The sequence below is a fragment of the Triticum aestivum genome, chromosome 7A (genome assembly GCF_018294505.1).
Source record: "Triticum aestivum cultivar Chinese Spring chromosome 7A, IWGSC CS RefSeq v2.1, whole genome shotgun sequence".
NCBI lineage: Eukaryota > Viridiplantae > Streptophyta > Magnoliopsida > Poales > Poaceae > Triticum > Triticum aestivum.
Window position 1 is genome coordinate 717,435,948 of NC_057812.1, and position 72,089 is coordinate 717,508,036.

The window sequence follows — 72,089 nt, forward strand, 5'->3', positions numbered from 1 at the left end:
CGCCTCATCACTGGTTGCTGGAAAAATTACACGATCCAAACTAGGAGATTCTAGGCAAGTTCTAATTGTCGTTGCGTCGAATGACCTACTAACTATCCCAACCCCGGCACAAGAAGATGCTTATGTTCTATTAGTGATCTGTTTGAATTGTATTCAAGTGTTGCCTATTGTCGCCATGTCCTAGTTTTCATAGTATATGTGAAATATTGTCCAAACGTGTTATGTTGTGTGTTAATTCTGATGTGTTATTGACTCTGGCATATTGGTACTAGGAAACTTTAGTAGCGGATGCTCATAGCTGAGGCAACTTTAACATCAACAAATATGCAACTTGGTGTTAAAGGTAAACAACAAAAATGAAGTTCAACTTAATTGGTAGAGTGACGATAAAAACATGTTGGTTTTGATTCTCGTAATTTAGGCAACCTGAACCACGACTTGCAGACAAATTTATAGCAATAAAGTAAGCAACTTGTCCTCCGAATTTTACTAGCAAGGAGCAAGACTACAAAAAAGAAAAACATATATATACAAATAGTGGGCACGATGGGCAAAAAGCAATAACCCATGGTACTAGTGCGGTACACTACTAGCAGGGACAAACAAACGTACCATACTTCTAAGAAGTACTAGCAACACAATTAATGGATTGTATTTTAACAATTGTTAATCAAACTAACAATTCATTTCTTTACACACATAGATAAGTAAAATACTTCTATGGTTCTAGAAAATAAGAGCAGATGACACACAAAAATCCCTGGATTGTGTCTTGCTACATAAACCAAACTACTAGTCAACTCTCCTTTACAATAAGATTAGTATTGTGCAATGGAACAATAACCTAATATGTTTCTAGCCGCAAGCATCCGATTCAGGATGAAAAACAAATCTCCACTAATGTGTATAAACCATACATTCATATAGTTAGGAAATGTACCATGATCTAAACAAGGTTTCATAATTCATAATCCAATATGTTAACTATATAACATGAGACATGGAACCAAATACCCCAAACTATATAATAACGTTGATCTAGCAATCTACAGGAATATAATCATCATACCAATAGATCCATGGTGAATCATGAAAGTAAACATGAAAATTACAGGAAAAAGGAATTACATGCAGAACTATATATGTCAACAGCAGTGACATCACAACCATGGACTCCAAGTCAAAAAAATCAACACACTCGCACGGTTTTCAGGAAAATAGAAAAAATAGCAAACTTAACAGCATTTGGTAGGCAACATAATTAGCTCTGTGCGGTTAAAAACAGCTAGCTGATTTTAAGGCTCACCATTATACAAATTTGCAGCTTGTATGCACCTTAGCATTGAAGTTGTGCAAAAATTATGAGTATTATCATGTTCTAGTGCACCTATTTTGACAACAAAAGCAACACTATGATATCTTACAAATCCATACAGCCGGTACCATAACAAAGGGTGCACCTATCCAGTGAATATATAGTTGACATCTCTAGCATTATATCCAAGCAAGCAGGGGAACTAGTTCATGTATCAATTCACTAAACTCATTCCGGTTAGAACTTGAAGGCTGGAAACTAATTCCCTTCTGAGATGAGCACATTGATTCACCAAGATTGAACCTGCAAGCAATGTATTACTTCAAGTGGTAATGTTACCTCAAGAAGCAAGTCGCGTGGATCAGTCGGGACTCAGGAGAACCATGTGGCTGATCGTCAAGCCACAACACGCCTCGATGATTGCACGATGGTCGGATGAATGGTCTAGTACTTTGGTCGAGCTAGTTCTATTTTCATCCTTGCGCACGGCCAACACCATGGCTCCTGCGGCTTGCATTGCCAAGGTGGTTTTGTGAAGACAACAGTAAAAATGTCCTTCTCTGGGTAACATATAACTGCAAAACTGATGCATGTAAAATTTCCAGACAAAGTAAATAAAATGCCCTCTGTACTATGAATAAAATTGCTAGTAAAATTCAATGAAATGCACCCATAACAAACATAGTTACAAGCATAAATGCATACCATGTATTTGGAAAGAAATGGCGGTCTTCTCAGCAATGGAAATTATTGGATGAATGAAGAAGGGGAAATATATTAGGAAATAAATGAATTTCCTACCTAATTAAGTTGATATTTTGGCGATTTTTCAACTTTGCTAGAACTCTCTTATTTCTTCAGTTCATCGTCTGCTCACTCGGAGGGAGCAACTAATTAGGGGGTGCCCCCCCACGAAAGGGAACGAGCAGTCAGTCAGGACGCTCTGCCTGTTCGACAAGTGGCACATGCGGAGACCTCCCTCGTACGCAACCCCACTGAAAGCAGTTTCCCTTTCCAATTTCTGGTTTTGGTAGTTTTGCAGTTTGCCCCTCCCATCTTCTTGGTTTCCCTGTTTCCCTCCGGCGCGCGATGGCCTTTAAGCCGAAGCGAAACACAAGCCACTTTTGCGCATAAACTCGAAAATTAGATTGCTGATCGCTTTCTTTTTTCTTTTTGACTTTCTTTTTCCCATTATATTTCTGAGAGAGGGAGTTTTTTATGGGGTAAAAAGGGAGGCGGGCTGTAACTTTCAACTATATCAAATAATAGCTTTCAATTAGATACCGCGCTTCCCGCTTTGCCGGTGCCTACACGCTCTTCCTGCTCGCCTCCGGTCTGTCAAATTTTGATATACATCTTGAAGGGGAGTCATGGGTTAAAGTGTGTGTTCGTCGAAGCACATGTTCATCATACAGCACGCTCCGCCTTTCCGGTACATGGCGCCTACAACGCGCTTCCTGCTCGCCTACAGCTCGTCTCACATCCTATAATCCAGTTGTCTAATCCGATTAGTTGGAAGCACACGTGTTTCGGTGGCTGGGAGAACTAGCCTATTCTTTCTAGGAGCACTGGCAAGGAACACATGCAGTGGTCTTTTACTCGTTTGGAAGCACAAAAGTGCCCTTTCTCCACAATGCCTTGTCACGCTGGATGGAGCACAAATCTTTTCTGCACTTTGCCTAGAAGCACTAGCCTAATCTGTTTGGGACCACTAGCGTATTCTTTCTGGGAGCACTAGTCTGCACTGGCAAGGAGCTCAGGTAGTGGTTTTTCACTCGTTTGGAAGCACAAAGTACCCTTTTCTCCACAATGACTTGTCACGCTGGATGGAGCACAATTATTTTCTGCACTTTGCCTAGATCCACTAGCCTATTCTCTTTGGGAGCACTAGTGTTAGTGTGCACTGGCTATGAGCACAAGCAGTGGGTTTTCACACATTAAAAGAAAATATTCAAGTAGTTGTTTACACTTCTGTGGAGCACAGCTTAAAAATATATTGCAGTACTCTTTTGCACTGACAGGGAGTTCAAACTATGTATTGGTCGGGAATACAAAAGTTTAATAGTCTGCAATGCTAGTGAGTTCATACAAATGACGAAAAATAGAAAATAGTACGAGTCTGCAATGCACATCATGTCTCGTTCAAGATAGTGCTAATCTTGTCTCCCATTTCTTGTGTGACTCTATTAGAATCGCTTGTTATTCAATGAAAATCAAAGAGGAAGCGGTGTTGTGGTGTCTTGCGGGTGCTAAACATTTGTGTGACGTGATGCTGCATGAGTGATGTATTGTATGTGGCTTTGACCTTCTGCCTATAGCCTGAACATCTAAAACTCCTTATTCAATGAAACTGGCAAATCTTTTGCCTAGCTTCAAAAAAAAAAGAATTGCTTGTTAGGAGCATGTATAAGGCTTTTGCCTTCCGGTGATCTACTTCGGGCTACAAAAAACACCAAAAAAACAAGTGTCTTATGATTATTCTTTTGCAATTCTTGTGTTTAAAAAACATGCGTCCCTATTCTATTTTCTATGTGAGAAATCTGTGTGGAAAGCGGAAATTTTCCACAAAAAATATCAAGGAAAACTTGCATCGAATGATCGAAATCAGCTGCTATGTCTTCTGCGAACTCTTCGCCATCATAGAGAAATGCAAATCTTAGTATGGTGAATGATGATTCACCATGCTCCATTATTTCTCACTTTGCAAAACTTAAAGTCCCAAGACCTCTTGTTTTTGCTTTTGTTGTCTTCTTCTTTGTTGGTTATGGTCTTATGGATATCAATACTTGTTCCATTCTAGACATTTGAGGTTAATTAGCATCTATCTATCTATTTATCTATCTATTATATACTAAAAACAAAATACAGGTGTTTTCCAAAGGCACCACGTTAATCCACATCATCAAAATTATTTTGATGGTTAGATCTACAATTTAATGGCTACCTCTATTTAAAATTGTGTAATGGGTGTTCTCCTCAAGGCACCACGTAAACCACATCATCAGAATTATTTCAATAGTTAGATCTATAATTTAATGGCAACGATCTATTTAAAATCCCTTAAATCTCATAATGGTCTACACATCAAGTCATCAGCACTCAGAATAATAAGGCGCATATGTGTCTACTTCTGTTAAAAAAGGGCTCACGGAAAAAAGGCGGAGACGGCTCAGCATTTTTGTTTTTTTTCATGGCACGCTCATTGTGATGGAGTACTCGCACAATAAATGCATGAACTTTGGCTAGAGAGCTCAAGCCTTTTGCCAATCAAAGGAACGTGACACAGTGAATGAGGACATAGTTGAAGGAAATATTCCCTAGAGGAAATAACAATGTTATTATTTTATTTCCTTATATCATGATAAATGTTTATTATTCATGCTAGAATTGTATTATCCGGAAACATAATACTTGTGTGAATACATAGACAAACCAAATGTCACTAGTATGCCTCTACTTGACTAGCTCATTAATCAAAGATGGTTATGTTTCCTAACCATAGACATGTGTTGTCATTTGATTAACGGGATCTCATTATTAGGAGAATGATGTGATTGACATGACCCATTCCATTAGCTTAGCACCCGATCATTTAGTATGTTGCTATTGCTTTCTTCATGACTTATACATGTTCCTATGACTATGAGATTATGCAACTCCCGTTTGCCGGAGGAACACTTTGTGTGCTACCAAACGTCACAACGTAACTGGGTGATTATAAAGGAGCTCTACAGGTGTCTCCAAAGGTACATGTTGGGTTGGCGTATTCCAAGATTAGGATTTGTCACTCCGATTGTCGGAGAGGTATCTCTGGGCCCTCTCGGTAATGCACATCACATAAGCCTTGCAAGCATTTCAACTAATGAGTTAGTTGTGAGATGATGTATTACGAAACAAGTAAAGAGACTTGCCGGTAACGAGATTGAACTAGGTATTGAGATACCAACGATCAAATCTCGGGCAAGTAAAATACTGATGACAAAGGGAACAACGTATGTTGTTATGCGGTCTGACCGATAAAGATCTTCATAGAATATTAGGAGCCAATATGAGCATCCAGGTTCCGCTATTGGTTATTGATCGGAGACGTGTCTTGGTCATGTCTACATTGTTCTCGAACCCGTAGGGTCCGCACGCTTAAGGTTTCGACGACAGTTATATTAGGAGTTTATGAGTTTTGATGTACCGAAGTTAGTTCGGAGTCCCGGATGTGATCACGGACATAACGAGGAGTCTCAAAATGGTCGAGACACAAAGATTGATATATTAGACGGCTATATTCGGACACCGGAAGTGTTCCGAGTGATTTCGGAGAAAACGGGAGAGCCGGAGGGTTATTGGGCCATATGGGCCTTAGTGGAGAGAGAGGGGGGCAGCCAGGGATGGGCCGCGCGCCTCCTCCCCCTGGTCTGAATTGGACTAGGAGAGGGGGGGCGGCGCCCCCCTTTCCTTCTCCCTCCCCACTTCCTTCCCCCTCCTAGTAGGAGTCCTACTCCTAGGAGGAGGACTCCTCCTGGCGCGCCAATAGGGGCCGGCCGGCCTCCTCCCCTTGCTCCTTTATATACGGGGGCAGGGGGCACCCCTAGACACAAGTTGATCCACGTGATCATATTCTTAGCCGTGTGCGGTGCCCCCTTCCACCATAATCCTCGATAGTATTGTAGCGGTGCTTAGGCGAAGCCCTGCGACGGTATACATCAAGATCGTCACCACGCCGTCATGCTGACGGAACTCTACCCCGACACTTTGCTGGATCGGAGTCCGGGGATCGTCATCGAGCTGAACGTGTGCTAAAACTTGGAGGTGCCATAGTTTCGGTGCTTGATCGGTCGGGCCATGAAGACGTACGACTACATCAACCGCGTTGTGCTAACGCTTCCGCTGTCGGTCTACAAGGGTACATAGATCACACTCTCCCCTCTCGTTGCTTTGCATCACCATGATCTTGCGTGTGCGTAGGAAAATTTTGAAATTACTACGTTCCCTAACAGTGGTATCAGAGCCTAGGTTTTATATGTTGATGTTATATGCACGAGTAGAACACAAGTGAGTTGTGGGCGATATAAGTCATACTGATTACCAGCATGTCATACTTTGGTTCGGCGGTATTGTTGGACGAAGCGGCCCGGATCGACATTACGCGTACGTTTACGCGAGACCAGTTCTCCCGACGTGCTTTGCACAAAGGTGGCTAGCGGGTGACAGTTTCTCCAACTTTAGTTGAACCGAGTGTGGCTATGCCCGGTCCTTGCGAAGGTTAAAACAACACCAACTTGACAAACTGTCGTTGTGGTTTTGATGCGTAGGTAAGATTGGTTCTTGCTTAAGCCCGTAGCAGCCACGTAAAACTTGCAACAACAAAGTAGAGGACGTCTAACTTGTTTTTGCAGGGCATGTTGTGATGTGATATGGTCAAGACATGATGCTAAATTTTATTGTATGAGATGATCATGTTTTGTAACCAAGTTATCGGCAACTGGCAGGAGCCATATGGTTGTCGCTTTATTGTATCCAATGCAATTGCGCTGTAATGCTTTACTTTATCACTAAGCGGTAGCGATAGTCGTGGAAGCATAAGATTGGCGAGACTACAACGGTGCTACGATGGTGATCAAGGTGTCGCGCCGGTGACGATGGTGATCATGACGGTGCTTCGAAGATGGAGATCGCAAGCACAAGATGATGATGGCCATATCATATCACTTATATTGATTGCATGTGATGTTTATCTTTTATGCATCTTATCTTGCTTTGATTGACGGTAGCATTTTAAGATGATCTCTCACTAATTATCAAGAAGTGTTCTCCCTGAGTATGCACCGTTGTGAAAGTTCTTCCTGCTGAGACACCACGTGATGATCGGGTGTGATAGGCTCTACGTTCAAATACAACGGGTGCAAAATAGTTGCACACGCAGAATACTCAGGTTATACTTGACGAGCCAAGCATATACAGATATGGCCTCGGAACACGGAGACCGAAAGGTCGAGCGTGAATCATATAGTAGATATGATCAATATAGCAATGTTCACCAATGAAACTACTCCATCTCACGTGATGATCGGACATGGTTTAGTTGATTTGGATCACGTAATCACTTAGAGGATTAGAGGGATGTCTATCTAAGTGGGAGTTCTTTAGTAATATGATTAATTGAACCTAAATTTATCATGAACTTAGTACCTGATAGTATCTTGCTTGTTTATGTTTGATTGTAGATAGATGGCCCATGCTGTTGTTCCGTTGAATTTTAATGCGTTCCTTGAGAAAGCAAAGTTGAAAGATGATGGTAGCAATTACACGGACTGGGTCCGTAACTTGAGGATTATCCTCATTGCTGCACAGAAGAATTACGTCCTGGAAGCACCGCTGGGTGCCAGGCCTGCCGCTGGAGCAACACCAGATGTTATGAACGTCTGGCAGAGCAAAGCTGATGACTACTCGATAGTTCAGTGTGCCATGCTTTACGGCTTAGAATCGGGACTTCAACGACGTTTTGAACGTCATGGAGCATATGAGATGTTTCAGGAGTTGAAGTTAATATTTCAAGCAAATGCCCGGATTGAGAGATATGAAGTCTCCAATAAGTTCTATAGCTGCAAGATGGAGGAGAACAGTTCTGTCAGTGAGCATATACTCAAAATGTCCGGGTATAATAATCACTTGATTCAATTGGGAGTTAATCTTCCAGATGATCGCGTCATTGACAGAATTCTCCAATCACTGCCACCAAGCTACAAGAGCTTCGTGATGAACTATAATATGCAACGGATGAATAAGACTATTCCCGAGCTCTTCGCAATGCTGAAAGCTGCGGAGGTAGAAATCAAGAAGGAGCATCAAGTGTTGATGGTCAATAAGACCACTAGTTTCAAGAAAAAGGGCAAAGGGAAGAAGAAAGGGAACTTCAAAAAGAACAGCAAGCAAGTTGTTACTCAAGAAAAGAAACCCAAACCTGGACCTAAGCCTGAAACTGAGTGCTTCTACTGCAAGCAGACTGGTCACTGGAAGCAGAACTGCCCCAAGTATTTGGCGGATAAGAAGGATGGCAAGGTGAACAAAGGTATATGTGATATACATGTTATTGATGTGTACCTTACTAATGCTCGCAGTAGCACCTGGGTATTTGATACTGGTTCTGTTGCTAACATTTGCAACTCGAAATAGGGACTACAGATTAAGCGAAGATTGGCTAAGGACGAGGTGACGATGCGTGTGGGAAATGGTTCCAAAGTCGATGTGATCGCGGTCGGCACGCTACCTCTACATCTACCTTCGGGATTAGTATTAGACCTAAATTATTGTTATTTGGTGCCAGCGTTAAGCATGAACATCATATCTGGATCTTGTTTGATGCGAGACGGTTATTCATTTAAATCAGAGAATAATGGTTGTTCTATTTATATGAGTAATATCTTTTATGGTCATGCACCCTTAAAGAGTGGTCTATTCTTATTAAATCTCGATAGTAGTGACACACATATTCATAATGTTGAAACCAAAAGATGCAGAGTTGATAATGATAGTGCAACTTATTTGTGGCACTGCCGTTTGGGTCATATCGGTGTAAAGCGCATGAAGAAACTCCATACTGATGGGCTTTTGGAACCACTTGATTATGAATCACTTGGTACTTGCGAACCGTGCCTTATGGGTAAGATGACAAAAACACCGTTCTCCGGTACTATGGAGAGAGCAACAGATTTGTTGGAAATCATACATACAGATGTATGTGGTCCAATGAATGTTGAGGCTTGTGGCGGATATCGTTATTTTCTCACCTTCATAGATGACTTAAGCAATTATGGGTATATCTACTTAATGAAACATAAGTCTGAAACATTTGAAAAGTTCAAAGAATTTCAGAGTGAAGTTGAAAATCATCGTAACAAGAAAATAAAATTCCTGCGATCTGATCGTGGAGGAGAATATTTGAGTTACGAGGTTGGTGTACATTTGAAACAATACGGAATAGTTTCGCAACTCACGCCACCCGGAACACCACAGTGTAAGGGTGTGTCCGAACGTCGTAATCATACTTTACTAGATATGGTGCGATCTATGATGTCTCTTACTGATTTACCGCTATCGTTTTGGGGTTATGCTCTAGAGACGGCCGCATTCACGTTAAATAGGGCACCATCAAAATCCGTTGAGACGACGCCTTATGAACTATGGTTTGGCAAGAAACCAAAGTTGTCGTTTCTAAAAGTTTGGGGTTGCGATGCTTATGTGAAAAAGCTTCAACCTAATAAGCTCGAACCCAAATCGGAGAAATGTGTCTTCATAGGATATCCAAAGGAAACTATTGGATACACCTTCTATCACAGATCCGAAGGCAAAACTTTTGTTGCTAAATTCGGAAACTTTCTAGAGAAGGAGTTTTCTCTCGAAAGAAGTGAGTTGGAGAAAAGTAGAACTTGATGAGGTAACTGTACCTGCTCCATTATTGGAAAGTAGTACATCACAGAAACCAGTTTCTGTGACACCACCAATTAGTAAGGAAGCTAATGATGATGATCATGAAGCTTCAGAACAAGATACTACTGAACCTCGTAGATTAACCAGAGTAAGATCCGCACCAGAGTGGTACGGTAATCCTGTTCTGGAAGTCATGCTACTAGATCATGATGAACCTACAAACTATGGAGAAGCGATGGTGAGCCCAGATTCCGCAAAATGGCTTGAAGCCATGAAATCTGAGATGGGATCCATGTATGAGAACAAAGTATGGACTTTGGTTGACTTGCCCAATGATCGGCAAGCAATTGAGAATAAATGGATCTTTAAGAAGAAGACTGACGCTGACGATAATATTACTGTCTACAAAGCTCGACTTATCGCAAAAGATTTTTGACAAGTTCAAGGGATTGACTAAGATGAGACCTTCTCACCCGTAGCGATGCTTAAGTCTGTCCGAATCATGTTAGCAATTGCCGCATTTTATGATTATGAAATTTGGCAGATGGATGTCAAAACTGCATTCCTGAATGGATTTCTGCAAGAAGAGTTGTATATGATGCAACCGGAAGGTTTTGTCGATCCAAAGGGAGCTAACAAAGTGTGCAAGCTCCAGCGATCCATTTATGGACTGGTGCAAGCCTCTCGGAGTTGGAATAAACGCTTTGATAGTGTGATCAAAACATTTGGTTTTGTACAGACTTTTGGAGAAGTCTGTATTTACAAAAAAGTGAGTGGGAGCTCTGTAGCATTTCTGATATTATATGTAGGTGACATATTACTAATCGGAAATGATATAGAATTTCTGGATAGCATAAAGGGATACTTGAATAAGAATTTTTCAATGAAAGACCTCGGTGAAGCTGCTTACATATTGGGCATTAAGATCTATAGAGACAGATCAAGACGCTTAATTGGACTTTCACAAAGCACATACCTTGACAAAGTTTTGAAAAATTTCAAAATGGATCAAGCAAAGAAAGGATTCTTGCCTGTGTTACAAGGTGTGAAATTGAGTAAGACTCAATGCCCGACCAATGCAGAAGATAGAGAGAAAATGAAAGATGTTCCCTATGCTTTAGCCATAGGCTCTATCATGTATGCAATGCTGCGTACCAGACCTTATGTGTGTCTTGCTATAAGTCTAGCAGGCAGGTACCAAAGTAATCTGGACAGCGGTCAAGAACATCCTGAAATACCTGAAAAGGACTAAGGATATGTTTCTCATATATGGAGGTGACAAAGAGCTCATCGTAAATGGTTACGTTGATGCAAGCTTTGACACTGATCCGGATGATTTTAAATCACAAACCGGATACGTGTTTACATTAAACGGTGGAGCTGTTAGTTGGTGCAGTTCTAAACAAAGCGTTGTGGCGGGATCTACATGTGAAGCAGAGTACATAGCTGCTTCGGAAGCAACAAACGAAGGAGTCTGGATGAAGGAGTTCATATCCGATCTAGGAGTCATACCTAGTGCATCGGGTCCAATGAAAATCTTTTGTGAAAATACTGGTGCAATTGCCTTGGCAAAGGAATCCAGATTTCACAAGAGAACCAAGCACATCAAGAGACGCTTCAATTTCATTCGGGATCTAGTCCAGGTGGGAGACATAGAGCTTTGCAAGATACATACGGATCTGAATGTAGCAGACCCATTGACTAAGCCTCTTCTACGAGCAAAACATGATCAACACCAAAGCTCCATGGGTGTTAGAATCATTACTATGTAATCTAGATTATTGACTCTAGTGCAAGTGGGAGACTGAAGGAAATATGCCCTAGAGGCAATAATAATGTTATTATTTTATTTCCTTATATCATGATAAATGTTTATTATTCATGCTAGAATTGTATTATTCGGAAACATAATACTTGTGCGAATACATAGACAAACCAAACGTCACTAGTATGCCTCTACTTGACTAGCTCATTAATCAAAGATGGTTATGTTTCCTAACCATAGACATGTGTTGTCATTTGATTAACGGGATCACATTATTAGGAGAATGATGTGATTGACATGACCCATTCCATTAGCTTAGCACCCGATCGTTTAGTATGTTGATATTGCTTTCTTCATGACTTATATATGTTCCTATGACTATGAGATTATGCAACTCCCGTTTGCTGGAGGAACACTTTGTGTGCTACCAAACGTTACAACGTAACTGGGTGATTATAAAGGAGCTCTACAGGTGTCTCCAAAGGTACATGTTGGGTTGGCATATTTCGAGATTAGGATTTGTCACTCTGATTATCGGAGAGGTATCTCTAGGCCCTCTCGGTAATGCACATCACATAAGCCTTGCAAGCATTTCAACTAATGAGTTAGTTGCGAGATGATGTATTACGAAACGAGTAAAGAGACTTGCCGGTAACGAGATTGAACTAGGTATTGAGATACCGACGATCGAATCTCGGGCAAGTAAAATACCGATGACAAAGGGAACAACGTATGTTGTTATGCGGTCTGACCGATAAAGATCTTCGTAGAATATGTAGGAGCCAATATGAGCATCCATGTTCCGCTATTGGTTATTGACCGGAGACGTGTCTCGGTCATGTCTACATTGTTCTCGAACCCGTAGGGTCCGCACGCTTAAGGTTTCGATGACTGTTATATTATGAGTTTATGAGTTTTGATGTACCGAAGTTAGTTCGGAGTCCTGGATGTGATCACGAACATAACGAGGAGTCTCGAAATGGTAGAGACATAAAGATTGATATATTAGATGGCTATATTCGGACACCGGAAGTGTTCCGGGTGATTTCGGAGAAAACCGGAGAGCTGGAGGGTTACCGGAACCATACCGGGAGAAGTAATGGGCCATATGGGCCTTAGTGGAGAGAGAGAGGGGCAGCCAGGGTGGGCCGCGCGCCTCCTCCACCCTGGTCCGAATTGGACTAGGAGAGGGGGGCGGCGCCCCCCTTTCCTTCTCCCTGCCCACTTCCTTCCCCCTCCTAGTAGGAGTCCTACTCCTACTAGGAGGAGGACTCCTCCTGGCGCGCCAATAGGGGTCGGCGGGCCTGCTCCCCTTGCTCCTTTATATACGGGGGCAGGGGGCACCCCTAGACACAAGTTGATCCACGTGATCGTATTCTTAGCCGTGTGCGGTGCCCCCTTCCACCATAATCCTCGATAATATTATAGCGGTGCTTAGGCGAAGCCCTGCGACGGTAGTACATCAAGATCGTCACCACGCCGTCGTGCTGACGAAACTCTACCCCGACACTTTGCTGGATCGGAGTCCGGGTATCGTCATCGAGCTGAACATGTGCTAAAACTCGGAGGTGCCGTAGTTTCGGTGCTTGATCGGTCGGGCCGTGAAGACGTATGACTACATCAACCGTGTTGTGCTAACGCTTCCGCTGTCGGTCTACAAGGGTACATAGATCACACTCTCCCCTCTCGTTGCTATGCATCACCATGATCTTGCGTGTGCGTAGGAAAATTTTGAAATTACTACGTTCCCCAATAATAGTGGCCAAAGTAACAAGGACAAGCAGAGGATCTAGTGGCAATACTATTACCACTGCCATTAGAATTAGAATATTAAATTAAGAATGTTAGTAACTTAACAATGGGGAAATTGTTGCTTTTCACAAAAATAAGAGACTTGGTCTTTGCAATACATCATCTTATCTTAATATATGCAAAAATATATTAAAAGCTCTCTATTATATTATATCGGAGTCGAGGGGTAATTACCTAAAATATTACCACGAGCCTTTCTTAAAAAAATAGCGATATGGTATTATTGATTCATTATTTTTCTTTTTTCTAGTTGGTCCCTCTATTAATTTTAGTGTATAATAGATTTCATAACTTCATGTCTTTGATCACAATAATGAACAGGAATTACCCAACAATGTCGTTTAAAGCGACGCTTCTTCTCAACCCTAAACTAATGTTTCCCATCTATTCGTTTGCTCTCGTGTTGCTCATGGACACATCAATCACCACCACAATCCTACTTGAGTAGGAGCCACTCTTGCCTCAAGCAACCAATGCTTGCTCAACGAGCTCCTCTCTCTCGGTGTGGCACTGCATCTGGTTGTGTAATGGGTCCATTATGGATCCATCTCTGCAGTGCTTTTTCTATATTTTGGAATACAAGTCCATGAGGGATGATACTCAGAGTGTGTATTATATGAATATTTACTAGTTCACATATTTTAGCGTGTTTGTTTTATATGTTTTGGTTGACATGCAAGATAAAACCATTAGAAGGGATATTTAATTTAATCAATTAGTTTGGAGAAAGACAAAATGTAATTGGTTATATTTATGCTGGGCCATACCTCAGAAACTTGGGGACAAGTGCAAAATCACAATTTAGGCCCCATATTCAATAAATCCAATTAAAGTATTTTTGAACAATCATTTGTGGTATAGTAGCATAAACTTTTCAAAAATATTTACATGATACTAAGAAGAGCTTTTAGTAGTATTGTGAGTTGCAGTAAAGAACATGCATGAGAAAAGGACTTCCTGCGCTTCTCCATGACCAAGTAGTGAAACTACAAAATATGACTAAAAATTGCTACGAGTAAAGTATGAATCTTATCATTGTAAGATCCAAACTGACAAAAAAGTTGTACAACATATAAGTAATCGCTTGGTGGAGCAATAGTTACAGAGAACATGCAATTCATTATCATTGAAGAAGGTGAAGAGTCAGCTCACAAAGATTTAATTTGCGATGATTTTTGGGAAAGGCGATGGAAAGAGGAAGCGGTGTAAACGAGGAGTTCTGCCTCTTTACTTAGTTCTCCCGTAAGTTGGGCCATGTGCCTTGGGTGGATATTCGTTGCAATGGCATGCATAGTTTTCTCTAATATTTAATGACCCGTTTGTCTTAAATATCCCGACTCTTGATTGGTGATGATAGAAGTAGTACTTTGAGAATTTGGGCCCCTGGGATTTTGCCGGCCCTATGCAACTGCTCCGGTTGCACATGCCCATGTACAACCTGTATTTTACTTACTATATATTCCAAACGTTTGGTTTGGTGTACAAACCATAATGTACCATGCTAGAATGAGGGTGGCATCAATTATAACTAATTTGTCTCAAATATGTTTGAAACTCTTTAACTGGAGAGTATCTTGTTTGATAGTTACTCTTTGATTTTGCTTGCCTCTGCGATAGAACATTGACGACATGCCCCTTGGTGTTGATGCACAGGGATATGCATATGCTATAGTGTTGAGTGCTGAATTTGGTGGCTCTAAATGGAACAGGAACCATATACGAGTAGTCCTTTATGCCATTTCCACTCTTGTTTCAGGTGTAGCTTCATTGTGGTTTCAAGTATTTGTTATTCTTTCTTCGGTGCGGCATGTCCACCAATTAATGGAAAAACATTAGGAGTGGAACTTGGGCCAAATCATAGGAGGGGCGAATGGGCTGGTGTTGGGCGCGGCCTAAACTAGGCTTGGGGAGCTCCTATTCAGCGGCCTACGCGTTGAATAGGGAAGAAACATGCACCTTTCGCTCCCCCCGCATGTGTTTTTGGACCGGGCCGGGGGGGGGGCTGTTTTCTTATTTTCTTTTCTTTTCTTTCCTTTTTTGTACTTTTTATTCTATAAAATAGTTTAGGATTTAAGAAATGTGATTTTTTGAAGAAAAAATATTTAAAGAAATATAAAATGCTCGTGAATTCAAAAATATTATTCATGATTTTGAAAATGTTCGGTAAATCATAATGTTTTGCGGATTCAAACATTTTTCTGTGGAAAAATGTTCACATACTAAAAACAAATAATGATCTGAAAAACACTATTTGCAAAAACTAAAGAAAATGTTCAGAATTTTCAAAAATAGTTCATTAGTTTGAAAAATTGTTGGTAAATTACAAAATATCCACAAATTATTAAAAAATCAGAAAATTCAGAAATGTTAGGAAATTTTGAAAAACTGATCAATTCATAAATTGTTCGCTGACTCAAAAAATGTTAATGAATTCAAAAAATGTTCATATATATTAAAAATGTTCGTAAAAACAAAAAATAGTCAGGAATTTCCAATTTTTCTCCAAAGTTCACAGAATGTCCGCCGATTCAAATATATGTTCGCTAGTTTCAAAAAAAGTTCATATTCCAAAATTTTCCTGAATTTTTCAAAAATGTTTGTGATTCCAAAACATGTTCACGAACTTGTAAAAAAAAGTTCACATATTTTTAAAAATCTTTGCGAATTAGAAAAATTATCATGATTTCAAAAAATCTTCACAAGCTCGAATAAATATTTGAATTTAAAAAAATCGTGATGTCAACAAATGTTCAGGATTTAAAAAATATTTACGAATTAGAAAAATACTCATGATTTTACGAATTTGAAAGATGTTCCAAAAGTGAAAAGGGAAAATATAAATAGAAAAAAATCAAAAAGAAAAGATGAACATGGAAATAGAAAATTAAAAGGAAAAAGAAAAATGGAAAACATAAAAGAAAAAAAAGAAAAAGATGATAAAAGATAGAAAAAAGAATACATCGGTTCAGGGGAGACATTCTAGAAACTGCCCAATACGGCAATACCGGTCCATACACTGGACAGGCGCGGGGCGGGGTGGGGATGGGGAGTTGTGCACACGCTTGGAATCTATCCAGCGTGGTACGCTCTAAATGGGATCTTCCCTAGGCTTGGGCGCATTTACTGATTGCGTGACCATTTATTTACCGAGGAACATGGGTTGGGGCCAATGCCATGTTGGCCTCAACCAACAACAAATTTAAACAACACTCGGTAGGCAACATAGTTAGATGTGTGTAGTCAATAACACCTAGCTGATTTGAAAGCTCACTGTTATGCAAATCTGTAGCTTTTAGCACCTTAGCATTGAAGATGTGCAAAAAATATAAGTAGCATCATGTTCTAATGCACCTATCTTGACACAAAAAATAATACTATGATATCTCACAAATCCATACAGTCGGGACCATAAAACCAAGGGTGCACCTATCCACTGAATACCTGACATCTCTAGGATTATATCCAAGCTATCAGGGGAACTAGTTCATGTATCAATGCACTAAACTCAGTCCTGCTAGAACTTGAAGGCTGTAAACTAATTGCTTTCTAAGATGAGTTCACCAAGATTGAACATGCAATCAATATATTAGCTTAAGAATCAAGTCGCATGGATCAGGCAGGAGAACCGTGTCACTGATCTTCAAGCCACAACACGCCTCGATGGTTGCACGTGGGTCAGATGAATGGTCTAATACTTTGGTCGAGCTAGCTCCAGTTTCATCCTTGCGCACGACGAGCACCATGGTTGCTGCCGCCTACATTGCCAAGGAGGTTTTGAGAAGACAACAATAAAAATGTCCTTCTCTGGGCAACATGTAACTGCAAAACTGATGCATGTAAATTCCCATGCAAATTAAATAAAATGTCCCCCGCATGATGAATAAAATTGCTAGTAAAATTCAATGAAATGCCCCCATACATATGTACGTACAAGCATAAATCCATACCAGGTATTTGGAAAGAAATGGTGGTCTTCCCGAGAATGGAATTCGATGTATGATTAAAGAGGGAAAATATATATATATAAAGAAATAAATGATTTTCTTATCCAATGTATATATCTTACTTATCTTTTATTATTTCTCCTGCGTGGGCTTCAGTTCCTCAGGGCCCGATTTCTTACCGGCCCACCTCCAGAAAAGAAACGAAAAACCTCCAAGAAAGAATTGTCTAAAAAAAAGACCTCAAGAAAAGAAAGAAAAAGTCGCCGACCGGCTTATCCCACCCACTCCCACCAAGCCACAGCGGCCGAGGCGGACGCCGGCGAGCCGACGACCACCGCCGCATTCTCATCTGCCCGCTTGCCTCCGTAGGCTCCGCAGCCATGTCTTCTTCCGTCCACTTCTTCCCCGCCGCCTCGCAGGCTCCCACCGCCGCCTGCCTCCTCAGGCCATCCCCCAAACCCCTCCTCCACAGCCCCATCTCGGCCACCGCCGCCGCCTTCCAGCTCCGGAGCGCCCCGCCGCGCCTCCGCCTCAGGAGGCGAACTCGAGTTCGCACCGCCCCGAAAACACCGCCCGAAGCGCCTCCCGTGGGCCCCGACCCCGACGGCGGGGGCGGCGGAGGAGGGGAGGGCGGCGGTGGAGGCGGAGGGGACGGGGACGAGGAGGGGGAGAGGCAGGGGCTGCTGCCCGAGTGGCTCACCGTGACGACGGAGGACGCCAAGACGGTCCTCGCCGCCGTCGCCATCTCCCTCGCCTTCCGCGCCTTCGTCGCCGAGCCGCGGTTCATTCCCTCCCTCTCCATGTTCCCCACCTACGACGTCGGCGACCGCATTGTCGCCGAGAAGGTCCGTCCTTTCTCCGTACCTTGTTTTTGGTTTCAACACGCGGTGCCGTCAAGTTCTGTGCATGAATTAGCCTCTTTCCAACTTATGTTAGACATCAAAATCGGTGCTTTATATTTTTTTTTCCAGAAAAACACACTTGATATTGCTCTAGTTCTTATTAGTAGTTACTACTGTAGTAGTCAATGTGCTATGTTTGAAATGACAGATGAGTTTCTGGTGTGCTGCTGCACTTACTATGCTTGGAATTTCACTTTCATAACGATTAATACAACACTGAATACCATATAAATGCAATTGGGATACTAGCCCTGCAGGCAATGGCTGGTCTTTTGTAGTATATGATAAGATCTTAACAGGTGCAAGTATAATATGGAAAATATGTATGGTACCACTGATAATGTTTTTTAAATAGGACTCATTATAATTGTTCTGTTGTTCTCTGAACTAACAGATCTAAAATTATTGTTGTGTATACGAAATATATAATAACGAATCATCTCGGAGTTAGCAAATATGCTTCGGTATATGCTATGTATATCTCCTGTCGATGTTTTAGAAGTTCTGAGATGAAACTAGTCTGGGATATATGTAATTCACTTTGCTGACTTTGTCCATATTTGTGTTTGGTTGAAAAATATGTCATAACTATTAACCACATATAAAATCTCTGCAAAAGGTATGGAAATATGTTTTTTTTTTCTTCATTCAAGCCAAGCATTTACCTGATCCTTAGTCCAAAGTGTGTGTGGTCATCAAGTCAGGATGCTCTGGGGGTTTGTAGAGTAGCACATAAAGCTATCAAGTTAATCTAAAATGCAAGATAGTTCTATAGACCACTATGGCACCTACAAGCCTTCATTCATGATGTTCTTATTCATGTTGGATTTATTTGATATTTTAAAAACTATAGATTTTCTTTGTTAACTTGATTGCAAGTTTCACCAATACCAATATTTCTCAGGTTACATACTACTTTAGGAAGCCTTGTGTAAATGATATTGTAATATTCAAAAGCCCGCCGGTGCTACAGGTAATTACAAATCATCCTTATATGCAGTGTTTCCAGATAATATATGCTGATTCTTGGTTGTGACTCTTCCTGTCCAGGATGTTGGGTATACTGATAATGATGTTTTCATCAAAAGAATAGTTGCCAGGGCTGGAGATACTGTTGAGGTTAGTTTCAGAATTGGAAACAAACTTTAGATGAATATCTATATCTCTTGACTGATGTCGTTCTTACTTGTTTCCATACATAAAATCCTCTGGTTAGTATTTTTCTCCCTAAAGTTTGAACGGGGTAATGGTTCCAGCCAACTGTGAGGATGTTCTCAGTTTCTCACCAGGCAACAGTTTCTGGCTGATCCTTCAATTCGCCAGTTGCTTTTAGTGGTCTACTGAAGGCAATCATTATATGCCAATCTCAGTAGAATTGCTCAAACTATAATTTGTATTTTCGATTGCTTAGGTAATCAAGGTCATCTTGTGTATATTCATCAAAATGCTGTCAAAAAACTATTTTATTATGTCCAGATCTTTGCACAGCCCAATTAGAACAAAACATGCTAAGAGAGGAGAATATGTTGAATAATAACTTGAAAGAATCACAAAGTGACATAGTGCATCTTACATATGCAATACGACCAAATATTTTGATATTGGAGAGCCTGCAAGCCTAGGATCCAGTTCATACAAATTAAAAATGGTGTGTAACTGCATATTTACAATCCAGTAGTTACAGAAGTCAGAACAAACAAGGATGAGAAAATAGACACAAAGTGTGATGCACATTAGAAGAAAGACACCCTTGGTAGCTTAAAGTAAAGTGATTTTCTTCTATTACAAGTTAGTCTAAATTTTAATTGCTGTCTGGACATGTTAAATTTATGGCCAAATTTCTAATGGAAACACCAGAACTTTCTCAAATAAAGAAGTCTTAATGTTTCATTACCTGTTATGCTGCAGGTTCATAAAGGAAAACTAGTTGTGAATGGTGAGGCTAGGGATGAAGAATTCATTCTTGAGCCACCTTCTTATGACATGAACCCAGTGGTAAGGCATTTCTTAGGCTGCACATGAGCGATAGAGATCTCTGCTTAAATTATGGCATCCTTTTATGTAACGTGTTCTAGGAGATACTGTTGGTTTTGTCTTATGAACCATTTTTCTGTGACATGTTAGAAGGAACATTCGACTTTTCAGAGAAATTATTGTTGAGGTTCCTAAAGTAAACTTGTTGATTTTGTTATGGCATACGACAGAATCGCTGAAAGTCAACCTACGTGGGATATCCCGAGCTATTGGATAGAGAAGTTGTATGCATGTTGTGTTATTTACACATACATGAATACTTGAATATGAACTCTATCTGGTTCTAATAGGTCATGATGTTCTTTTCAGCTAGCTAACAATCTTTATCACTATTTTCCTTGCAGCAAGTGCCTGAAAATGCAGTTTTTGTAATGGGAGATAACCGAAATAACAGTTATGATTCCCATGTGTGGTAATACTGCCGACTTCACTGATTTCTTTATGCTGATTTTCCCATGTTTCCTAATGGTTAACTTCTTGCATAACAGTAGCATGTACAATTGCACTATTTCTTTTCAGGGGTCCTCTTCCTGCAAAGAACATATTGGGAAGATCTATTTTCCGGTACTGGCCGCCTGGTCGAATAGGGTCAACTACCCGTGATTGCTTTGGCCCTGAAACCAAACCAGAATCACTCATTGATGTCAAATTGACAAAGTAGAAATTTAGTTAGTTAGTTAATTTGGTGTGAAGTTCGGGCTTCTGGCAATTGAGCTTATATTTTGGACTAAATATTCCTCCTTAGTACTTAATAGAGTAGTACATTTGACAGCAGCAGGTCTTTAGAAATCAGAGAAGGGAACAAATTTGATCCCCATGGAATTAGGAATGACAGTCGCGAGTGCAGACCATTTTGTTCCAAGGTTTCTGCTTGTTTCCGCCCCTTGTTGTATGTATATTAAGGAAATTTGTTGTTTATATTCCGTCAATTGGAAGGTTCTCATTCCTAATTAATGACCCACAAAAAAAGGCTACAATTGATTTCCGGATTGTGTGACATCATGTTCTAGCAAGACTGAAAGAAGAGCTAGAATAAAAAAGCATGCTTTGCCGCGCCATTTTATCCTTGTCGTTGTGCATGAAATTTTCTTTTCTTGTTATATTTGTTAGTAATGTTGTGATGCCACACTGCCACTTGATAGGCCAATTACATGAAAATACAATCCACGATGTACCAATAAATTGTTATCTTAAAATAATTTTGCTCTGTTGTCATAGATCGAAATTTATTTATTTCACACTATGTAGAAGAGGTGACATAATAACTTGGAGAACATAAACAGTTGTTTTGCATGTTGCATATAATTATTTGTGCAAGGGGCACTGAATTTCCCAGCTCAACATTTGGTTCAAAATGTCCGACTAGTTTCGGTCTTCCAGATGAGATGGGCCAAAACGAACACCACAAAGGAGGTCTGGACACTGTGATGAAACCTACAGTCCAAGGTATGCCAAATAATTGGGAGGACCAACTGTTTATCAAGTTTAATTTAAGCAAAATAATCCTCAAGGTTATGTGATATCAACTGTGACCCTTGCCTTCAATTTTTCAAGATGGTGTCTACCTCAAGCTTTTAGATTGAAACTTATAGGATTTTGATTAATCTAAGGTTTACAATGGGTGTAGGACAACCGTACTAACAAGAGGGGGCACAAGCAAATGTAGTTTGGTTTGAATTCCAAAACGAGATCCTAAGCCAAAGTCCAAAAAAAACCCACCTTAGGCACTCTACTTGACCACTTCTACATTTTCCTACATATCCGGTACCACCGTGTTATCCAACCGGTACTACCATGCCCATATAGAGTGAGTTAACCCTACCCAACAAGCCTAGTTTTTCGCAGGTCAAACCACATATCATTTTTGTTCTACTATTGGCAAGCCATGTTTCCTTTGAAATCCTTTCTATTAGCTCCACCACCTTTGAACATAACATTTTTTCCAGCACTTCTGGAGCCTTTTTGGTTTGCTTCTACCAGGTCACAGTACAGGTCCGGTAGTCCTTAGCAAATCTATGGGTTACCTTCGCGTTGTGATTTCGACATTTCTGCATAATTCAGTTAACAACTACTCAATTACAGTACTACTAAGATATTGGTTTTCCCTGGTACTGCGAGTCTGTTCTATTCATACAAAGAAGAGACCCTTTTTTCGTCTAGAACCTCCATCTCTTATTTACCTTGGTACTTCCAAGTATTGGCTCCGAGGTTTCTGAGACTTATTTTGACCATTCAAAGTATTTGAACATGTCTAGTAGTTCCAAGGAGATTTCTCCGGTGCTTATGGTCTAGTTACTTTTTATAGGCAATGGTAAGATTTCTACTGAGCAAGTATATAGACTTGCATACCCCATCTGTTATGGCAAGTAAGTGAACAAGTCATTTCAACGGCCACTTTGTTCAAGTCTAGAGAGTATCGAGGCAAGAATAGAAGGATGAAAGTGTAGGGTGATTCCAAGACCACTTCCATGATTCTCTCAAGGTCAAGATCCTCCACTCTTCTTCTCTTGAACACTACACCTACTGTTCCTCTCTTTTTACACCACCTAGTTATTTACACGTGGATTACAAACAGTGTGATCATGGAGCCATGTGGATGCAATGCTACAATCTAGGCATGACTAATTGGCGTCATGCAATCCGTGCGGCAGGTTAGGGGTGTTGGCACATGACACAGATATGTAGTTGCGGCACGTTCCAACACCGAGGAGGGCCTGAGAGACACAAACAGGGTGGGGGAGACCCACCGCTGACACGGCACACTGGCGGCGACGATGACGATGAGGGGAGCACGGTCAGAGGGGAATGGTGGTGGTGGAGGTGGAAGACCTAGTTCCCGCGTGTCCTCGGGGAGGGGATGACGCGGGGGTTAGGGGGGATTTCTTCATACAAGGTCAGTACCATGTTCTTTCAGGATTTATCACCCAATGAACCAATAATGTGAGTAATAATATTGAACATCATATGATTTCATAAATTCATTTATAGAATGAACAGTATCCATAAAAATTTAGGAGCATTACAGTCCTCATTAATGATTTCGTTTGTATTCGTATGGATAAATTGATGGTGCCTGTTCAAATGCACATCCCAGAAACTTTGTAGATGAAGAATATGATGGTAATACTCCCTCCGTTCCTAAATATAAGTCTTTTTAGATATTCTAATATGGACTAGATACAAAGGAAAATGAGTGAATCTACACTCTAAACTGCGTCTATATACATCTGTATATAGTTCATATTGAAATCTCTAAAAAGACTTATATTTAGGAACAGAGGGAGTATTAAAGACCAGTAAATTAAACAAACCGCTTGTTTATGAAACAAAGAATCAATCAAATGTACATGCTGGGTCAGTTCTGAAACAAGATTGCAGAGAGAAACAAGCACATATTGTAAAGGAATAGGATGCAAACCATAATGTATTGATTGGGTGCATATACACAAGTATATATAGTACATAGGGCAAGTGATATCCTCAACTATACACAAGGAGGAAGACTTGGAGTATAAGAATACATGTGCTAAATACATATCTCAACACCCTCCCACAGTCGAAGCGACACCCGTGCTGATGCAGAGTCTGGACCGGAACTCCTCAAAAGAAGTCGTAGGCAAGCCTTTGGTCATGATATCGGCAAATTGTTGGGATGTGGGAACGTGTAAAACACGAACATGGCCAAGAGCCACCTGATCCCGAACAAAATGGATGTCAAGCTCAATGTGCTTGGTGCGACGATGATGGACCGTGTTGGCGGAGAGGTAGACGGCGGAGACGTTGTCACAGTAGACCACCGTGGCCGTATCAGCAGGACATGGGAGCTCGTGAAGAAGCTGACGAAGCCAGGAACACTCAGCGACGACATTGGCCACAGTGCGATACTCAGCCTCGGCACTGGACCGAGAGACCGTGCGCTGTCGTTTGGACGACCAGGACACCAGGGACAGCCCAAGAAAGATGCAGTAGCCTGAAGTAGAGCGACGGGTGTCTGGGAAGCCAGCCCAATCAGCGTCGGAGTAGGCGACCGGATCAGTGGCGGCAGAGGCACGCAAAGTGAGACCAAGATCCATAGCACCCTAGATGTAGTGGAGAATCCGCTTAATAGCGGTCCAGTGAACGTCTCGAGGAGCATGCATATGGAGGCAAACCTGCTGAACTGCGTACTGAATCTCCGGTCGAGTGAGAGTGAGGTACTGAAGAGCGCCAACAATGGACCGGTAGAAAGCAGCATCTGAGTCAGGAGAACCATCAGTAGCAAAGAGCTTAGCCTTCATGTCAACAAGCATGGCCGCGGGGTTGTAGTTAAGCATCCCAGCACGGTCAAGAAGCTCATGAGCGTACTTGCGCTGATGAAGAAAGAAACCATCAGGACGGCGCACCACCTCGACGCCGAGAAAGTACTGCAACGGGCCCAAGTCCTTGATAGCGAACTCAGCGCGGAGACGATCAGTGAGCTGACGAAGGAGCTGAGGAGTGCATGCTGTTAGGATGATGTCGTCAACATAAAGGAGCAAATATGCCGTGTCAGTGCCCTGGCGGTAGACAAACAATGAAGCATCGGAGCGTGTAGAGCGGAAGCCGAGTTGATGAAGAAACGCTGCGATGCGCTGGTACCAAGCGTGAGGGGGCCTGCTTGAGCCCATATAATGAATGGGAGAACAGGCACACATGATCAGGGCATGCCGGATCAACGAACCCAGTGGGTTGCTGACAGAAAACCTGATCCTCGAGATGACCATGAAGAAAGGCATTGGAGACGTCCATCTGATGAATCGGCTAGGCACGGGAGATCGCAAGTTGTAAAACAGTGTCGATCGTCCTGGGCTTAACAACCGGAGCGAAAGTGTCGGTGAAATCCACGTCGGCGCGCTGTCGGAAGCCACGGACAACCCAACGCGCCTTATAGCGGTCAAGAGTGTCATCGGGGCGAAGCTTATGCTTGAAGACCCACTTGCCCGTGATCACGTTGGCGTGACGAGGACGAGGAATGAGCTGCCAAGTCCGGTTCCGCTGCAAAGCGTCAAACTCCTCCTGCATCGCAGCCATCCAGAGAGGATCGCGAAGGGCAGCACGGACGGAGGACGGGAGCGGAGACGGCGTGGACGTGGAGGCGGTGCAGACATACTCGTCTGCATTGTATCGCGAACTGGGACAGAAGATGCCCGTGCGAGAGCGCGTGACGGGGACGATCACCGGACCAACCGAGGGTGGAGGCCCGGCAGAACCGTCAGGTGCGGCCACAGACCCGGCATCAAGAGACGGTGACGGGCTCGATGTAGCGTCGAGGCGGCCGCGGAAGAAGCAGCCCGAGCTGGCAAGTCAGCGAAGGCCGACCTGGCTGGTGGGCCGGCTGGAGCGCACCTGAAGGGCGACCCGGCTGGTGACGACGGCCCGGCTGGGGAGGGCGGCCGAGGCACGGGGCCGGACGAGGCCGACCGAGGCGCGGAGCCGGGCGAGGCCAACCGTGGGCCGGGCGAGGCCAACCATGGCGCGGGGCCGGGTGAAGCCGACCCGGCCGGTGAAGGCAACTGAGACGTCGTGGTAGCTGGCCCATCGTGCGGAGGCACGGGAGGGGGCAGGAGCCCGGCAGGCGCAGGGGCACCCAAGGCCGGCAAGGAGCGATGGCGCGGAGGGGGACCCACCGCGGGAGTTGATGGAGGCACCACCTGTTCCTGTGCAAAGGGAAAAACAAGCTCATCAAAGTACACGTGCCTGGAGGTGATGACACAGTGAGACACAGGGTCATAACAACGATATAAACCTTGATGTTGGCCGGGTAACCAAGAAAGACACATGGAACGGAACGAGGAGCGAGTTTATGAGGCATGGTGGCGGTGATGTTAGGGTAGCAATGACAACCGAAAATTCGAAGGCCATCGTAGGAGGGAGGAGTGCCATAAAGAAGATGATGTGGCACATAGTTCCAGCGTGGGCGGCATGGTCGGAGGTTGGTGAGAAGAGTGGCGGTGGCGAGGGCATCAGGCCAGAAACGGGAGGGCATGTATGCATGGAAAAGAAGGGTACGCACACACTCGTTGAGGGTGCGTAGGATGCGCTCGGCACGGCCATTCTGCTGAGAGGTATATGGACATGTGAGACGAAACACAGTGCCATGGGAGGAAAGGAGATGGCGAATGGTGAAGTTGTCAAATTTTTTTCCGTTGTCGGTTTGAAGTGCGAGTATGGGCCGCCCAAACTATGTGGAAACATAAGCATAGAATGCAATGAGGGTGGCAGGAACATCGGATTTCCTACGAAGAGGAAATGTCCACACAATGTGAGAGTAATCATCCAGTATAACAAGATAGTAAAGATAGCCAGAATTACTTGGTACTCGAGAGGTCCATACATCGCTATGAATTAACTCAAACGGAAAAGAAGCAACTGTGGAGGAGGAACTAAAAGGAAGACGGACATGTTTGCCTCCGGCATGCTTCACATGAGTGAGCGGCCGTTTTATTACATGAAAAAGAAAATCCTCGCATTATTTGACAAAGCGAAGAAGTGCTAGGATGCCCAAGAAGGGCATGCCAAAGGTCGATGCCAGCAGAAAGAGCTCGAGGACCACCCGAAGATGACGACGACTGAACTGGATAGAAATCGTCGGGACTGTCACAGTGGTGAAGAATCATCCTGGTGCGAGCGTCCTTAACAAAAAAGCCAACTTCGTCAAATTCCACAGTTATAGAATTATCACGAGAAAGATTACGAACAGAAAAGAGATTCTGAATTAGATGGGGAGAAACAATGACATTATTAAGAGAGAGAGAGGTCGAGAGTTAGAGGGAAAACTAGCAGAGCAGACATGCGATATAGGGAGACCAACACTGTTGCCGATGATGATGTGGGAGGGAGTAGAAGTAGGATAGATAGAGGATAGGTTACCCGGGTAAGCAGACATATGAGCGGTGGCGTCGGAGTCCATGAACCATTCTCCGCCACCACCGGAGTAGGGTGGCGGCTGCTGTAGTGCCGCTAAGAGCGTTGGGTCCCACGCGCCAGGAGAGGGCTGCGGGGTGCTGTACGCGCCATAGCCAGGGGCACTGTACTAGGCGCCGTAGGAAGACACAGTGGGCCCACCATAGGCGCCGAGAACGTCCGGCTGGGGCGCGGCCAGAAGGGCCTGGTGAGAGGCGGGGTGGGCACCAAGGATCCCCGAGGTGGGGGTCGCGACACGGGCATGCTGTACGCATGCACAGCCCCCGTCCAGGGTTGTAGCCGCCGACCCATGGGGGCGGGGGCTGCTGCTGTCCGCGGGGCTGGCCACAACAGCCACCGCCTTGTCGCTGACCGCCTCCTCCTTGGCGCTGACCGCGGCAACGGTTCCTACCGGTGCGCGCCGGTTGAGGCGGCTGCGGTGCCGGGGGGGGAGGGGCAGTGGGTGAGGCGCGGTAGGTGGAGGACGAGGCGCCGATGGTGGTGTAGGGGCACTATTGGAGAGGCCGGCGGCGAGGGCAGTGTGGACAACATGGGTGCGGAGATGCTTCATCCGCTGCTCCTCAAGACGAAGATAGGCCATCGCCCGCTCGTAGGAGGGGTTGGCCATGAGGGTGAGGTTGGAGGCGGCGTTGCCGAAGTCCTCGTTGAGACCGGCGGTGAGCGTCGAGAGAAGAAGCTCATCTCCCACCTTGAACCCGACGTAGTTGAGCTCGTCAGAGAGGGTCTTGAGCCGGAGACAGTAGGCGTCGATGGTGGAGTCGTTCTGGTGACACCCAAAAAATTCCTGCTGCAAGAAAACAATCTGTTGGAGCTTATTGTCGGTGAAGAGGCCATTGATCTTGGTCCACACCGTGTAGGCATCGCCCCCATCGCGAAAGACGGTGTGGAAGATGTCGGGGGAGACGGTGAGGAAGAACCACCGGATGAGGGTGGCGTTGATGGCCACCCAGTTGGCGTCGTGGTTGCCGGCGAAGAAGTTGGCGAGACCGTCCACGTGATCACGGAGATTGTACTCACGAAAGAGGAGATTAAAGTAGGTTTTCCAGACATAGTAGTTGGCGGAGGTGTGAGAGAGGATGATGGGAACATGCTCGGAGAGGGAGATGTTGCGGATGTCGGCAGCGAGGGGCTCGTCGGGTTCGGTGCCATAGGAGGAATCGAAGGGGTTGCTAGGACCGGAGGAGGTAGAGCGGGCCGACATGGCAGTAAGATGGAGCGGTGGCGGCGCGGGTTATGCGGCGGGAGCGGGGCGAGTGGTGCGGCGCGGGTGGAGCAGCAGGGCAAGGGGAGTGGCACAGGTGTGGTGTTGCGGGAGGGAAAGGAGAGAAGGCTCGGGAGGGTTAGGGTTTTGGGTGGCGGCGCGCGAGGTTCAGGGTTTCGGGAGGTGCAGCGGCAGGAGGGCGGCTCGGTTGGGAGGAAGGAGGCGCGGCGGTAGGGGTGCGGTGGCAGGGGTGCGGCGGCGTGAGGTAGGGCTAGCGGCGGCGGCCGGGAGAGGCAACGGCGGCGCGGCTAGAGAGGATCGAGGGTTTAGGCTGATACCATGTAGAGGAATAGGATGCAAACCACAATGTATTGATTGGATGCATATGCACAAGTATATATAATACATAGGGCAAGTCATATCCTCAACTATACACAAGGAGGAAGACTTGGAGTACAAGAATACATGTGCTAAATACATATCTCAACACATATACAAGATATATGTATGTCAAAAAAAAAATAGCCCAGTTTTACTTAGTGCGTAGAGAGGAGCACCTGAAGTAGCATGCACGGCCTGCATTTGTCTATTTGGGCGACTTGAAACAATATATGATTAAATACATGATAACTTACGACGCAGCCATTTTGTACCGTGGGATATAAACTTGTAGACCTCAATTTTAGAGGTGGGTTTCTTGTTGGCTTCGTCAGGCAGCATCATGTGTCGATCCTTTGTGCTGAATTCCATCATGCAAAAGTTACCTTCCACTTGCTCTCTGATTGCATACTCCGCATTCTTCACCTCGGAAGCCGCAGCAGACTTGCAGTCAATCGTGGCACGGATTCGCGTGAGAGAAGAGAGGTGCTGGATGCCGAAGCTGAAATTTCCATACAGGGACAGTGTTTTCCGTGCGCTGAATTCGAGAGAAAGCCTTCCAAGCTTCTTCATGGCTCGTGATGTCAACTCCGGCTCCGTCCCACCATGTTGGCATATGAGCGAGAACACCTTCAGAGAGCTAAAGCCACCATCCGCGCCGGCGATGCACCTGCCCGTTGTGCTCATTTTGGGCCATGGGGTGATGTTACCTGAAGAAACTAACTTAGAGAAGGACTAGGTGAGGCAAGCCTCACAGGACACCGACACCTTCATCGTCCAACTGGAACATTTCAATATCCATGTGGGTAACGCTGAGAAGGGACTTCATCTTGTGCGCGGCTACTCGGGGGATCGGAGCGAAGAGCGTCAACTCAAATCTTCGGAGCTGCTCTGGTGGAGGGAACTTGAGCTCCAAACCGAGCAAATCAAAGTGCAGCTGGCAGTCAAGAGAGAGGGAAGTGAGCCTGGTGGACCTTGCAACCTTCTCAAGGAATAACTTGACACTTTGATGATGAGATAGTTGTGATCCATGCAATCTTACGCCGAGGACCCTCAGCTGCTCTGATCTATCCATGAGATCTATCACTGAATGGAGTTTACTCTTACTGTCTACACCGATGGTTGACACTTCTTCAAATCCCTGCATTTTTAGGATTTTTTTCCGGCACTTTGACATGACCGTCGATCAGGAGATGTGCCAACATTTTCTGTTTAGCTATGGATGCAGGCAAAATGCTCAGTTTTGTCGTCCGCCTCAAATCCAGGGTCTCCAACTGCCCTAGTTCTCCAATTTCCTCTGGCAACTTATCGATGGCGGTCCCGGCAACTCCTAGGTGTCTCAGCAGAACCAACCCTTGAATGCCTTTTAGATGACGGCTTCTCAGACTATCAGAATCTTCCAGATCAAGAACTCGTATAAGTTTGAAGGATGGAAGAAGAGACGTCCCTTCTATTTTACCAGAAACTCTGAGGGCCGGACGAGTAGTACTAGCAACCCCTTCAATACCCCCCAAGACGGTGATGGATCGCACTTTCCACAGGTGCACTGCGGCCGAGGCCAAGGTGACATCTTGGTCTTGGTCGTCGTAGCGGTCCAACGACAGTCGTCTGACAGTATGCATGCTACCTGGAAACAGCCCGGAACTGAGATCGGCACCGAATGTAACGAACTTGCCTTGGCTCGACTTGATGAAATGGAGGATCAGACCATGAACGGTGCAACCCACTGCCTGGTCATCATTGTAGTTGAACACCGGTTGAATCAGCCTCCTCGTGATAAGCTCGTTGAAGTATCTCTCTCCTGTTTCCCACAAACTGATTGATTCCTCTCTTGTTTGTTGACCTCTTCCTTCCGTATCTTTTCTAGGGATAAACCCTTCAGCTATCCATACCCGTATCAGACGATCTTTCTTAATGGCATAATCTTCTCGAAAAACACTTAAGGTACAGCAAGCAAGACTTCAAAGGCAGAGACAAAGCAGCATAACTCATCTGCAGTAGCTTCATCACCCCTTCCGATGTGAAGTATTGCTCTGCTGATGAAACAATGGGCATCCTGAGCTCTGCCAGTTCTCTGTGGCATTTCGTTGTTAATAAGCCGGTTGCAATAGTTATCGCCAATGGCATGTCACCACACATTCTGAATACATTTCTGGTAAAATCATCATAATGAGACGACCATTCGGTTTGTCGGTCTCTATCTGGATCTAAGTATAAAGATTTCTTCTCGCTGAGATCCTCCATCCGATAGATATCTGTGGGAGGAACAGAACAACGTTTGGCAACATCGTTGATGCAAGTCGTTATTAATACCAAACTTCCACGATTCTTATTGCACAAAGCACTGTTGATAATTTTCCAAGCGTGTTTACTCCATAGGCCATCCACTATGATGAAATACCTGACATGTTTAATTCAATATGATATATATACATGCCATAAAAGTATATCATTTGATTTGTGCTCGACAGAAATTTGCAATGATATACTTCCTCTGATAATTTTTATCTACGTCTAAAATGCACTACACTTTGATAAAAAGAATGTACAGTCAGATAAAGAGTAGAGTCGATTCTACGAAAGTACGGTGCACCATATATATGTGCAGTAAACTTCACAAAAAGTGCAGTTTACGCCATCAAATCATGCACTAGATCTATTGCACAAGACTCTTGACAAAAGATAAGGTAATTAAACTGCAAGTACGTACCTCTTCGTGCCGAGGTACTCCCAAAGCTCAGTTAAGAGTTTGGTCCGATCCTGGCCGACAGTTCCCCTTCCTCGCCTTACCTTTTTCTTCTTGGGCATCGGCGTCGGCAGCGGCGGGAAGGACTTTACTTGGTGAAGTATGTCCACTAGAGTCTTCCTCATGGACGGTCTCCGACCAAGGGTGACGAAAGCTCGGCACTCGAACTCCCCTTGAAGCTTTGCATAAATCTCCTTGGCAAGAGTAGTCTTACCAATGCCTGCCATTCCGACGATGGAAACCACCCTGAGCTTCTCACGCTCGCTCATCACATACTTGAGAATAATCTCATCTTAGGCAGGGGACACGCACGATGGTAGGTTTCTCCTCAACAAATAGCCGTGAATCGGTTGTGATTTTGCAGCTGGGCATAGCACCAGGATCATGGAGGCCAGTGGATACTTCGGTAGTAGTAACAAGTTTGTACCTTTCACAGAGCTCAAGCATATGATCGGAACGGGCCTTGAATTTTTTTTACTTCCTGTTCTATCTCCGACTGTTCACCTCCCGTGTTCACCGTCGCCGCCGGATTCTGATACCCCGTGTTCGCTGCCGCCGGATTCTGATCGGTCCAGTCCTCGATGTCGAAGATTAGCTCGGGGACAATCCCCAGCCATGTTGCGACTTGCGAATTCGTCTCCCGCTGCCTGGCAAGCTTGTCGAAGAAATCCTGCTGAAGGGTCACCAGATCTTGCCCTAGCTCTCGGATTATAATGGGAGGATTCTTCAGTTTGGTGAGCTTGTCGACAAGGGAGTTCATCGACCCTGCTGTATAGCTCACCATAGGTTGGCCCTCCATGATCTGCCTATTTCTCTCACGCCCAATCCAGGAGGTTGGCGATCAGATATTTGCGTGCGCCTCTTACTTGATGGATGCGAAAGGTCATTAGGGCTTCACCGCCCCCCCTAATTTATCCTACTTTAAGATGATGTGCACATTTTTTCATTTGAGAAAAGACACCAAAGGACATCTTATATCTCAGAATTATTAAAAACATAAGGGGTAAGAGCAACTTCAATGGGGCGACCCATTTCGTCCGCCCGCGTCCGTTTGGATCGGCGCGGATAAAAGTGGCGGCCCAACGCGCCGACCCAAACTCAAATCGTGTGCGCCCGGCGTCCGCGCCGACCCATTTCCGGCCCAAAATTGCGCCTGGAATGCGTCGGCGCGGACGTGAAGCGGACGCGCCACGCGTCTCCTCGCCGTTCGCCGCGTCCCCACCTGGCGGCTGTCCAACCGCTACGGTCAACATAATTTATGACGACCGCCCACCTTGGGCCCACGCGTCAGCGACGACGGTCGTCCTTTTTTAAGCCGGGCGTGCGGCGGGGCCGTCCTCATCCACTACCACTCCCCCCCCCGTCCCCATCTGGCCACCCCTGCCCCCACGCCGGCGACAACCCTAGCCACCGCCAGCATGGGTTTCTTCTCTGGCGTCGGCAGCAGCCGCAAGGGCAAAGCCCCCGCCCTCCCCGCGCCGGAGCGCGCTCCCCGACAGAGGCAACGCATCAGCGTGCCGGTGCACCAGGCCGAGTGGCACTGGCACCACCGCGTGCCTCTGCCGTACCCGGATGTGACGCTGCCGCACGACTGGCATTTGGATCCGGAGAGGATCCCAGTGCCGGCGGCGCCACGGACGGGCAGGGCCCATGCGGAGGAGGTGCGGTGCCGGCGGGCGTTGCTGAGCGAGGAGCAGCGTGCCGACCCGCGCTTTGCCGTCGACTCGCTCAACTGGGCTCGATGGTTCGCCATCGAGCACGAGGAGTCGAGGCGACGCGGCGTCCGCGGCGTCGACCACAGCCTGCCGCCGCCCGCCTCGTCGTCCGCGACGAGGACCAGGAGGCCGAGGCCGCCTACCAGGCGGCCATCAAGGAGAGCGAGGAGGAGGAGCGGTGGAGGGAGGCGGACGAGGCGGCTTTCGAGGCTGCCATGGCGGAGGCCATGGCCCTCTCCGCGGCGGGCGACTGCGTCGTGCCGCTGGTGGCCCCGCCGTCCCCGCCCAAAGCCGAGCCGGAGGAGCCGGCCTACATCGAGCGCTACTCCTGGACTGGAGTAGTCCGCGAGTGGGTCAGCGCTCCGCCGATCTGGCTCGGGGCGACGGAGAAGCAGGAGGCGGCCTACCTCGACCACTAGCGCCGCGTTCGGCTTGCCGAGAACCGCCGGGAGGGCCAGCGCCTGCAGATGCTCGAGCGCGAGGCCGAAGAGGAGGCGCGCCAGGCCCAGGCAGCGGCGGCGTAGGCAACGGCGGCAAAGCCCGACATCACCGCCGTCTGGAACACGGCGTTCCCCTAGGCCGGCCCTGCGTCGACGTTGATCGACCTCACCGGTCCCGATGCAGACGCCGCCGCCGACAAGGACGCCTAGGGCAGCGCGTCATCTAATTTTTAGTATTTTAATTAATGTAATGTGGACTTTTCCCGGCCTTCGTGGCCGGCTTTTATGTTTAATTAAATGTATGTATTTATTTTTAAAATGCTTGCAATACTTTTTTTGACGCGCCGATGAAATGAGTCGGGCCGGCGTTGGGCGCTTACGCCGATCCAAACACAGCGCCGGACGTTTGTGTCCGCCGAGCCGATCCAAACGGACAAAAGGCGAACAAAAGCAACGTTCATTTAGGTCGACCGGTTGGAGTTGCTCTTAAGGTTGGCTATCGGCTGGCCGATCTTGCGCGGCACCGGTTGCGTGCTCCTCCTCCGATTACAACTGATTGAAGAGACCACGATTGGGATCACATCGTTGCACACGCCACGTACTCGATCCCTCCGGGACCACACACCGCTTTGTCTCAGTTAGTCTTGTCCCGACGTGAATGACTTCAGCCGCACGTTTTCTTCCTCATCCCATCTCTTCTTAGTTGCCATCTCCTACAAGGCCACGGTTGGGGCTATTTCTTCCGAAACTTAAATACTCTCAACACAACACCACATAAATGAAACAAAACACATGCAGTTATACGAAAGAGCAATGGTGAGTGGTGGAGTCAGGGGGAAAAGCACCCCCCCCCCCCCCCCCCACATCCAATATTTGCTGCTAATTATCTAATGAATAGTGCACAATTAATGAGTATTTGCTGCTAAAAACTTACGTTCCAATGATTTGGCCCTCTCCAACCAGTTCTAACAGCCTTCGGCCCCCTGATAATTTTTTTCTGGCTCCGCCATTGCGAAAGAGAATCTATGACGGAAAAGAAACAAGACAGAACAGAAAGATAACTACTATAACTAATATAGAAAGCTCATAGCAAAAAACACGAACTAGAGAAAGAAAACATGATTGAATAACAGATAGAGATGCACGAAATATATGAGCACATAGATCAGAAATAGATATCTTATGACATATAATACTACCCAAAATAAACTAGTGAAAGTAATGTAATAGGATATGAAGGACCAGTGGTGCTCGATGGCGACAAATTCAATCTTCAGCAAAAGAGCTATGTCTGGCTGGAGGGACTTGTCATTGAAGATAGGAGAAAAACTCTCTTTGCCATATTCTCCTCAACATGAAGTTCCTCAAACTTCAGTTGAGTTTACTCATGGTAGATTCTTCTCGCCAGTCTCCAAACCTTCAACAGACTTTGCTTAACGGACCATAATGACTCTTGGTTGTTGAACACTTTGTCTTCGGTGACCAGAGTTACTGTTAGTGAGTCAGACATATGCTTAACCGTCTAGAGAGTTAGCAGCTTTCAAGGGTAATAGGCTCACAACTCTCGACTTTGATCTCCGTGATGCTCAACCATTATCTAAATTTCAGCTTTAGGGTTTTCTCGGTGAATTCTCTCAAAGAGGGATGCTCAGTCAATCTTATCGAAATATCAAATGAAGCAGCCAACCATACCAATAGACGAAGGTGGCTATTTATAGCCGGAGCAATCCCTCTTTAAGAGACTTCAGGCTGCACTAGCGTATAGCTTTAGGCCCGTCAGATGAAACAGAACCCGCCACAGCACAATTTGTCATCCCTACTCTATCGTAGGAGTACAATACAACAACCCAACTTTTCGTCAATACATCTCTCTTACATTTTCGTACAATACTCCCTCCATTCGTGAATAAGTGTATATCTAGCTTTTGTTCCAAGTCAAAGTTTTAAAATTTTGACCAAATTTATAAAAAAGAGTAGTAGCATATATGACAACAAATTGGTATATTATAAAAGTACATTTCAAAACGATTCTAGGGATACTAATTTGGTGTCATAAATGCTGCTACTTTTTCCTATAAAGTTGGTCAAAGTTTTAAAATTTTGACTTAGTACAAAAGCTAGTTATACACTTATTCGCGGACGGAGGAAGTACATCTCTCTCATCCTAGTTTTTCTCCGCCAAAAAAGGAAGCTGGCCCACCGACAGCCGCACTCATAACACAGCCAGGTCTCACATCTCGTTCTACGCCCATGATTCAAGCGGCGCGACCATACGGTCGTGACCCGTATAGTTGTCTCATCACCAGAGCTGGTCCTGAGATTTTGAAGGACCGGGCCAAGAAAAAAATTTAGCCCCCCCCCTATATAACCAATAACAATTTAATGCAACCAATTTTGATATTTACGTTCAATACTTTTTATGTATTATCCTAAAAAATTCTTCCAAAATCCCGCTGGCCATCGGGGACCTAGTGGTAAGGCCATGATTTGCATGGCAAGAGATCACTCATTCTTCTATAGGCGACAAACATATGCACAAACAAAAACTTCAAAGCGTTAAACATCCTTCTATCTTGAGAAACGTTTGAATAACCTGGCTATGGAACGACTGAGCAAAGAAAAAGAACATAAATAGATACATAAGATCGAGTCTCTTAAAATGTTTCTTGGTACAAAGTCACTTATGATAGGCCAGTGTAAGTTTTATCCAACAATGTTTATAGATGCGTAATATTGTAAAATCATTTAGCAGTGGAAGATATGCATCATATATGTGAAGGCAAATAAGTTAATGAGCTATCAGCAAAAAAACATTTTACTTAATCAGCTACATAAATAATAGGGAATAGTATGAATGATATACCTCAAACCAATTGCATTGGCGTACGTGAGTAGGCGGTCAGCAACGATGCGATGTGGACGTCACGCGGGAGGCACTCGGCGATAATATTCCGAGTGTCTGGACAGTGGATAACGGACGCACTTGGTGCGACAACTTTGGCATTGATTTCCACGGGAACCAAGGCGATGATAACGGACCCACTCCTTTTCACGCCAGAAATGATTCCTCCGACGCCCCACGGTGCCCCACAGTGCACCGGGTTCGGCCTTGTTCCGCCGGCGCTAGTTTCGGGCCTAACCGATGAAAAATGGGCTCCTGAAGCGATTAGACCGTTTTTTCAGCACCGACGCTATAAAAGAGCCTTGGGGGACCTGTTGAGGGGTGGCTGGAGATACTCTGAGTCCTGCATGGCCGCGTGCAGCTACTTGAGCTGCCGGCGGCCTGCGACTTGTGATCTGAAGGTTGGGTCGGGGGAACAGAGAATAGGGTAGTGGTTGACTGGATTATGGATGCAATCTCACGTCTCAAGAGTTACATCATGATTGCGTGTGTACATCAATGTGGGGCTAATCAACTTGAGCTAATTTCGTTTCGGGAGAAGAAAGTAGTAGATTGCTGATTGCCTAGTTCCCTTTTTCTTTGGCGTACTTGCCTAGGCTGCTACCTCTCTCCTTTATTAGGGCTAATTTCATTTCGGGAGATGATATGGGCCTATGGGCCACCTGTGTACCGCATGTCTGGGAGGGGCCCCTGGATTTTGACACATACGTATCTATCATTTTTAAGAAGTTGTTCCCCACTTTTTTCTATTTTCTTATCATGCACACTATCCACATCAGCAATATGCAACATCATTATTCAGTTTACATAATCATCCAATCGCTTTCCCTCACCCGCAGCCACGTAATTATTCAGTTTCCCACTTATTCCCCTCCAGTCACGACGGTACGAAAAAACTGCATTTTCCCTCACCCGCATGCACTCCTTTTCCCTCTGGCCATCCCGCATCCCGCACGGCACGGCACAGCCGCCGGCCCTCCTGCCCACCTCCAGCCCAGCGCCGGCGCCGGTGGTCACCGCTCCATGGCTCCATGTCCGCCCCGCGCCTCCGCGGCCTCCTCCTCCATCGCATCCCGCACGACTGCCGGCTCTCCCGCAGGATCGGATCCCGCCCACCTCCACCTCAGCGCCGGTGCTCACCGCGCCATGGCCGCCCCGCGCCTCCACCACCTGCTTCTCTGCTGGACCGAATCCTGCCGCCGACCAGCGCCAATGCTCACCGCGCCATGGCCGCCCCCCTCGCTTGCTCGCGCCACCCATCCACCACCGTGCTGCCCGCTGTTGGCCATCTGTTTCGGCCGACCGGCGGCCGCCGGTACGACGTCTTCTTGGCGCTGGGACGCGGACTGGGCGCTGTTCCGTTGCCGCTGCCCCAGGTCGTCGAGGAACAATACTGTTAGGCTGGGCGAACCCCCTTCCTCTGCTCCAAGCCTCCAGGTGCAGTTGGGATGCAGGCCATCCGCCCTTTGTCCACTGGTGTCGTTGCTCTGCTCCGCCCTCTGGCCACCATCGATGTTCCTCTGCTCCACTGCCGTCATCATTTGCCAGGAACCCGGTTTTATCCACGTCTTCCCCAGGTCAACACAGCCGCATTTAGTTCACTGCTTCTGACTAAGCTTCTCGATGTGGAGGTGATGTAATCCCGTTGTTCTTCAGTGGTTTTTAGCTTGCTGACACCAAATGGCCCACACTTTTATCTTTTGAATTAAACTGTTCAACTAAAAAGCAAATAAACCCTTCGGCTGTAGGCCATTGACGATTGACTATTCACTTCCTCTCCCCACGATCTCCACAAGTAACTGACTTATTGATCTCCACAAGTAACTGACTTATTCCCATTTAAATTGTGTGCTCCACAATCCATTTCATTCCCATCGTCCTCCATAGTAGTCATACAGCTACCCCTGGTGAGCAAATCTCTCCCCCGTCCGCATGCACATTCCCTGTGACATTTTTGCTGATTCATCACAGCTTTGGACTTCCTCAGGTACTGGACAAAATTGGACACCCAGCTTCCCATCTTGGTTGTTCTTCCCCTGCTGCATACCCAGACACCTTGGATTGACGGCTCCTCTAGGTAAATATTGTTTCCATCTATTGCTTACTCTAAAGTTTTGTGTACTTCGTTCATATCTGAATTTAACTGCTATTTCTGAATTTTTGTATGCTTCGCTATATTGAATACTTAGCTCTGCTTTTCTTTATTTGTTCTGATTTTTTGTTTGTCTGTCCAAATTAAATTCAATATGGTACAAGAATCCATATGCCTTGCATTCATCCCCTGCATTTACAGAGTTTTTAGGAGGGTATTCTTTAGTCTCTTCACGCCATCGCCTTGCATTTGTCCAAATCTGAATTTACTTTTGCCAATTGAACTTGTATTCTTCAGTTTTTGTTTTTTTATATGGTATGAGAAGACATACACCTTGCATTTCACCCCCTTATATAGTTTGCTTTAGTATCTTCACACCGTTCATCTGTTTCTATCACCTTGCGTTTGGTAGACTTGCCGACATGGATAGGGCAGAAAGCTCTTCGCATAATTCAGTTGGACGAAAACGTCATCCATCATTACCTAATCCTCCTCCTTGAGTAAACCCATATGTTGCTGCCCAGAACAGACGTGTGCGTCTGGAACTCATGGTTCAAAAAGGAAAAAGAGGTTTGTTAGGCACATTATATTCCTCCGAATTGTTATCTTCCATACAACATGTCTTGCGATTTATTTCACCATCTACTTCTTCATATCTATGAAGCAACAACCTCTAGAGGAAAACAAACATCAGAACAACCTGCAAATGAAGAATCATCCACATCGACGTCACACATAGAAAATCCGGTCTTTGCCCATAACCGTAAGATTCTACCCACATTCCAGTTCACGCCTAAGAGTTTTGGGATGACTACATTTACAAAAATAATCTTCCCGGCTTATCTTTCAGGAACTATATTTCAACCCTTAAACCTTGGAGGTCCCCATCATTCTTGCAAACACTGTGGTGCTCTGTTTTGGTATGAAGAGCGTCTACGCAGAGAAAGACACACTCCAGATCCAACATATAATTTGTGTTGCAAGGGAGGAAAAGTTTACCTGCAGCCATATGATCCTCCTGCTCAACCTCTTGGATTTACTCACATCCCAGGACAGAACGCTCTCCAGTCACTTCTTTAAACATATTAGGCAGTACAATACGATGTTTGCAATGACTTCAATGGGAGCTAAAATTAATGAAACCATAAATGATGGACGAGGCCCATATGTTTTCAAGGTTAGTGGGCAGATTTTCCACCGCATTGGTTCTTTGAGACCAACTAGGGAGCGGCCAAAATATGCACAGTTATACATGTTTGATATTGAGCGTGAGGTTTCAAACCGAATAAATGTTGCTTCGTCTTCACGCTCTGCTTCATCTTCATGCTTTGCTTCGTCTTCAAGCTCTTCATTCCAACCTAACTAAGGCACTGTTCAATCGCTAATACAAATGTTGAACACACATAACCCCATTGTCAAGTTGTTTAGGACAGCAAGTCAAAGATTAGCTGGGAGTGATTCTGACCATTTAACAATAAGGATTGCTACCTCTTGAGCAATGCGTTGGATTTCCTTGAAGAGGTAAGGATGATGCAGCAAAGTAGCGTAAGTATTTACCTCAGTTTTTGAGAACCAAGGTATCAATCCAGTAGGAGGCTACGCGCGAGTCCCTCGTACCTGCACAAAACAAATAACTCCTCGCAACCAACGCGATAAAGGTTTTCAATCCCTTCACGGTCACTTACGAGAGTGAGATCTGATAGATATGATAAGATAATATTTTTTGGTATTCTTATGATAAAGATGCAAAGTAAAATAAAAGCAAAGTAAAAAGCAAAGGAAATAACCAAGTATTGGAAGATTAATATGATGAAGATAGACCCGGGGGCCATAGGTTTCACTAGTGGCTTCTCTCAAGAGCATAAGTATTTTACGGTGGGTGAACGAATTACTGTTGAGCAATTGACAGAATTGAGCATAGTTATGAGAATATCTAGGTATGATCATGTGTATAGGCATCACGTTCGAGACAAGTAGACCGACTCCTGTCTGCATCTACTACTATTACTCCACTCATCGACCGCTATCCAGCATGCATCTAGAGTATTAAGTTCATGAAAACAGAGTAACGCCTTAAGCAAGATGACATGATGTAGAGGGATAAATTCATGCAATATGATAAAACCCCATCTTGTTATCCTCGATAGCAACAATACAATACGTGCCTTGCTGCCCCTATTGTCACTGGGAAAGGACACCGCAAGATTGAACCCAAAGCTAAGCACTTCTTCCATTGCAAGAAAGATCAATCTAGTAGGCCAAACCAAACTGATAATTCAAAGAGACTTGCAAAGATGACCAATCATACATAAAAGAATTCAGAGAAGATTCAAATATTGTTCATAGATAATCTTGATCATAAACCCACAATTCATCGGTCTCAACAAACACACCGCAAAAAGAAGATTACATCGAATAGATCTCCACAAGAGAGGGGGAGAACATTGTATTGAGATCCAAAAAGAGAAAAGAAGCCATCTAGCTAATAACTATGGACCCGAAGGTCTAAGGTAAACTACTCACACTTCATCGGAGAGGCTATGGTGTTGATGTAGAAGCCCTCCGTGATGGATGCCCCCTCCGGCGGAGCTCCGGAACAGGCCCCAAGATGGGATCTCGTGGATACAGAAGGTTGCGGCGGTGGAATTAGGGTTTTGGCTCCGTATCTGATCGTTTGGGGGTACGTAGGTATATATAGGAGGAGGGCGCGCTTGGGGGGGGGGGGGGGGTAGGCGCGCCCCCTACCTCGTGGCTTCCCTGTTGGTTGCTTGACGTAGGGTCCAAGTCTCCTGGATCTTGTTTGTTCGAAAAATCACGTTCGGTTTCATTTCATTTGGACTCCGTTTGATATTCCTTTTCTTCGAAACCTTAAAATAGGCAAAAACAACAATTCTGGGCTGGGCCTCCGGTTAATAGGTTAGTCCCAAAAATAATATAGAAGTGGATAATAAATCCCAATAGTGTCTAAAACGGTAGATAATATAGCATGGAGCAATAAAAAATTATAGGTACGTTGGAGACGTATCAAGCATCCCCAAGCTTAATTCCTGCTCGTCCTTGAGTAGGTAAATGATAAAAAAGATAATTTTTGATGCGAAGTGCTACTTGGCATAATTTTAATGTAATTTTTCTTAATTGTGGCATGAATATTCAGATCCGAAAGGTTCAAGATAAAAGTTTAATATTGACATAAAAATAATAATACTTCAAGCATACTAACAAAGCAATCATGTCTTCTCAAAATAACATGGCCAAAGAAAGTTATCCCTACAAAATCATATAGTCTGGCTATGTTCTATCTTCACGACACAAAGTATTTAAATCATGCGCAACCCTGATGACAAGCCAAGCAATTGTTTCATACTTTTGACATTCTCAAACTTTTTCAATCTTCACGCAATACATGAGCGTGAGCGATGGATATAGCAATATATGTGGAATAGAATGGTGGTTGTGGAGAAGACAAAAAAGGAAGAAGATAGCCTCACATCAACTAGGCATATCAACGGGCTATGGAGATGCCCATCAATAGATATCAATGCGAGTGAGTAGGGATTGCCATGCAACGGATGCACTAGAGCTACAAGTATATGAAAGCTCAACAAAAGAAACTAAGTGGGTGTGCATCCAACTTGCTTGCTCATGAAGACCTAGGGCATTTTGAGGAAGCCCATCATTGGAATATACAAGCCAAGTTCTATAATGAAAAATTCCCACTAGTATACAAAAGTGACGAAATGAGAGACTCTCTATCATGAATATCATGGTGCTACTTTGAAGCACAAGTGTGGTAAAGGATAATAACATTGTCCCTTCTCTCTTTTTCTCTCATTTTTTATATATATTTTTTATTTGGGCCTTTTCTCTTCTTTTTTATGGCCTCTTTTCTTTCCCCTTTTTTTCGTCCGGAGTCTCATCCGGGGAATCATAGTCTCCATCATCCTTTCCTCACTGGGACAATGCTCTAATAATGATGATCATCACACTTTTATTTTCTTACAACTCAAAAATTACAACTCGATGCTTAGAACAAAATATGACTCTATATGAATGCCTTCGGCGGTGTACCGGGATATGCAATGAATCAAGAGTGACATATATGAAACAATTATGAATGGTGGCTTTGCCACAAATACGATGTCAACTACATGATCATGCTAAGCAATATGACAATCATGGAGTGTGTCATAATAAACGGAACGGTGGAAAGTTGCATGGCAATATATCTCGGAATGGCTATGGAAATGCCATAATAGGTAGGTATGGTGGCTGTTTTGAGGAAGGTATATGGTGGGTGTATGATACTGGCGAAAGGTGCGCGGTATTAGAGAGGCTAGCAATGGTGGAAGGAAGAAAAGTGCGTATAATCCATGGACTCAATATTAGTCATAAAGAACTCATATACTTATTGCAAAAATCTACAAGTTATCAAAGAAAAGTATTACACGCATGCTCCTAGGGGGATAGATTGGTAAGAAAAGACCATCGCTCATCCCCGACCGCCACTCATAAGGAAGACAGTCCAAAAATAAATCATGCGCCGACTTCATCACATAACGGTTCACCATACATGCATGCTACGGGAATCACAAACTTTAACACAAGTATTTCTCAAATTCACAACTACTCAACTAGCACAACTTTAATATCACCATCTTCATATCTCAAAACAATTATCAAGCATCAAACTTCTCATAGCATTCAACACACTCATAAGAAAGTTTTTACTATTCTTAAATACCAAGCGTATTAGGATTATTTAAGCAAATTACCATGCTATTTAATACTCTCAAAATAATCTAAGTGAAGCATGAGAGATCAATAGTTTCTATAAACAATTCCACCACCGTGCTCTAAAAAATATAAGTGACATACTAGAGCAAAACTATATAACTCAAATGATATAAGCGAAGCACATAGAGTATTCTAACAAATTCCAAATCATGTATGGCTCTCTCAAAAGGTGTTTACAACAAGGATGACTGTGGTAAACTAAAAAGCAAAGACTCAAATCATACAAGACGCTCCAAGCAAAACACATATCATGTGGTGAATAAAAATATAGCTCCAAGTAAAGTTACCGATAGAAGTAGACGAACGAGGGGATGCCTTCCGAGGCATCCCCAAGCTTTGGCTTTTAGGTGTCCTTAGATTATCTTGGGGGCGCCATGGGCATCCCCAAGCTTAGGCTCTTGCCACTCCTTGTTCCATAATCCATCAAATCTTTACCCAAAACTTCACAATACAAAACTTAAAGTAGAAAATCTCGTGAGCTCCGTTAGCGAAAGAAAACAAAAGACCACTTCAAGGTACTGTAATGAACTCATTCTTTATTTGTATTGGTGTTAAACCTACTGTATTCAAACTTCTCTATGGCTTATAAACTATTTTACTAGCCATAGATTCATCAAAATAAGCAAACAACTCACGAAAAACAGAATCTGTCAAAAAACAGAACAGTCTGTAGTAATCTGTAGCTAGCGCAAGATCTGGAACCCCACAAATTGTAAAATAAATTGCTGGACGTGAGGAATTTATCTATTAATCATCTGCAAAACGAATTAACTAAATATCACTTTCCAAATAAAAATGGCAGCATTTCTTGTGAGCGCTAAAGTTTCTGTTTTTTACAGCAAGATAACAAGACTTTCCCCAAGTCTTCCCAACGGTTCTACTTGGCACAAACACTAATTAAACACAAAAAACAGAACCAAAACAGAGGCTAGGTAAATTATTTATTACTAAACAGGAGCAAAAAGCAAGGAATAAAAATAAAATTGGGTTGCCTCCCAACAAGCGCTATCGTTTAACACCCCTAGCTAGGCATAAAAAGCAAGGATAGATCTAGGTATTGCCATCTTTGGTAGGCAATCCATAAGTGGCTCTCATAATAGATTCATAAGGTAATTTAATTTTCTTTCTAGGAAAGTGTTCCATGCCTTTCCTTAACGTAAATTGGAATCTAATATCTTCTTCCTTCATATCAAAAATTGCACCAATCGTTCTAAGGAAAGGTCTACCAAGAATAATAGGACATGAAGGATTGCAATCTATGTCAAGAACAATAAAATATGCCGGCACATAATTCCTATTTGCGACAATAAGAACATCATTGATTCTTCCCATTGGTTTCTTAATAGTGGAATCCGCAAGGTGCAAGTTTAAAGAGCAATCATCAAAATCACGGAAACCTAACAAATCACACAAAGTCTTTGGAATCGTAGAAACACTAGCACCCAAATCACATAGAGCATAGAACTCATGATCTTTAATCTTAATTTTAATAGTTGGTTCCCACTCATCATAAAGTTTCCTAGGGATAGAAACTTCCAACTCAAGTTTTTATTCATAAGATTGCATCAAGGCATCAACGATATGTTTAGTAAACGCTTTATTTTGACTATAAGCATGAGGAGAATTTAGCACGGATTGCAACAAGGAAATACAATCAATCAAAGAGCAATTTTCATAATTAAATTCCTTGAAATCCAAAATAGTGGGTTTAGCAACATCTATGGTTTTAATTTCTTCAATCCCACTTTCATCAAATTTAGCATCAAGATCTAAAAACTCCGAATTTTTGGAACACCTTCTAGGTAAAGGTGGATCATATTCAGTCCCATCATTATCAAGATTCATATTGCAAAACAAAGATTTAATAGGGGACACATCAATAACTTTTAGATCTTCATCTTTATTTTCATAAAAATCCGGTTTAGCGGCCATCCTATTAACTAAGGTAGCCTGCTTATCCGAAATTTCAGCAGTCAATTTCTCAAGACGAGCAATTTGGGATCTTAAACCATCAAATTCTTTAGACATATCATCGAGGTCTTTATTCATAAGACTCATAAAACTTTTCTGTTCCTTAAGCTCGTTTCTAAAGAAATTATTATGCTCAAATTGCAAAATCATAAAACTCCTGACATTGCTTTCGATCTCTTCTAACCTTTTAAGGTGAAGATCACCAAATCTAGGAAGATCCATTGTGACAAACAAGCAAACCAACACACAAGCAAACAAAAAGCAACCGGGCAAAAAGAGGCAAATCGAGAAAGAGAGGGAGGATAGAGAGAGAGAGAGGGCGAATAAAATGGTAAGGGTGAAGTGGGGGAGAGGAAAACGAGAGGCAAATGGCAAATAATGTAATGCGGGAGATAAGGGTTGTGATGGGTACTTGGTATGTTGACTTTTGCGTAGACTCCCCGGCAACAGCGCCAGAAATCTTCTTGCTACCTCTTGAGCACTGCGTTGGATTTCCTTGAAGAGGAAAGGATGATGCAGCAAAGTAGCGTAAGTATTTCCCTTAGTTTTTGAGAACCAAGGTATCAATCCAGTAGGAGGCTACGCGCGAGTCCCTCGTACCTGCACAAAACAAATAACTCCTCGCAACCAACCCGATAAGGGGTTGTCAATCCCTTCACGGTCACTTACGAGAGTGAGATCTGATAGATATGATAAGATAATATTTTTGGTATTTTTATGATAAAGATGCAAAGTAAAATAAAAGCAAAGTAAAAAAGAAAAGGAAATAACTAGGTATTGGAAGATTAATATGATGAAGATAGACCCGGGGGCCATAGGTTTCACTAGTGGCTTCTCTCAAGAGCATAAGTATTTTATGGTGGGTGAACGAATTACTGTTGAGTAATTGACAGAATTGAGCATAGTTATGAGAATATCTAGGTATGATCATGTGTATAGGCATCACGTCCGAGACAAGTAGACCGACTCCTGCCTACATCTACTACTATTACTCCACTCATCGACCGCTATCCAGCATGCATCTAGAGTATTAAGTTCATGAAAACAGAGTAACGCCTTAAGCAAGATGACATGATGTAGAGGGATAAATTCATGCAATGTGATAAAAACCCCATCTTGTTATCCTCGATGGCAACAATACAATACATGCCTTGCTGCCCCTACTGTCACTGCGAAAGGACACCGCAAGATTGAACCCAAAGCTAAGTACTTCTCCCATTGCAAGAAAAATCAATCTAGTAGGCCAAACCAAACTGATAATTCGAAGAGACTTGCAAAGATAACCAATCATACATAAAAGAATTCAGAGAAGATTCAAATATTGTTCATAGATAATCTTGATCATAAACCCACAATTCATCGGTCTCAACAAACACACTGCAAAAAGAAGATTACATCGAATAGATCTCCACAAGAGAGGGGAAGAACATTGTATTGAGATCCAAAAAGAGAGAAGAAGCCATCTAGCTAATAACTATGGACCCGAAGGTCTGAGGTAAACTACTCACACTTCATCGCAGAGGTTATGGTGTTGATGTAGAAGCCCTCCGTGATGGATGCCCCCTCCGCCGGAGCTCCGGAACAGGCCCCAAGATGGGATCTCGTGGATACAGAAGGTTGCGGCGGTGGAATTAGGTGTTTGGCTCCGTATCTGATCGTTTGGGGGTATGTAGGTATATATAGGAGGAAGGAGTGCGTTGGTGGAGCAACAGGGGGGCCATGAGGATGGAGGGCGCGCCTGGGGGCGGGGGGGGGGGGGGGTAGGCGCGCCCCGTACCTCGTGGCTTCCCTGTTGGTTGCTTGATGTAGGGTCCAAATCTCCTGGATCTTGTTTGTTCCAAAAATCACGTTCCCGAAGGTTTCATTCCGTTTGGACTCCGTTTAATATTCCTTTTCTTCGAAACCCTAAAATAGGCAAAAACATCAATTCTAAGCTGGGCCTCCGGTTAATAGGTTAGTCCCAAAAATAATATAAAAGTGGATAATAAAGCCCAATAATGTCTAAAACAGTAGATAATATAGCATGGAGCAATCAAAAATTATAGATATGTTGGAGACGTATCAAGGATATATGGCAAACTTGATGCTCATGGAGACATCTATAGTGCTCCAGTCGCGTCTGAGGTTGTTGGATTAGTGGTTGGTGATATTGGGTCATCTAATGTAGGACTTGATATTATAATACAAGACCATTCATCACAGTTACAGCGAATTAGTGAGAAACACCCCAAGTTTATGTCCATGCAGTATCCTCTGTTATTTCCATACGGAGAAGATGGCTACCATGATGAGCTTATGTACCGACAAAGATCAAGCACTTCAGCCAATCAACACCAAAAAGTCACAATGCTATAGTACTACACATATAGGTTGCATGATAGGCCAAATGACTTCAATACTCCATTACAATGCAAAAGATTAACACAGGCTTACTTTGTGGATGGCTATTGTTGTGTTGAAACATTCCGTGTTGGATTCTACCGCAAGCCTAGATTTCAGAGTAAATACAGATCATCATCATTTAGTTCTTTGGCAAATTTTGTATCAAGAGGTATTACATCCGGTTCTTCTATTGGGCAGAGGATTACATTACCATCCTCCTTTACTGGAGGCCCTCGCTATTTATACCAAAACTATCAAGACTCCATCGCTATTTGTAGAAAATATGGTTGCCCAGATCTATTTGTGACGTTCACATCAAATGCCGCCTGACCTGAAGTTATGGAGGCTTTATCCTCCATTCCAGGACAAGAACCATCTGACCGTCCAGATATTATCAACCGGGGTGTTCAAAATGAAGCTTGATATGTTGATGGATGATATTAAAAAGAAAAAATTCTTCGGTCCCATAAATGCGGGTAATAACACTTTCCCCAAACGTATTTCCTTTGCACAACATAAATTTTGTGTCATTTATTAAAAATATAGTACTTTCCTATAGTTATCTACACAGTTGAATTTCAGAAATCTGGCCTCCCACATGCTCATATAATTATATGGTTAGCCAAAGAAGCCCCCTTAGATGCACAGAAGATAAATTCAATTATTTCTGCTCAATTGCCAGATCCTGTGAAAGACCCAATTGGATATGAAGCTATATCTTCTTTCATGGTGCATGGCCCTTGTGGCCCTCTCAACCACTTTTCCCCATGCATGTCAGAAGGAAAGTGCACAAAATTTTACCTGAAGGATTTCTGTGAGCAAACCACTATTCGGGAGAACGGTTTTACTGAATATGCCTGACCAAATAACGGAATAACTGCTAGAAAAAATAAATTTGACATTGACAATAGATACATTGTTCCTCATAATGTTGATCCGGTGGTTAAGTATCAAGCCCACATAAATGTAGAAAAGGTTAATCATGATGGTATGCACAAAGATCTTTTCAAGTATGTTACAAAAGGATTTGATTGTGTTAGAATTGGCCTCTACTCCAAGTCTACGTCATCAGATTCATCGACTGAGACAATTAATGAAATTGATAACTATTTAGAGGGTCGTTGTGTCACAACAAATGATGCTGCTTGGCGTTTGTTCGAGTATGATATTCACCATACAGAACCTTCTGTAGAAAGGCTCCCTGTTCATCTTCCTCTTGAGAATAATGTTATTTTCTCTGAAGATGATAATCTAGAACAAGTAATTGAAGACCCGAAAAATATGGCAACTAAAATGACTGCATGGTTAGAGGCTAATGTGCAACACACCGAGGCTTGACGATACAACTACATAGAATTTCCTGAATATTGGACATGGCACCAGCAAGAGAAATATTGGGGTTTTCGTCGAGGTGCTCATAATAAAATTGCCCGAATTGCACATGTCAACCCTTCACAAGGGGAATTATTCTACTTGCGGATGTTGCTCCACGTTCGTAAAGGCCCAACATCTTTCACTGATATCCGAACTATATCAAGACAAGCGTATCCTACATTTCGTGCTGCATGTGAAGCTTTAGGTCTCCTAGGTGATGACCGAGAAGATGCAGCTCAGTGGGCATTACCATTTCAATTACGTCAGCTTTTTGTTACCCTGTTGCTTTTTTGTGATGTAACAAATCCTATCAAACTCTTTGAAGAACATGCATCACCAATGTCTGAAGATATAGAACATCGGTTGAATCTTGGTCCTTCCAAGACAAGCAATTCATCACTACATTCGTACGTGACATCCTGTCTTCTCATTGAGCTCGATAAATTGCTAAGGGATTCTGGATATTGCTTATCCCATTTTTAATTTGCCACTACCAGATGATATGGGAAATGCTTCTTCACAAAACCGTATTTTGCTCAATGAGCTTAGCTATGATATTCTAGAAATGACATCCACTTTGAATGATAATATTCCAAAGCTAAACAACAACCAGAAGGATGTATTTCATGCTATCTATAATTCTGCAATAAATAATGAAGGATGAACGCTCTTTGTTTATGGATACGGAGGGACTAGAAAAACTTTTCTATGGACTACTTTACTGCATTCGTTACGAAGCCCAGGGAAAATTGCATTGGCAGTTGCATCATCAGGAATTGCTTCTCTATTGCTCCCAGGAGGTCGAACACCACATTCCCGTTTTAAAATCCCTTTAGAAATTTATCAGAATTCAATGTGTAGTATAAAGAAAGATACACACCTGGCAGAACTTATTCAAAATACATCTCTTATTGTTTGGGATGAAGCATCGGTAAATCATAAATATTGTTTTGAAGCACTAGACCGCACTCTCAGGGATATAATGTCAGATACTAGACCTAATGCTGAAAACATGCAGTTTGGAGGCATCACTGTAGTTCTTGGTGGGGATTTTTGTCAAACACTTCTGGTAATAAAACATGCAACAAGACAACAAATTTTAAAATCTTGCATTCTTAACTCTTATTTGTGGAACCAGTGCACACTTCTTCAATTGAATGAAAATATGAGGCTGTCCTCAGCATCTCTGTCCATCTCAAAGAGAGGAGCATTAAAGAATTTTTTTGGGTGGCTATTACGAGTTGGAAATGGCACTAAGCCTTTTATTCCTATTCCAAATGACCCCAACAACATATTTATAGAGATACCCCAGCATCTCCTTTTGTCCGCAGAGTCTAGAAATATAGATGGATTGATTTCATTTGTCTATGACTCAGGATGTGAATCTGCTAACAATACATCATATTTGTGTGATCATGCAATTCTTGCACCCACCAATGATGTTGTTTCTAAAATAAATACCAGAATGATTTCTCAGCTACCAACAAGTGAAATGTCATATTATAGTGCAGATTCAATTGACGACAGCTGCCCTAATCATTCTTCTCTAGAGGTATTATATCCGATTGTGTTTCTAAACAAGCTTGAGATACCTGGTCTTCCAGACCATGTGCTGCATTTGAAAATTGTTGTTCCTATCATGCTACTTCGTAATCTGATCCATCAAGAGGGCTTTGTAATGGCACTAGACTCATTGTTACACAACTAATAGGTTGTGTAATAGAAGGACAAACCATAACAGGAAAAGCTATAGGTTCAAGAGTATATATTCCTAGAATTTTCAGTACGTCAGCTCAGTCTAAGTGTCCTTTCAAACTGAGGCGTCGCCAGTTTCCTGTTCGCCTTTCATATGCTATGACAATAAACAAAAGTCAAGGCCAAACACTGAACCGAGTTGGTCTCTACTTGCCATCTCCTATTTTCTCCCACGGTCAATTATATGTAGCATTTTCAAGAGTTACATCACCAGAGGGCTTGCGAGTTCTGATTGAAAACAGTCCAGTTTCTTAAGAACAGTGCACACATAATGTAGTATATGCTGAGGTATTCAGTCAAATAAATAGGCATAGAACCTAGAACTGATATGTATTTTATGATATGCCTCAATTTCCGAGATATGTTCTAAACACTTTTAGCATACCATAATTTTTTTCCTAATAGTCTTATTATTAATTCATAGATATCTGAGATATGGAGTCAAGTACAACACTTAAAAGCATCACTTCAGGACAACAAAACTGTAGGGTCTTTGCATGCCTGATAAGGCTTTGGGATGCTAAAATAATTAATCCTAGATATGGAGATGGCTTGCTAAGCATTGATGGCATTCTCTTAGATGAAGATGTAAGTGTAATTGTGTGCTCCAAATTGCACATTCACATTTGTACTCAAAATTATATTAAATTTACATATCAGATTTAATTATTTCATTTGTTTGCAGGGCAACATGGCACAGATGAGTGTGCCCAAAAAATTTAAAAAACAGTTTCATGGATTGCTATCAGAAGGATCTGTCTACATTATTTTAGATATTGTAGCTATTGATAACAGAAGCAAATCATATGTCTACCACCATCAGAACTACATACTGCAATTCAAACATGACACAAAGGTCCATGCATTGCACTCAAGAGGAGCAAATATACCTACTATTTCCTTCAACTTTTGTCCATTTGATCAGCTGCCAAGAAAAGCAATTGATTCAAAACCACTCCTAGATAATGTGTGGTTCCTTATTTTCTCTCCTAATAGTTATAATGCTTATTAACTTTCTATACATAATTTGTCCGTTCAGATATTATTGGAGTAATAAGTGATGTTGGTTCATACGATTATGCTAGCCCACATCTCAGAACAAACTTCGAAAGATAAAAATTCAAAACCTAGAGTATGTCTTTCTTGCAACGATGCCACTTAATTTCTTCCTTAAAGACCCTTTTTCTGCAATTCTATAAGTATACCTTGCTTTCCCAATGAACAAACGCAAGAAGTAGTTCTATGGGGAAAACATGGAGAATCATTTGATGAAGAAGCAGTACTTAAAAAAATCTCTAGAAGGAATTGTGATAGCTATTTTTGCTGGTATAACTGCAACTTCACAAGAGTTTACAGGTGAATTATCAAACGAGCTTGCTTCAAGGAAAATGAAAGGATTATTTAAATATACTATTAACCACATGATCTTATAGGTACAATACAAGGTTCTTCAAGTTCTGCAACGCATGTGTATCTTGACCTCAATATACCTGAAGTTCAACAGTATCGAAGCAGGTTCTCCACCTCCCTCATTGCCATTTGCCTAATGTTTTTGTTCGCCGCTGCAACATACTAATAGCTTATATAAAAAAATTGAAGATACCAATGGAAATTTCCAACCCTACAAAAGAATCTCCCTAAAGTCACACATCTATCTCCACTTGAAGCAGCAGGAAAGCTGTATACCATTGAACAAATATCTACCTTGGCAACCACATCTTTTCAAGTCAATACTTTCCGAGATAGTTCATTTCTAGAACCTCTCTATCCAAAAATATATATAATTGATGCCCCAACCTTTTCTGACACAAGGGAGGAGCAACATTCAGTACTATTGCAAAAGTGGCATCCATTATACCATTAGTCAAATGGTACTACAAAGCATGCAAGCGTTGTGGAAAAGGTTACAACAACATGTCAGATACCCCAACATGCGCCTTCCAATTTCCTGTTCCATGCCCAATGTACCATACATCTTCCTAAATCTAATCATGATAAATTTCTTTTCTCTTATTCATGTCACTAAAAATTTGACAATCCTTCAGGTATAAGCTTCCCCTTACACTAACAGATAGCTCAGGAAGTTTGGATGCAGTTGCCTTTAATAAAATAGCTGAAGACTTGGTTGAGCATCATGCTGAGGAAGTTTCTATGAACATGAAAATAGATGCGGCGGATCAGGTGCTTTCCCTGGATAAAGCCATTGGTAAAGAAAGGTTATTCTATATAGGAATGAATATTGATTCAGCTGCCAAGTACCCTATAAAATATGTCCTGAAAAAAAGTTTCCCCGTGGACAATACCAAATCGGTTCCTCTGTTAACTGCTTCAAAGGTAACAAATTTTTGATACTCATTACCTTCATATATCATCCTATTAACTTGACATGTGAAGCTTTTTCAGTCAGCACAAGATAACCTTGCACCAACTTCATCTGTCATAAATGATGAGAGGTTCCTGGCCATTTTATCAATTTAAATTCTGAAAATATATTGACAAAACATTAAATCCATATTTTCTGATGAGCATTATCTATATTATTTTCAGTCCAAGTGCATAGCAGCCAGAGGCCCCCTTCAATAATACACCTCCAAGTGATAACCAGACACCTATCACTACAAAGGAAAGTGAATCCAGGGAAATTTGGCCACATAGGATTTCATGTGTGTAATGCTTCACAAACCTCCAAGCAAAGTTAAGATTAAACATTTCAACTATTAGGATTTTTCTTTGGTAAATCTAATAATTTCTCAGTTTTGTATGTTCATCTGTATAATGCTTCACTAACCTCCATGCTTATTCAATTCCTCTGATAAACATACTTTCTTATTTATAATGTACATTCAAATCAGTTCCGAAGTAGAAAGAAGGATTGATTTTCAGAAGGATGATGCCAACAACTCTAACAGGTATCACAACACTCACAAGGATGATGCCAACAACTATGTTTTGTTTCCTATCTAATGCTTCATAACACTCACAACCACTACGAAGAATTTATTTATGTTTAGTTTACTGCTAATGCAATCCTAACAATCCTGTACCTATAATATTACTTTCTTATTTAGTTTCCTGCTCAATGCAATCAAATTTCTGAATGCAGCTCAAAAAGCACAGATAGTCCTCTTTCGAAAAGGCAAAAGCAAAGCGAGAGTATGTATTACTTCCCATTACCTATAGTTGAATATCTTGCCAATGAATTTTTCTGTTCATATATTTAAAATTCTAAATATTTTCTCTACCAACCAATGCAGACAATAAAAATGCAGCAAACACCTATGAAAAGACAGACTAAAATGAAAGTACATACAAAGGTATTGTATATTATGTACCTCGGTTTTTTATTCAAACATTCAGAATTTCTAATATATATTGCATTTATAAAAATACTATGTATCACAATTCATGTAGGCAACTTCCACAATGCTCATACAGGCAGCTTCCACAATGCTCATACAGCCAACTTCCATAGTGCTCCAAACGATCAATAATCAAGAATGTTCAACTTCCGCAGTGCTTTGGCACTGCCAGCCGACAACAATAATTTTTTTGTTGCTCAACTTCTATTGTGACCAAGAATGTTTTCATAACCAGTACCTCTATATTGTAACCGAGATGTCTACTCGTGCGTACTTTTGGTTCCAGCTTCATAGTTTTCTGGCAATATTTGCAATTTTGTGCTTATCAACAATGGATAAACTCCTATAAATGTGCCATAATATTTTTTTGTAAACTATACAATCGTGCATACATGTAAAATATTTATTCCTACATTAACACCTCAAATGGTTGTTCTTACAATCACAGTGTAAGTCACAATTGCCAGTTTCTAAAAATTCATTACTCGGTTAATTCTGTATTAAAGGTTACTAAAAAATCCTGTTAGACACTATAAATTCATTAATTGCTGAGTTAATAGTGTATAAAGCATTTCTAAAACATCTTTCGATTAAAAACTCATACGGTTGTAGTCCACCTATATAATACCCCCCCTCCCCCATACAACCTATATCTACAAGCAAATCTTTTCTCACACTGAAAACTTCATTATTGTCAAATACATGGACAAGCAACAACAAGGCAAAAGGTATGTCTATTACATGCAAAGTTATTTCGCCGGTTTCATGTCTGATATTTCACAATTTGCCCGTATACTTTTCTACAAGATGCCACCTTACACAACAAAGAATGTTCTACCCTCTTCATCAACTCATGCATCAAGAAAAACTCACAAGTACATGGAGGCTATTGCAGACATGAAAATGCCACCACTAAATCCGCAACATGGATCACTTTGAAAGAGGACGCACGTGAAGAAAACATCACAAAGCTACTCCAGGAACATCCATTCAGGTCCACCAAGTACATCTTCGAGTACATGAAGAACGGATTTAAACATGTCCAAATTCTCCTCGACGAAGAAGACAACCGCGTGGATGAATCCAACAAACTATAAACCAACATTATGCTACTTATTTACAGGATTTTGTAACAATAAACCAACAAAGTTCAATAAATCTCTTATATCTGTATTTTCATGCTCATATTGTTAATCGAAATATCCATATTGCATTCAACCAAGTATCATCTAAACATATTGCCACCAATTCCCGTAGCAACGCGCGGGGAATCGTCTAGTTTAAAGACTAATCTCTCCCAGCGCCATGATGTAGAAGCGGAGCACGAGGCGGGCTCGTCGGAACAAGAGACTGGTGCAATGGTTTTCTATTATGGATCAAGAAACTTTCATAACTGTATTAGGGGAATTTCAAAAATCAAACATCACGCCGATATTGTGCACGTTCAAAGGGACAAGTATTGAGCTCAACAAAATTAAGAAAAAAAATACAAACTAACCATGGTGGATAAAATTTATCTTAGTGAATTTTTCACTGTACCCATTACAGAATGAGAGAATTGCCACTATACCACTAGTGGAAACCACGAGTGCCAAAATACCACTATGAAAAACCAAAGTGTCAAAATAGCACTCCTGTCTCAGTTTTTCAGTCCACAATAGCACTCCTGTTAGATGTCAAACAAATTTTGTGAGTCAAACCGTTAGCACCTTGTCAGTTTTTTTGGTATTCCCAAAATGCCCCCTATAAACCTAAAGAGAGGAGTGATATCCTCATACACATCTCTCTCCTGTATCCTCCTCCTCCCAGGCCACTCTCATGGCAGCCCGCCGGCACTCGCTCCGCCGCCCTTCCGCCCTCCCCTGGCATCACCGCCCGACACAACGTCCCGTAGCCTCACCGCCCTCCCCAAGCTCCCGACGCCGACCTCCCAGGACCCAGACGAGGGCCAACACCGTCCTCCAAGGTCCTCCACGGCAGCTGATGGGTTGGCCTCCCCAAGCTCCCGACGCTGCCCTCCCAGGCCCTTGACGGCAACTTCTGACTCGACTCTCCCAAAGCTCTCGACGCCATCCTCCTAGGGCCCTCGACCTTGTATTATTTGCCCCCTGTTACCTTAGTATTTTTCATTTCAAGTGCAACAAATCCTTGGAATTTTTCATTGCAAGTGGATGGGCATATTTGGTCTTTTGTCAGGTATGAACTTTTTTATGGAAAAGAAACAATGGAATACAACTTTCTTAAAATAATTTAACATCTCAATTCTGTAGTAGTCTCTACCTACTAGTATGTACTATCTCTAGCTGCTAGTATCTACTGTGAATGGTGCTAGTATCTATTGTCAATGGTGAATGCTCCTAGATGATGAGCCTTTGTTTGCATGTTTCAGATTCGATGGGCGATTTTAAAGTAGAAATAGATGTTCAGTCTTACTTGAAAATTGTAGATGGCAGAAGAGTGTACACAAGGGGCAAAACATGGAATTTTATGGTCAGTCGAGGATTATCTGTGGTGCGGATAAAGGAGGTTGTGGAGGAGAGGTACAAGTGCTCTGCTGATCAGAGAATGGCCATTTGGTTGGATCCGTAGATAACACTGTCCCATTGATCTCTGAAATAGAGGTAGCTCAATTGTTTGATACATGTTCTAACACAAAAATAGTAAGGTTCGGTGTGACCATTGAGAGCAAATAGCAACACAATGAACCTTCTCCTGTCATCACCGAGGAGATGGATGATCATCCGGTTCACGCTCCATTCTTTGCTTGGCCAAAGCAAGCCTATGAAGGGGAGTATGAGGATGATGAGCCCGTGGGATGCAATGAGGAGAACACCTATTTGCATGAGGAGAATGTTGAATCAAAGGAGAATGCCGAACCATAGAAAATTGTCGCGCCAAAGGCTGTAAGAGTTCCATTGGGAACACTGGATGTTGACAACTCTTATGATCCATAACATGTGCGAGGGAATGATGAGGCTTTACTTGCGAACAATATGGATCCTACTTATATCCACAATAAAAATAATCCTTGAATTGAAGTAGGAGCCACATTTCCTAACTCTAAAGCATTTAGAGTTGCATTGAGACAATTAGCAACTAGAGAAGATTGGTCCTTTGGCACGTAGTATAGTGACCCCCAGGGATTTAGGGCTAATTGCACTGATGAGGATTGTCCATGGAGGATACATGCCTCCAAGTTACCGAATACTAAAACTTTCATGGTATGGTTAGTGCCGTTGTTTGCTTCTTGCTTTGGCTCATGTTATTGTTGATTTCTTTCTTTTTACTATTGTTTATTTGGCACTTATGTTTCTTAATGTTATTGCAGGTAAAGAAACTTCCTTTTTGCCATACTTGTGGGAGTACCAATTGCAGTAAAGGAAAGGCAAATAGAGATTGGCTTGCTGATAAAGGGAATGTTGCACTTGAGGAGAATCTCATGGTGAGTGCAAAACAACTTAAAGAAACTTTGCAAAAGGAGTATGATATTAAGCTTCAGTACACCGATGTTTGGAAAGGAAGAGCTCGTGCAAAGGATCAATTGGAAGGTACATATAGGGAGAATTTTCACCAGTTGTGGAACTTTAGAGCCGAATTGTTGGCAGCCAATCGTGGAAGTATATTTGAGATAGACATAAAAAACAACTACCAACAAAAAGGGTGACATTGTGCATGTTTTCAATAGCTTGTTGATTGTCTTCACGTCATACCTTGCTGGGTTTTTGGAAGGGTGTAGACCATATTTGGGGGTTGATGCAACTTTTCTTAGTGGGAAATACACCGGAAAATTGGCAGCCGCTATTGGTGTGGATGGGCATAGTTGGATGTTTCTAGTAGCATTTGGAATATTTGGGAAAGAAAATACAGAAAATTGGGTATGGTTCATGGAGCAATTGAAATTGGCCATTGGAGAGCCACATGGTCTCGTGATCCATACAGATGCATGTCAGGGGTGGGAGAACACCGTTTCTAAGGTCTACCCAAATTGTGAACATAGAGAATGCACAATGCATCTAATGCTTAGCTTCAAGAAAAAGTTCAAAGGTGACATACTAGATAATATGTGGCATGCAGCTTAGACATATGAAGTAGAGAAGCATGATTCCAGGATGGCGGAAATACAAGAACAAAACGCTGAAGCAATAGCCTATTTGAACATGCATCACAACCGTGTGTGGAGAAGAAGCAAATTTTCAACAATGACAAAAGTTGAGTATGTCTGCAATAATTTGGCAGAGGTTTTCAATAATTGGACTAAGGACATGAAGCAGCTTGCACATGTTGAGCTTTTGGACAACCTTAGGGAAATGATAATGAAATTGTTAGAGAAAAAGAGAGTCGTTGCCGAAGCACTTCTAGGTTAGATACTACCTAGTGTGATAAAGGAGTTGAATTTGAAAAGCAAGGGGCTGCATTATTTGGAAGCAAGAGCATCGCCAAATATAGCTGAGATTTTAGGAAATGGATGGAGGCACACCGTTAACTTGGAGAAAAGCGAGTGCTCTTGTAGGAGATGGCAGATTTGTGGTAAGCCATGCACACATGCTCTTCGGTTCATATTCTCCAAAAAACCAAGCTAAAGGATTATATTGATGAGTGTTTCTCAGTGGCCAGGTTCAAAGCAGCATATGAGGGAATTCTCGTGCCAATTAGGGGCAGGTCCCAATGGCTCAAGGTAAATCCTGAATTTGATATGATCCCTCCCAAGCTTACCAAGAGTGTTGGACGTCCAAGAACTAGGAGGATAAGGAATTACACCGAAGGTGGAACCGGCAGAAAACGTAAATGCAAAAGGTGTGGAACATTAGGTCATCTTCGGAAGACATGGAAGGAGCTAGAGATTGAAAGTGACACGAACCGAGATGCTACTCCTCCACGATAATTATTTCATGAGTCTAAATTTCTTTCACTTGTTGCCAAATGTCTTGCATATTAATTGCTAACAATGTTGTATTGAATTGTAGGGAAAAAATCAAAGGTTGAAGCAAGCATTGCAGCTACTTCTTCTCCTAAGACACCAACTAAGCAAGGTACTCAACTTGGTACTCCTACAAGTCCAATGATAAGGCAAAGGGAAACAACTATTGCAATTGTTTCAACACCTCCTAGTGCATCGACAAGGAGCAAAACTGCTGCTCACAGCCCTCTTCGGTGAGTTTAGTTCATTTGATTGTGAGAACCATGATCTTTTGCTTATGGTATGAGTTTTGTTGAACTGGAATGCAGATTATACCAACCACTGGTTTTGTTCTTTCATTAATTTTCTCTAAAAACATTCGGATTCTAAATTGCCTTCATCCCGATCCTTACTCTGTTTTCTCTAAAAATAGCAATGCCATGTGAACGAGGATATCAGCAAGCTTTTGGATGTTGAGCACTCCAGATCGGGTTGCATACTTTGTTCTTTTATGTTATGTGACTGTTGGTTATGCTGTTGTTGCTCACAAACTTTCTTTTTCGCTATCATGTGGCTAATACTAGAAAGAAAGCATCCAACACTAGGACATCTACATTCAGGAAATGTCATAATACTAACTAATACCATTTTCAAATTGCAGTTATATGGATTTTTGGTCGTCGATCAGGGAGAGCAGAGAGCTGCATTTCCTTAATCAGTTGCAGTTCTAATTGTCTTTATTATAACTTGTAGCAGATTAATTACATGATATGTAACCGGACCAAGTCCTCATATCCTATGGTACGATGACTGTTTGCAACCATGCTTGCATGCTTAGTAGCAGAATGGTGTACGTGCTCAGGAGGTGCTCTTTTGCTAATTGCTATACTGTGTTGTGAGAACCATTTTGTGTCCATGTCCATTCCGTGTTGAAGAAGTAAGGGCATGCAAACCTTTTTGGATGATATTAGTCTCAGTTATGATCTAGTAATATTTTGGCTAGAGAAAACTGAAGTGAGTGCTATTTTGGCAAGTTGGCTTTTACTAGTGGTATTTTGGCATGTTTGGTTTTCACTAATGGTACTTTGCCTATTGTCTCTTATAGAATGACACCTAACCAAAATCCCCGCAGAATTACATAAGAGGATTAATTCATTGGCTTATTAGTTGGTAAACCAAAGGACAAAAAATACAACACTTCCATTTTTGGTATCCAATACGCGAGAGAGCCTATATTTGCTATTGGCTCTTATCGTGCAGTACTCCAGGAGATGATACACATATGCGATGATTTTCCCATATTAACAACGAGCACCGAACGGAAATTGTTGGTTTGCCGCATGGATCTCGAGACAGAGGCAGATGGTGTGGATATGACCTGTACCCGTTTGAGTTGGTATAAAATCCACACTCATTCGTAAAACTTAAAATAATAATGTTTATATTAAATTTTATATTTATTTATAATATACTTTATCAAAGACCAAATTTAATGAATATATTTTTTATTAACCACATACCAATATTTTTAATATTAATTATAGTGTTTTGTATAGACTTCTATCATCTTTTCCAAGAGCACAACATGCTAAATTTAAAATTACATGTTTTTAAGAGAAGTTATTTTCCTTTTTGAGGTGATGCCACTTACAATTTTGTTTTGGGAGAAATGTCACTTACAATATTTGTGTGTGTGTGTGTGTTATAATCTAAAAAATCCTAACATAGATCTGTATGAACAAGTGAGAAGTTTATAGTGCATTATTATGCAAGATCAAAGTGCTAGTTTCTAGTGCATTATTAGGTCCAATCCAATAGAAAAATCTGGAGTATATAAGTTTTTTATGCGGAACTTATCATTTAAAGGTTGACATGCTCGTTTTGGCATGGTCAAATCTGTCGTACGTTTTCCAATTGTCTTGGTAACCTGTTGAACTTGGTAGTGAAATAGCGTCAATTTTAATAATACACTATATAAAAGGGTTACTACTTGTTGCCTAAACAAACAGTTACTACTTGTTCTTAAAAAACCGATCATAGTCCATGGAAATGGACATAGGAAATAATCCACTAGGACCTAATTTGTGGGATGTTCATCCAAGAGATTGGTAACCTAACCAAACTAGTGGATGCACCTATCATACTGGTTTGTTTATACGGCCCGTGTGTGGTGTGCTCCCTGGTTCCACATATTTGACCTTATTATTTCTCGAATATATCGATTACACATTTGTGTGTAATAACCAATAGTTTTGTTATTACAAGTATGTGAGTTGAGACCTCCGTCCCTCGGCCCCCTGGAGGTCACGATGTTAGCCTTACCTATGGGCTAGCCCTGAGAAGTAGCAAATTGTGTTTAGAAGAAGCTATTGTGAGTACTCTTCCCTCAAGCCAAATTCCGTGTAATGAGGTCTTTGCTGAACGATTGGACATACTTGAAGGCACGCTAAAACATGAGTTCACAAGGAAAACATAGAAAGGCCATGCCCTTGTTGAATATATCATGCTAGGGAACACACGTGAGTGGGCAACAAAAATGCTACTTCACGCCTATATGAAAATATGCCCATTTTAATAGACCAATACATTCAACATTTATACACATTGGTATGAGTACTGAAAGACAAAGATAGTACAAAAATAATTATATCACTTGTATATGAAAGATCTTGATCCTTAACAAACTATAGAAATACCTTGCACCTTTTCTCCCTTTTTGAGAAAGAAAACACATTGCAGATTATCGAGGACATAACATGAATAGTTTGTTTGCTAATCACAAAAAAAATAACTCCACCAGATGGCATGACCGCCCAGTAGCTTTATGTCTTTACAATAATATATGGCCCTTTTTCCAGAAAAAAGGGAACCGTCAAGTTTTTGGAACTGATAAAGATGACAATTACTGACTTATGCTTCAACTCTCAAATCTCTTACCCTCTTCTTAGCCTTAGATTCAAGTGTTGCTCTTTGCTGAGCTTGTCAATTCAGAATAGCATTGATAAGTAACCAAAATCTCATAGCTGGTAAACCAGGACTAATCTTTTAACCTTTTATCTTCCATACCCCTTCTCTAATTCAACAGCTAGCCCGGGTGCCTTTCCTGCCTGGTCTTCAGTAGCTGAGAGCATCTACAGCCGGACTTGACAAATCAAACCCCTCAAATGCCTGCAGAGAGTGACCTACCACGCCTTACATTTGCTGCTCTACATCCGAACCTATCATATTTCATCCCCTGGATCCATACACACCATGCAAAATAAACCTACGTAGTATGACATGATAGCTATGATTCGTCGTCGGAGATGTCCACGACGTTGGTGCTAGGCGCTGGGTGGACGGGCGCATAGGAAGGATCCATCTCCTCCTCCTCCTCCTCATCCATGTACGCGAGCATCTTGTCGACTTCCGTGGCATGCTCCGCCTCCATCTCTTGCCGAGGACGGCATTTGGCCTCCACATTCGACTCCGAGCGGAGGGAATTGACGATGGCCTGTTGCTCTGCCTGCAGATCCGCATCCCCAGCGTCCCCCACATCCTCCTCTGGCTCCTCCTCCTCAACCTCAACCTCCTCCTTCGAATGCACTGCATTCGGATGTAGCCCCGCAATGTTCCGGGCTTCACGCCTTGCCTAGATCTGCTCAAGGAGCTGCAGCCGGCACTCCGGCGTTAGATATGGGTAGCTCCTTACCTGGAGGCATGGGGGCATGGCGACTAGTGGTGGCGGACGGCGAGTGGGAAGTGACGACGGCGGCAGACGGAAGGGGGAAATGTGGACGGGTAGGGTTTCGGTGTCGGCGATCGGCTTAAATAGCCGAGCTAGGCACTACGCAGCCCATCGAAGCGGCGCCACGCGGCGCCATCGGTCAAACAGAGGAGATGAGCTTCGGACCACCGGGTTTTGAAGTGTTTCCCTGTGGGGCCCAGGGTCAATTCGACGTGGCGGACGTGCCCGAGCACGCCAGGACGCCCCCATATCTGCCCCATATTTAGGCTGGATATGAGGGGTGCCGGTCAGCCTGAGCGTTTGAGGTCCATTTAAGGAGCCCGTCTGAGTGGAATTTTTGTGACTGGTCAGTGACCAGGCCGTCCGCCTGGGCATTTGAGGTGACTAGCTATAGATGCTCTTAAGACCCATTTTTTACCTTTTATCTGGCTCGGAATGAAGGCAAACACATATAAGGTCCCTTAGAGCATTTCCAACAGCCGCGCTGAAAAATTAGAGCTTTTTGCGCGCGCTGCCTCTCCGGTCGCTCCAGCGGACGCGCAAAAATCGCGTGCACGGCATATCCAGTTCAGCGCGCCGGCCAAAACGCCATCGCGTGCCGCTTATTTGCTATGCCTGCTCCCGCGCGCTGGACTATCGAGCGCTCGCTTGCAACTCCACCTACCCCATCCAGCCACTATCGCCGCCGCCGCCGCCCGCGCCACCCCATTTCTTCCGGCGACCGTTCCGGCGCTTGATACGTCTCCAACGTATCCATAAGTTTTTATTGTTCCATGCTATTATATTATCCATATAGAATGTTTTATATGCATTTATATGCTATTTTATATTATTTTTGGGACTAATCTATTAACCTAGAGCCCAGTGTCAGTTTCTGTTTTTCCTTGTTTTTGAGTTCTACAGAAAAGGAAAACCAAACGGAGTCCAATTGAACTGAAATTTCACGGAGATTATTTTTGGACCAGAAGAAGCCCACGGAGTATCGGAGATGGGCGAGAAGAGTCCTCGTGGCCGCCTCGGGGACCCCACTGACTTGTTCCCGACTCCAACACCTCTTATATATACCCAAACTTCCAGAACATAACCTAGATCGGGAGTTCCGCCGCCGCAAGCCTCTGTACCCATCAAAAACCAATCTAGACCTGTTTCGGCATCCTGCCAGAGGAGGGAATCCCTCTCCGGTGGCCATCTTCATCATTCCGGCGCTCTCCATGACGAGGAGGGAGTAGTTCTCCCTCAGGGCTGAGGGTATGTACCAGTAGCTATGTGTTTGATCTCTCTCTCTCTCTCTCTCGTGTTCTTGATTCGGCATGATCTTGATGTATCGCGAGCTTTGCTATTATAGTTGGATCATATGATGTTTCTCCCCCTTTGTCTCCTTGTGATGAATTGAGTTTTCCCTTTGAAGTTATCTTATCGAATTGAGTCTTTAAGGATTTGAGAACACTTGATGTATGTCTTGCATGTGCTTATCTGTGGTGACAATGGGATATTCATGTGATCCACTTGATGTATGTTTTGGTGATCAACTTGCGAGTTCCGTGACTTCGCAAACTTATGCATAGGGGTTGGCACACGTTTTCGTCTTGACTCTCCGGTAGAAACTTTGAGGCACTCTTTGAAGTTCTTTGTGTTGGTTGAATAGATGAATCTGAGATTGTGTGATGCATATTGTATAATCATACCCATGGATACTTGAGGTAACATTGGAATATCTAGGTGACATTATGGTTTTGGTTGATATGTGTCTTAAGGTGTTATTCTAGTACGAACTCTAGGATAGATAGAACGGAAAGAATAGCTTCGTGTTATTTTACTACGGACTCTTGAATAGATCGATAAGAAAGAATAACTTTGAGGTGGTTTCGTACCCTACCATAATCTCTTCGTTTGTTCTCCGCTATTAGTGACTTTGGAGTGACTCTTTGTTGCATGTTGAGGGATAGTTATATGATCCAATTATGTTATCATTGTTGATAGAACTTGCACTAGTGAAAGTATGAAACCTAGGCCTTGTTTCCTAGCATTGCAATACCGTTTGTGCTCACTTTTATCATTATTTAACTTGCTTTTTATATTTTAAGATTACAAAAACCTATATCTACCATCCATATTGCACTTGTATCACTATCTCTTCGCCGAACTAGTGCACCTATACAATTTACCATTGTATTGGGTGTGTTGGGGACACAAGAGACTCTTTGTTATTTGGTGGCAGGGTTGTTTGAGAGAGACCATCTTCATCGTACGCCTCCCACGGATTGATAAATATTAGGTCATCCACTTGTGGGAAATTTGCTACTGTCCTACAAACCTCTGCACTTGGAGGCCCAACAACGTCTACAATAAGAAGGTTGTGTAGTGGACATCAAGCTCTTTTCTGGCGCCGTTGCCGAGGAGGTTAGCGCTTGAAGGTATATCTTTAGATCTTGCAACTGAATCTTTTATTTTCTTGTTTTATCACTAGTTTAGTTTATAAAAGAAAATTACAAAAAATGGAATTGAGGATAATTGTGCCAAAATGCTAGAAGAAGAATGCATTAAAATGGTTGGCACTAAATCTTTGAATGATGAGCATGATTGCAATGTTGTTAGTATGAACTCTTTGAATATCCATCTTATCTTATATTTACTAATTGGAGGCACCTTTCATGATCTGTCATTAATCCACATCATCAAAATTAATTAAACCGTTAGATTATAAAATTTACGGTTAGGATAAAAAGAAAAACTTGCGTAACGTTCAGTCATATAAAAAGCGCATGTGACACGTGACACGTCTAACATGTGACATGTCTAACATTAGGGAAACGAAATATGGAAAGTCTCACGTAAGAAAAACAATAAGGAAATCCTCACGCGAATAAACACACAGAAGGAAAGCCTCCACGCGTGTTCATAAATTAAGAAGGAAAGCCTCTGTCATGATTGAAGAAGGACAGGCCCCGTTAAAATCCCTAATGATATAATGTCAAAATAAATGATAAAAGGGAAAAAGAAGCCATGATCCGGCTGATTGTCCATGAAATAAAAATATCAATGGAGACTCCACGTTAGTTTCCAGAAAAATACATAAACTAAATCATTATAGAATTTAAATCTACGGTTCAGATCAACAAGTGAACGTGATTAGAGTCATAAGCATATACAATGTGCAGATCAAACATAGACGTGCTGTCAAAAAAGGAAAGAAAACATTAGATTGTAAAATTTGTGACCGAGAGAGAAGGAAAGCTTCCATAAAAAGTGCACGTGCCACGTGCAACATTAATCTAAAAAATCAAGGGAATCCTCACGTAAGCAACCAGACAAGGAAAGTCTCTACCCAATCCCACGAATTAAGAAGCCCTGTCCCCGTTAAAATCTCGAGAGAAGGAAAGCTTCCATAATAAGTGCATGTGCCACCTCCAACATTAATATAAAAAATCAAAGAAATCCTCACGTAAGCAACCAGACAAGGAAAGTCTCTACCCGATCCCACGAATTAAAAAGCCCTGTCCCCGTTAAAATCTCCAACAATAAAACGTCTAAAAAATTCCAACGATAAAAAGGAAAAAGAATCAACGATGAGGTTATTTAACTTAAAATCCACGATCAGGCTGTTCGCTGAAATACGTAAAAAAAAGAAACTGATTGCTGAAATAAAAATGCCAACGAGTTAAAAAAAAAGTAAAACGGAGTCTCCATGTTAGTTATCAGAAAAAACATAAATTAAATCTTTATATATTAAATACACGGTTCAGATCAATAAGTGAACGTGATTAGAGTTGTAACAATATATGGTGTATATATCAAGCAAAAAAATTCATAGACATCCTGTCAAATCAAAAGCTAAGAAAAATAAATTATAGACAGACCGATCTGCACCTCATAAACTTAGATCGTCCTCCTGCCCGACGGACCTCCTCTTCCTCCTCAGTCTCGGCCCCTGTGGTCGCAGCGCTTGCCGTTGGATGCAAGAACCTCCTGATGTACCATTATTGCAGCAATGTCTCTGTCCAATATGCAAAATCTTATGTCTCTGCCATAATCGCAATAGCCAGCGTCATGCCATGGTCTTTGTCTCGCCTAGAACGCTCCCATCGGTTCACTTCTAGATATTGTCGTTGGACGTTTATGGTAGCCACTTTTTCAGTTTCGACAAGACTTATCCTACAACCATCCACGCCAAAGCTTGCAAGGGACTGGAAAATTTGCCTAGATCCAAACAACCCTCAGGTTTGTTCTCACGACCACACCTAATGTCATTAGTTATATGATGCACATGAATGTGATTAGTGATGGGTGCGAATATGGATGCCACAATGATTGACATGCTCCCTATGATACCCATGAATACTGAGTAGATTGAGTAGATGATACATCAACTAAGCATGTTGTTTTCAGATTCTGCGTACATGAGATGCTAATCAAATCGCTGTTTTGATATAACTGCGTTCTGAACTGTGGAATCATAGCATGCAAAGATGAATAACAAGAATATGGTACAACCTTGCTAGGCGTACCGACTATAATAGTTTCCTTATGAGCGCTAGACCTCATCTCAAACATGGTCGTTCTATCTTTTGCCGCCATTTGAATATATGAATTATTTGACACCGATGTTACTAATTGTTTGGACACGCCGACATACTGTGTGTTAAGTATGAAACTGTAGAGCCTTAGTATGTCACTGTTCTATCCTTTCTCATTAGAATAATTTGATAACCTTTTCATGCATACTTTTTTAGTTAACACAACATCGCTAATTATAAATTGGCAACTAAAATTATAATGAGTTGTAAACCTGCATCGTGTGACGAGTTTGTAAAATTGATAGAAATAATTGTTAAACAAAGATAAAAGGCATTACATATGGACCAATAGTGCAAATTAGGGTTAAAGAGAAAATATTTATCCAATTGGTTAGCATCGTGTGTTATCGTGAATCTCTAAATAGGTGGCCCGGTTTCAAAATACCGAGATGCCATATTACATTTTCCAATTTAAACCTTTGATTTTATACAATAGATGTATCGCCTATTGTTACTAATTTTAATATTTAATGCTTAATTAAAGTTACTAGCCCGTGCAGATGCACGGGGTTGATGACTAGTAGTACTAATGATGATTGCACTAGTCATGATGAAAATGTCTCTTATAAGCATGTCAATTTTTGTGGAGTGCATAGGTTTGCATGTACACCCCAAATAGGGAAGATAGATTTTGCAAGAAGCACAAGTATTTAGAAACTAAATGGTTGCAAGAAAGGCTAGATGTTTGTGCTGAAAATTTAAATTTTCTTAGCCATCCTTGTGAACTTTGCAATGAGTGTGGTCATTTAAATATCCAGTGCAAATTGTTTCATGATCGAATCGTGTCCAAAAATTGTGATGACTTGATTTCCCTTGCACATCATAAAGAACTTAGTTTGCTTCTGGGTTATGAAGAAATGAAACGTATAACTAAGGATATTCCAGAATTTTCCCTTGATAAAGTTCTTGATTTTGATATAGAGGAAATTTATATGTATTGTGTGGTGAATTGCATTGAGAATCCTTATATTGCCAATTACATAAAGTCAAGAAAACAATTAGAAGATGAAGAGAATACTAATGGAAGGGAAGAGATTTCCCAATATCCTCCTATTTTTTCTTATGATGAATCAGGTAACGAGGAGGAGCCTTCTATCCAACCAATCTCATTAATAAGGAGCTCCAAAAAGAGGGTTAAACCCACACATGATGCGAAGAAGAAAAATAAAAGACGTAGAAGCAAAGGTAAAAAGGTATCCCTCCCAAATGATGTTGCTCCTATTACTCATTGTGATGATGATAATTGGTATACTATTGGTGCTATCCATACTATTAATGATGAGAATGACATGTTTGAGAATTTATTTGCTGCAATCAATGTTTGTCCCAAGCTTGGGGATGCTATGTTTCATGAATATGATATATTTAACCTCCCAAGTTTTGATATGCAAATTTATTATGATGATAGCATGCCTCCTATTTATGATGGTTATATTGATGAAAGTGGGTTTGGAAGAGTGTCAACTTTAGGAAGTAATGATCCCACTATTTTGGAGGGTGTTGAATCTTATTGTGACAATTATGAAAGTGGATTTGGAGAGGTCGTGACTTTATTTAGTAATGATTCCACTATTTTGGAAGAGGTTTCAATTGATTATGATGAGAACAAAGCTGCTACTTATGATGATTATTGTGATGACACTTATGCTATAAAAAGTAGTGATGATTATATTTATAAAACTTGTCATGATTATGATTACCCTTTTTCTGAACAATACTCTTTTAATGTGGAAACCATTTATAGTATTCGGATTTATTATGATACTCTCACTATTCCGAATGAGAAGAATTTTGCTTATGTGAAGAATAGTAAATTGTCTATGCTTGTAGATCATGAAAAGAATGCTTCATGTGATAGTTATATTGTTGAATTCATTTATGATGCTACTGAAAATTATTATGAGGGAGGAATATATGCTTGTAGGAGTTGCAATAATATCAAGTTTCCTCTCTATGTGTTGAAAATCTTGAAGTTACCCTTGTTTTACCTTCCTATGCAAGTTGATTCTTGTTCCCACAAGTTGATTGCTCACAAAATCCCTATGCATATGAAGTGGGTTAGGCTTAAATGTGCTAGTCATATTCTTAATGATTCTATCTTTATGTTTCAATTCTTATCTTTTGTGTGAGCATCATTGAAATCATCATGCCTAGCTAGGGGCGTTAAACGATAGCGGTTATTGGGAGGCAACCCAATTTTATTTTGTTCTTTGCCTTTTGTTCCTGTTTAGTAATAAATAATTCATCCAGCCTCTATTATGATTGTGTTTTTTATGTTTTAATTAGTGTTTGTGCTAAGTAAAGCCTTTAGGATCTTCTTGGGTGATTATTGTTTGATCTTGCTGATAAAAAGAGAAAGTATGCGCTCACGAAAATAATTTTCATTTTTTACCCGAGAGCGATAAAATACCAATTACAACTGTAGTATATCAATATAAAAATTGTCCTGGTCTTCCTAATTTCTTAGGATTTTTGGAGTTACATAAGTATTCGAAATATCCAGATTACTACAGACTGTTCTGTTTTTGACAGATTCTGTTTTCATTGTGTTGTTTGCTTATTTTGATGAATCTATGAGTAGTATCGGAGGGTATGAACCATAGAGAAGTTGGAATACAGTAGATATTACACCAACATAAATATAGAATGAGTTAACAACAGTACCTAAGTGGTGATCTATTTTCTTATTCTAACGGAGCTTACGAGTTTTCTATTAAGTTTTGAGTTGTGAAGTTTTCAAGTTTTGGGTAAAGATTCGATGGACTATGGAATAAGGAGTGGCAAGAGCCTAAACTTGGGGATTCCCAAGGCACCCCAAGGTAACATTCAAGGACAACCAAGAGCCTAAGCTTGGGGATGCCCCGGATGGCATCCCCTATTTCATCTTCATTCATCGGTAACTTTACTTGGAGCTATATTTTTATTCACCACATGATATGTGTTTTGCTTGGAGCGTCATTTTATTCTATTTTGTTTAGCTTGCTGTTTGAATAATATACCAAGATCTGAAATTATTAAAGGTTAGAGAGTCTTCACATAGTTGCATAATTATTCGACTACTCATTGATCTTCACTTATATCTTTCGGAGTAGTTTGTCATTTGCTCTAGTGCTTCACTTATATCCTTTTAGAGCATGGCGGTGGTTTTATTTTGAAGAAATAGATGAACTCTCATGCTTCACTTATATTATTTTGAGAGTCCTAAACAGCATGGTAATTTGCTTTGGTTATGAAACTAGTCCTAATATGATGGGCATCCAAGATGGGTATAATAAAAACTTTCACATAGAGTGCATTGAATACTATGAGAAGTTTGATACTTGATGATTGTTTTGAGATATGAAGATGGTGATATTAGAGTCATGCTAGTTAAGTAATTGTGAAATTAAGAAATACTTGTGTTGAGGTTTGCAAGTCCCGTAGCATGCACGCATGGTAAACGTTGTGTGACAAATTTGAAGCATGAGGTGTTTCTTTGATTGTCCTCCTTATGAGTGGTGGTCGGGGAAGAGAGATGGTCTTTTCCTACCAATCTACCCCCCTAGGAGCATGCGCGTACTGCTTGGTTTTTGATGACTTGTAGATTTTTGCAATAAGTATGTGAGTTATTTATGACTAATGTTGAGTCCATGGATTATACACACTCTCACCTTCCCGTCATTGCTAGCCGCTTCGGTCCCGTGCATTGCCCTTTCTCACCTTGAGAGTTGGTGCAAACTTCGCCGGTGCATCCAACCCCCGTGATATGATACGCTCTATCACACATAAACCTCCTTATATCTTCCTCAAAACAGCCACCATACCTACCTATTATGGCATTTCCATAGCCATTCCGAGATATATTGCCATGCAACTTTCCATCGTTACATTTATTATGACACGCTTCATCATTGTCATATTGCCTTGCATGATCATGTAGTTGACATCATATTTGTGGCAAAGCCACCATGCATAGTTTCATACATGTCACTCCTGATTCGTTGCCCATCCCGGTACACCGCCGGAGGCATTCATATAGAGTCATACTTTGTTCTAGTACCGAGTTGTAATCTTTGAGTTGTAAATAAATAGAAGTGTGATGATCATCATTAATAGATCATTGTCCCAAAAGAAAAAAAAGAAAAAAAGAGAAAGGCAAAATAAAAAAAGGAAAGGCCAAATAAAAAAAGTAAAAGGGACAATGCTACTATCCTTTTTCCACACTTGTGCTTCAAAGTAGCACCATGATCTTCATGATAGAGAGTCTCTTATATTGTCACTTTCATATACTAGTGGGAATTTTTCATTATAGAACTTGGCTTGTATATTCCAACAATGGGCTTCCTCAAATGCCCTAGGCCTTCATGAGCAAGCAAGTTGGATGCACACCCACTTAGTTTCTTTTGTTGAGCTTTCATACATTTATAGCTCTAGTGCATCCGTTGCATGGCAATCCCTACTCCTTGCATTGACATCAATTGATGGGCATCTCCATAGCCCATTGATTAGTTGCGTCAATGTGGGACTTTCTCCTTTTTTTTGTCTTCTCCACACAACCTCCATCATCATATTCTATTCCACCCATAGTGCTATGTCCATGGCTCACGCTCATCTATTGCGTGAAAGTTGAAAAAAGTTTGAGATTACTAAAGTATGAAACAATTGCTT

At 42.3% G+C, this 72,089-nt stretch overlaps 1 protein-coding gene, 1 long non-coding RNA gene and 1 pseudogene across 3 annotated transcripts; 2 read left to right on the plus strand and 1 right to left on the minus strand.

Annotated features, from left to right (window-relative positions):
- Nucleotides 1–17,507: 17,507 nt before the first annotated feature.
- On the plus strand, nucleotides 17,508–21,143 carry LOC123149645 (chloroplast processing peptidase). 2 transcript variants are annotated; one of them, XM_044569342.1, is made up of 6 exons: nucleotides 17,508–18,102; nucleotides 19,064–19,132; nucleotides 19,210–19,278; nucleotides 20,068–20,154; nucleotides 20,538–20,605; nucleotides 20,682–21,143. In XM_044569342.1, the coding sequence occupies exons 1-6, from the start codon at nucleotides 17,638–17,640 to the stop codon at nucleotides 20,794–20,796; spliced, it is 873 nt and encodes a 290-aa protein (XP_044425277.1). In that variant the 5' UTR covers nucleotides 17,508–17,637; the 3' UTR covers nucleotides 20,797–21,143. The 2 variants fall into 2 exon arrangements, with proteins under 2 accessions (XP_044425277.1, XP_044425276.1); XM_044569341.1 differs by having other exon boundaries at nucleotides 17,509–18,102; nucleotides 20,713–21,143.
- A 7,808-nt stretch (nucleotides 21,144–28,951) lies between these two features.
- Nucleotides 28,952–34,625, minus strand: LOC123153854 (disease resistance protein RGA5-like; annotated as a pseudogene).
- Nucleotides 34,626–37,482: 2,857 nt separating this feature from the next.
- Nucleotides 37,483–39,750, plus strand: LOC123147011 (uncharacterized). Its single transcript, XR_006473020.1, has 4 exons — nucleotides 37,483–38,594; nucleotides 39,022–39,179; nucleotides 39,274–39,372; nucleotides 39,460–39,750. It is a non-coding gene; the product is annotated as an uncharacterized lncRNA (long non-coding RNA).
- Nucleotides 39,751–72,089: the final 32,339 nt, after the last annotated feature.

Excerpts from the sequence above, each read along its gene's own strand:
- LOC123149645 (XM_044569341.1), top strand. The coding sequence starts at position 17,638 with ATGTCTTCTTCCGTCCACTTCTTCCCCGCCGCCTCGCAGGCTCCCACC. Across the intron at positions 18,103-19,063 it reads ACCGCATTGTCGCCGAGAAG|GTTACATACTACTTTAGGAA; the intron begins GTCCGTCCTTTC and ends AATATTTCTCAG. Across the intron at positions 19,279-20,067 it reads GGGCTGGAGATACTGTTGAG|GTTCATAAAGGAAAACTAGT; the intron begins GTTAGTTTCAGA and ends GTTATGCTGCAG.